Here is a 72,089-nt window from a genome sequence, read left to right on the forward strand (position 1 = left end):
TGACCTAGCCTACCTCACTGCTGTGACAACAGCCTTGTCTCTTTGTTGTGTTATGCCCCTGCTCTAGAGCTGTGGTTCTCAACCTGTGGGCCAGGGTCCACTGGTGGGCTGTGAGGATGTTGCAAGCCCCCCCCCCCCCCCCCCCCCCCCCCCTGACGAATTGGCAAAAAGCTATGATTTTAATTATAATTTTAATCACTTTAATATAAAGAAAAACAATGTCATGGTATTTTTGGTAACAAGCCAGAACACAAATAAACATGCTCTGAAATTGCACAGGCCCACCCATCTGACCACTTAACGAACACGCGGCGAACACTTTGGAGATTCTTTTGGGTCCAGAAAAGGTTGAGAACCGCTGCTCTAGAGATTCTGAAGCTTCATTTATACTTTATCGCATGAAAGTGTTGCTTGGCGAAAATCCATTCTGGTCGGCAAGTGACACCGTCATGAGATGTAGTTTTCCTCTTGTTGACCTTGACCTTATGACCAGTGGTGTGTCCTGTTTTTTTGCCGGAGGGCATACGATAATTATTCCCTGCACGACATGGGCGCGTATATGCCATAGGAACATATATCCACAATACTGAGCGATTTTCTTCTGGACTGCTTTCTGTGATTTACCCTCTGCCTTTGTAGATCTGTTTTATATTCTGTCTCTATTTTAGTGTATTATTAACTTGCTCCGTTTCAAGAGGACTATTAAAATGTAATAGCATGCATATTTCAAGAGACTGTGAAGCTGTATGGAATTATATATTATAAACCAAAATGTTTCGGAGCACTATGTATTGCACATTGAAATGAATGAATAAAAATATTTTCTGCTGGAAAAAAGGAATAGAAATTGTGTACAAAATATCTTCTAGAGTGCAGCCAATTTGTTTTTATCTCCACACCTGTGTGTGTTTCGGTGTCTATGTGTCTATCTGTGTGCAGCTAATCTTGGGTACTACTGGACCGATCTGTGTCAAACCGTTCATGCACACTGCCAGTAGGCCAAGGAAGACACCACTTTATATTTTGGTCTATAATCTTTGGTCGTAGTAGTACAATGCAAATTGTTATGTCTGCCATTTGCATTTTCTTCAAAACACAATTTTCTACTACTACTACTACATTATGGATCCTGAATCATACCTGGCTGACCATACTCAAAAGATGTCAAATTATTTTAAAGGGATACTGTATGCTAACCCTAGCATGCAGCAGCTAGCTTCATCAGGGGTCCTTCTCTCTTACAATTACTGTCACATGGGTTGCGTCCGAAACCACATGCTAACGTATTACATACTACACAGTATGCTATTTTCAGCCCACTGTTTAGTATCTACTAGCAATTCAGACATACTAAAAAAAGAATTGGCACACTGAATAATATGTTAGTATGTGATTTCGGGACAGCCCTGTGACATGATACTGACATGAAAGTGACCGTGATACTGGACAGTATCATGTCAGCATCATGGTCAGTATCATGGTCAGTATCATGTCAGTAACAGTCCAGGGGTCAAGGGGGCACTGGCCACTGAGAAGTTAGGATTCATGTGGTTAAAGGTGATGCTGCAAAATAGGCTATTCTAAACCAGAGGTATAGGCTATCAGTATTCAACCCTGAGCTTGTGTTACATTAACTATAGGTTTTCAAGTTGATTGAGGGGTTATTGATTAACCTGGTCTACCACAAGAGAAGATATTAGCATTTTTTATAAAATAACTGAAAATAATTTTAACTGTTGGTTCTGATATGTGATAGATGTAGGCACCGCATTCGCACCTTGATGGTGGGAGTGTCTCTGTGGGTGGCCTCCAGTGGTACAGTAGGTAGTTAGGTACTTTATTCATCCCTGAGGGGAAATTGAGGTGTTACAGCAACTCTCATAGAGACATCAATAAAAACACTTATTTATAATAATAAAAACATCTAAAATAGGCATCTAAGTATAGTCAACCTACAATATAAAAAATTGACCGACCAAACACTACTAAAGAGTCACGTCCCTCACCCTAAACAGCCTGATCAAGCCAACCAGATGAGGAGTTGTACAGTCTTATTGCTGCAGGCAGAAAAGATCTCCTATAGGGCTCTGTCTTGCAACTTTGGCGTAACAGTCTGTTGCTAAAGGAGCTTTTCTGCCCTGCCACAGTGTCATGTAGGGGGTGGGAGGGATTGCCCATGATAGCCAGGAGTTTAGTCTTCATCCTGCTATTGGCCACCTCCTCCACAGTATTCAAGGTAGTACAGAGGACAGATCCAGCTTTCTTGATAAGCCTATGCAGCCTCCTGCTGTCGCCTTGTGTGTCGTAGTGGCTACAAGTGGTCCTCACCTGCTCACCTTAAGGCTGGTTTGAACGTGGGGGTATAGGGTAATGAGCTGGGAGAGATATTTTTTGTTGACCACATTTTGCTCACTGTTTCACTTATTTCTTTGCACATATTTATTATACATATTTATTGGAAATTGTATTGTAATTGGTGTCACTGAAGTAAAACATTTCAAACTTGAGCTTTCGTTTGGACGTGAGTCCTTTCAGTTTGCGCGTCACATAGCTTTATATCTCCCAGGCTTAGCCTGCCGGCTGATCAATTTATTGGGGATTGCTATCAGCCACAACAAAGTATGTACAGTATCAGGCTTTAGGGAGACTGGGGTCAAAAGTAACAGGGGGCAAATGTAACACACTCAATAATTCTAATCAGAAACAAGCTGCTAGGGGGATGAGACTTATTTTGCACATGCTCTGTAAGGTCCTCTCTCTCTGCCTGTGGAAGGGTAGAATGACCATTTCATCTCAGCAGAAGTTTTCAACAAAAACAGATTTTGTGTAAAAGTACATTGAAATTACACAAATTAAAGTTAGCAGCCTATGCTAATCTAGGTGTTTCTAGCTAGAATATGGGATTTCATGATGGCTGCCCCATCGGGGGATATTGTAACAGAGTGACAGGGGTCAATTGTAACAATGTGCTACAATGCAAGCAGATTTTTTTGTCTGGGATTATATACTTTTATGTTAGTAAATGAACATATTTAACTAAATGTCAAAGTAAAAATTTTAATAAAACATTGAAAATTAAAAAAAATAATAATAATCTGATTACAATTAATTGTAATTGTTTTTATTTGAGATATAGTGTGTTAATATGACTTGTTTTTGCAATTGCCCCAACCACTGTTTCAATTGCCCCTGTCACGGGGGCAATTGTAACACACTGTCTTATTACATTAAAAGTAATATTTTAGTCTTGTCCTTACTAGTGAAAGCTTATAAATGATATTATTAATTAGGGCACATATATGTTTCTTATAACAAAAGATGACTAGTACATTAGTCAAGTACAAGTAGTCTGTGCATTATGAAAAACGAAAATGTAAATAGTGTTACTTTTGACCCCATGCAGTCTCCCTACTTAGACCAGGCTCTTATATATGTGATGTGTATGATATACATTCATTAGGAACTAGAACACGTACACATTAGCTTTGTGTGCCCCCTGCTGTCTCACTAATGTGATGTATGCTGCAGGCCTCCAGATAATAACACAGAGGTACAATGTAGGCTCACTGTAGAGTAAACAGTAGCAAAGTGAAGGGAAATCAAGTACCATCATGATTTTCTGAGAGATGAAAATAATATGTCAATTACACACAACAGCCTTACCTGCTTTAACCACATGAACCCTAGCAAAACTATTCTGGGGTGAACATTCGGCCGAAAATAGCAGATCTACACGTGTAGGCGCAGGGATTGATTGATCATCACCCTGTGTCCCCTCAGACTTGTAGATTGGCTATTTTCGGCAAAGGTATTTAGTGTGAAGCGAAAACAGGAGGGGGCCTAGTATAGAGCCCTTCGGAATCCAGCCAGGCAGTTGCTCATTCTTTCTGCCAGTGTGGAGGGTTAACAACATAGTACAAATATTACAACATGTAATTGTGTGTTGACTCCAAAGCAGTATTTTATTATTTTCCAATTAGAGTTTGTGGTTCTATAACCTGAGCCCGACACAAATCTGCATGATTATTACAAGTCTAGTTTGCATAAGAGTGAGTACTAAATAGCCTATTTATCAGAGCCTTGGAGGATTGAGCACGTTGTTCATTTGCTTGGATTAAACATCGTTGCCCCATTTTCATTTGCAAGTCATTTTAGCAACCCTCTTCTGTGACCATGATCCTGCAAGTATAAATAATGAACAGCATTGCTTAGATTTTGATATAGAATACTATTCAGGCAAATTTGTCAAAGCTGTCCCACAGATATGCTTATGGTGGTTGACATTGTGCACTATTTTTGATAGTCACACGGACTGAAAATATGTGCTGCATTAATGTTTCACTGAGTCATGATGCTAAAATAAAATAAAATAATACAAAAGGCCTGTGGTCCTGTGCACATTGCACCTCCTCTGCAACCATGTATTACAGTACAATCTTCATGCTCTCTCACCCTTGCTTTCATGGCGACTAGTAGTAGTGCAGGCTGGTGTTTACATGGAGAATACTTGTTTCTGGTGTAGTGGGTCAGACAGACATAAACCACCTATTGTCATTGTGAACACAGTAGGTGTGTTGCCCTTCTGACTTCCACAAGAAGAAGCTCCAACTAATATCTTGAGAAATAATGTAAACTTGCATTTTTCTTCACACACACTAGATGTGTATAATTTCAATTTAGTTGAGTAAATAACTAACACTGTTTGACTTAAACCATTAAAACTGGGAAAGCATCTGTGTCATTTTAGATTTCTTTGGCTATTCAAAAATAACAGACATACAAGCTCATAGCAAGTCACTTCGTGCAGCGCTATGAGCTTGTAGATCTGCAAAAAATAAATCGTGAACATCTGTGCAAATCTTTGAATATATATTTTTTAAAGTGAACATTTTGAACTCAAATCTTTACTTCTGGGGATCCCTGGAAGAAAATATTTTGAGATGGGGGTCCGTGGACATTTTTACTTGAGTAAAAGTACAAAGATATAGGCATCAAAATATACTTAATGTTCTGTCTCCAACATGATTGGGCTGGGCCATATCAGGATAGCAGAGGGGGTTGTAATGTGCTTGTGGTAATTGCTAATTTATGTTTTAGGGTGACGAAGGAATTGTTATAACTTGTGTAGTTCAGGGAGATTTTTAATACTTGTGGGGGTTAGGGGTAGTTAAGTATGTCTTGCATGTTTAGTTAGGTATTTAGTATATGTTTTAGAACACCCCTGTCAATGGTGCAGTCTAACGATGCAGTCTAGCTCACCTGGGTATAAAACGCTGCTGCCAGTGAACAAGAGAGAGAGCAGAGCTGGACACCACCATGATTGGGTGCTTCAGTACTCTGTACCGTTTCCAGCCGCTATGTCTTTCTCACAAACACTTTTAACCCAAGAGAGAGCTGACACAGAAACAGATTTGAAAAAGGTAAATATACATTTTATTTCAATTTCCCTTTATGCTGTTAAAATACAAAAGAGAAATACCTAAAACCTAACCTCCTACAAAAATAAATAATAAAATGGCACCGCAAACTAACTAAAATACAATATCAACCATGATACAATTTCACTGTGCAACTAGCAATGTGCAACAAATAGCAATGTGCAAATACTGGGAGAACTGTTGAGGGGCCAGGCCCAGGAAGCTCCAGGCAAATGTCTACTTCATCGACACCACAAATCTTCAATTACAAAGCAGGGTGCCACTTGATCTGTTGTCAGACAGCAACTACAGGCTACGGGTTTGACAGGTGTAAAGAACAAGTGTTGCATGTGCTGGCACTTACAACGAAGGCAGGGTATGAGCCCTGCCTATGCGTTGGTTGTGTGAGCAACACTGTGAACACCTCTACGTCACCGTCTCGCTCCAGGCCCCTCTGTGATGCGTATACTGTATGAAGACTCGAATATGCCGGTTAAAATGAATTGGGATATAAACAAATGTATGTATTGGGTCGGGATCACATCGTGGTGAAACATCTTGCAGTGTGTGTGATCCCTTGTCGGCGATCAATCGTATAGTCTGAAAACCACAACGATATATGACAGCCGATTTCAAGAGAAATACTTGTGTAGTGTGACGTGCTTAACGATCTGATGACTCCTCGACCACTTCAAATATCTGGCAGTGTGTAGAGGCCCTTAAGGAAGGACCCAGGCCGCCCACAGATGCCCTCTGCAATAATTATCTCTCTCATATCTGCTGATATGAGGCACAGGTCAGAGGCCAGCATGCAGATCAGGGGATGAGCACTCTTCTATCTTCTGATCGCAGTGCCTCTCCCAATGCCCATGTCAGCACGGCCATTTCTCCGTTGAATTTTACAAAACATTGTACAAAATGTATATATAAAAATGGATCTATCATAATTATTTCTCTTACTTCCTATCAGATTGCAGCAAACATAAACACAGCACCATTGGAATGTAAGATTATTCTCTTCAACTGAACGATATTTGTTTTAAGTGTCCTTGAGGAGTGTTTTTCCGTTTGTGATACACTACACAGACGCACACCAAACAATTAAGAGCCAGGAAAACCACAACAATCCGTGCAGTGGTCCCAGCCCCAGGGTGACTACCTGTTAGTTGGAGAATAGTAGCATTGATGAATTAGAGAATATATCACAATGGAAGTTGGTAATCCTAGAACCTGAGACTAATTCATATTTTGTCATACAGCAATGTTGTTTGCCCAAAATAAGGAAGGAAGGAGCCAGTTGCATTCTTCACTTGAAATGTGGTTATTTTCGGCATTTTTGTCATATGACAAAGAATAAATTAGGCTTTATATGCTAGTAGTAACACCATCTTACCTGCTGCCTCATCGACAATGAGTTGCTTGGTCTCGATGCCCACATTATTGGAGGCTGTGCAATTGCAAATGCCTGGAGACGAAGAGGTGGTAATAACCGAGTTATCTCCCAAAGTTATTTTATCAGCAACTGGAAGCTCAAGCACCGGAACTAGTGTCTCTGTTTGGGAACTGAGGAAAGTTGGTGGGTCTGGAGAGTAAACAATACAATATTAGAGAGCAGGAAAAAGCGAATAAAAAGTCCAAGATATCTTAAAAATCGTAATATGGTTTAGAAACGGAAACTCACAGAATACAGTAATAGTATGTGACTTTGATCTCATCACTGGAAAATAGTTTGGACCTGATGGTCCAAGGTTCATTCGTGTTTCACAGTAGATCAGAGCGCCATTATCATCTCTGTGTGGGGTGATAGTGAGTGTAGATGACTCATTCACTGGTGTGAATACAGTCAGATTGTCATATGACTGCATGTGGATGGGCTTATGTTCTTTGTACCAAATCACAGTGAGATTCCTGACTGGTGCGATGTTGATAATATCACACTGCAGCTGGTACGCCGTACCCTCCACCATTGGTCCTGTATGACTTGGATGATAGATGGACACGCTGTCTGGCTCTTCTGTAAACATTATGGTGGAAATGAAGTGTTAAATGTAATACAATGTAACATGGTTTAGTTTTTTGTTTTAATCTTTGAGACTCAAATCTACACTGTAAAGTCTGCAGTGTTGACAATTGTCATATCACAGTGAAATGATGAAGATTGAACCTGTGGCGTTAACCCATTAAAACCGGGTGTCATTTTTAGATTTTAGTGTTGGCTATTAAAAAATAAAAGATCTACAAGCTCACAGCGCGTCACTGTGCCGTGCTGCAAGCTTGTACATCTGCTATTTTTGAACATTTTTGGAAAATTCTTTAAGATCTTTAAAGAGAAGAACACAAATCTTTTGTTTTTGAGAACTACTGATTTAGAAGGCATTTGTAGAATCGGCCTCAGGTCTTAATGGGTTAAATTCTCATCTGTGATACTCACTATAGAGAGTGACTGATAGTGTTTGTCGACACTGAGAATCATCGGGGAGATTAATGTAGCATTCGGGCTTGATTTCCCAGGCGTTTAAAGTCTCTACTGTCCAAGTGACAAACTTCACATTTTCTTCGAAGTGTGTGGCTCCAATCTCTGCCTCCCAGCCCATTCCATGGTGGTGTGTGGATGACGTGCTGCAGTTAACCGAGAGAGGGTCTCCATATCTCGCCACAACACTGACAGGGTTCATCTCAAGAGGGCAGGATGCGTTCACAGGTATGTCTACAAGTTGTACAGTTATACAAATGACATAACAAAAGTTATCAAAATATACAAACAAATTATTATTTTTTCTATATAAATCAATTGAAACAGAAAAATCCACACCAAATGGGTGTAAAGTTTTTTTTTTATCTGCAAGAGTGAATTCTATACTAGACTATATCTAATTTCATTTTATTGTAAATCCATCGACATGCCAAGGAAACTGTCTGTTTGCATATGTATGTGCAAACCGGATAGGCTCTAGAGAGGTGGTTTTCAACCTTTACAGGCCGTGAACCCCCAAAAGAATCATATTTGAACTGGGGACCACCCACCCTGACAAGCACTTGGAATTATAAGAGTTAAGGCATTCAATTTTGTTTGACTCAGTTCCACAGATACATATTGTGAAAATAGCAGATCTACGAGCTTGTAGATCGGCCATTGTTGCCACTTTTTTATATTATTTGACAATGTGGCCAATATTTGACAAGTTTTTTATAGTAGCCTATAGTTTGTTGATTACTTTTGATGCAGTAATGGTCTTTTTCTTTTTTCTTCGAGGTATTAAAAAGGTCTTAAAAGTCCTAAAATTGTCACTACAATGTCATCTGGGGACCCCCCCCCCAAAAAAAGAATCATGTGGGGACTCCCCTGGGGGTCCTGACCCACAGGTTGAGAACCACTGCTCTAGAGTAGACAGACTCTGAGCTCTGAGCACTAAATAAACCAGGCTTTCCACAGGTACTATATCATTTTAGCAATCATTGTAATATCATACCACTGTACTATTTGCAACTGTTAAAGTATTCAATCAATCAATCAATCAAACTCAATGATTGAGTTGACTTACTATCTGAATATGCAGCTTTAACATTTTCACACAAAAAAAAGCTTTTTGTTTTAACCAACTTAACAAATCTTTAAACATTAATTTAAATGGCAATCTGGTCCATTGGAACAATGAATACAGGAGTATAATAGCGTAGGCCTATAGCCTTTCTTAATGAATTGAATACACAGGAGTCAGGAGTCCTGACTCAGGACCACAATGGAAACACGCCCGGGGCTTGTTGTGTTATCCTTTTAACAATCATTGTAAACCGTAGGCTAACTGTAGCCTACAATTTACAAACTGTTAACAAAGTATTTTAAAAAGCCTACAGATGCAGTTTTTTGATTAACAGTTTGCAAATAGTAGCCTACAGTGGTAGCCTACGATTTACAATGGTGCTAAAAGTAGCCTATAACATAACCAAACATACCCTCTCGCCATGCCTTTCGGCCTGGCGGAGACAAAAAGCCCTGCGGGCTTGTTTCAATTGTGGTCCTGTGATGTTTTTCTTTTCTTCCTCAAATGTAAACGAATGAAGACTTTACCTGTAAACGCAAATATTCCAATTAACAGAAATATATCCAACGTTATTTCCCACATGTTGTTAGCGCAAGTTTTTTGGTTAAACGGTCCCGGAGAACAAAACTATGCCTATTTCCTAGAGCTAAACAAAGCTACAGTAAGTCAGTAAGTAGGCCTATGCCGCTATCCCTTCTCTCTTTAGGTTCCTGTGGGAGGGCCGGAGGGGGAGGGTTAGTGTGTATCTAACGGGCCATCTCCATGGTAACGGAACGACCGTGGGGGTGATGATCATTCACACCAAGACGCGACTTGTGGCCGCTTGCAAAAGAAGAAAACGCCTGGGAAAAGCGCTTGATTGATTGATTGAAGTAGGCCTTACTTTATTTAGTCGGTCACTCAAAACAGCTGCTGTATACTCTGATACAGGATAGATGGGCACTATAGGGACATCTGGGCACCTTGATGTAAAATTGTCTATTTTGCATACATCATTATCATCATTTATCCGTCAACTTCTTGTTTATGCCCAAAATGACTGGATATTCAAGTTTTGCAATTGTAGAAATAATAGACCTATTTATCGAATATTTAAGCATGTTCTAACCATGTAGGCTATACTTCACATTTTTTTATATATATATATATATATATATATATATATATATATATATATATATATATATATATATATATATATATATATATATATATATATATATATATATATATATATAAAAAATATATATATATATATATATATATATATATTTATTTTTTTCCCCCCACATTTTGGACACAATATCAATTTTACATGGAGGTGCCCAGATGTCCCTAGTGCCCACCTATTCTGTTACCCTATACTCCGTTGATGGTGTACCCCTTGATACATGTGCTGCTGACCATGATAATAACGACCATGATATATGTATCTGACCATGATACTGACAAGACCCTGACCTACTGACCAACCATGATACTGAAATGATCATGACTGAATCACATTTGTGACCACATTACTGACAACAACACTGTTGACTTACGGAAGGACGCTGTCTCTTCAGGGCAGATAGATTGTTGATGGCAGTGACTCCAATAAGATAGACCATGGGGGGTCTGAGTATATTAACATGGCTTGATGCATGGACAATGCCCTAATCAGTAGCCACTGTTCTGAAACATGTCCAGATGACAAAAATATGAGGTTTGTGGAATTTATAGTTATGCAGTGTTACATTATATTATATTATATTTGTTATATTAGTGTCTATGAAACAATGGGTTTATAGTTAGTGAGAACTTCACTTCTCCCTTAAGCTTGCACAATGTATTTATTTGTGTGTACAAAGCACTTTGTAATTGTTTTTAAAGTGCTTTATAATTGTTATTTTAAACTAAAGATGATGGCCAATGTTGATACATGAGAAAAGAACATTAATAATGTATCATATCGATATCATATGCCCAACATCATGTATGTATCGTGAAATTAGTGTTATCTTGACACCCCTAACCCTCCCCATCAAATACAACAACATGACATTTAAAACTGATAATATGTCTGATGTTTTGCTTTCCACATTGATTAGAACATTACTTAGTCAGTCTTGCTAAATGCACAGTGTAGTGTCTGTAGTGATAGCAGAATGGACAGTGTTCTAAACTTACATGTGGGAAACCCATTGAATCCCATAATTGACTATGGTGACTACACTGTTGCCTACATCATGGGTTTTCAACATGTGGTCCCTGACCATGCATTTAGTAATGTAGGAAAGTGAAGATTTGTATTATATTCATATTCTATTTTATCGATGGTGGATACTGTTAATGTGCGTGACAACAGAAAGGAAATTGAATATCTTATGGTCAAAGGGGTCTTCAACAGGGGGTCTGGGACGCCTAGGGTGTCCTCAGAGATACTGCAGGGGGGCCGCCAAATCCTTGTGTGATAGGGACTTTATTTTTTTTACATTAACCACATGAACCCTTGCATCCCTATTCTGGGGGGAACATTAGCCGAAAATAGCCGATCTACAAGCTTAGATCGGCTATTTTCGGCAAAGAGGTTTTGTGTACAGGGAAAAAAGAGCAGACCAAGTACAGAGCCAAAGGTCAAGTTTACAAAGTATTGAGGGTTTAAGTGGTTAAATGTCTGAAAACACACATTTGACATGAATCCAATATGTAAGTAGTTTTTTTTTTTTTTTGCATAAAAAAAAAATATCAGGTCAGGCCAGCCATCCACAGCCAGCACGGCGCTTAAGTGATGCAGCAAAAAAAAAACTCTCCTAAGCTCAGGCCAGGCCAACCACAGTCAATTTCAATTCAATGCATTCAGTGTTGCTTGCAGCTCAGTGCAGCTGCGGGCCTCCCCCCTACCTTTAACCCCCAAAAAGGCCCCCCTTTTGTAAGGCCCCCCAAAAATAAGGCCCCCCAAAAAAAGGGCCCCCCCCAAAAAAAACGACGTGCGCAGGGTGGCCTGGGTGGGCGTGTATCTCCCGGCCAGATTTGGAGTCCCACTCCGGCCCTCTAAGCTAAGGGGTCCTTGGCCTGAAAATCGTTGAATTTTCAGTTATCATCATAATAGCAGTTTATATCCAGATGCAAATGCTAAGCATTAAGCAAGCAATGAAAGATCTGCTGCCATTAGTAAATTACAAAACACTTTAGGAACGGTCCGAAAGTGCAGTTTTTATTATTGGAGGCGACTTAAATCGCTCTAATTTAAGTTCTCCCCAGATCCCATCAACAGGCTGCTGGGCCTGGACGTGTCCTCCGGGGTTGTGCTGTACAGCTGACCGGAGTTCTGACAGACATTTTCCATCTGTCCCTGGCCCAAACGGTTGTTCCTGTGTGCTTCAAATCCACCACCATCGTGCCGGTATGGAAACACTCCTCTGCTGTAAGTTTGATTGACTTTCGTCGCACTCATCCCCATCATCATGAAGTGCTTCAAGAGGCTCATGTGAAATCCACCATCTCACAAACCTTGGACCGGTTCCAGTTTGCCTTTCGTGAGAACAGGAGCACAGAGGATGCCATCGCTACAGCCCTACACTTCACTCTCAGCTGGAAATTGACAACACCTGTGTGAGGATGTTATTCATGGATTTTAGTTCAGCGTTCAACACAATCATCCCCTCCAAACTGGTTAAAAAGCTTACTGTCCTTAATGACATTGACCCCCTCCTCTGTAACTGGGTCCTTGACTTTCTAGTCTATAGACCCCAGCATGTCAGGATAGGCAACCTCACCCTGACCACTGGTGTCCCACAAGGTTGTGTGCCGAGTCCTCTCCTCTACTCCCTCTTCACTTTCGACTGCACACCTGAACATGGCTCAAACCACATTATCAAGTTTGCATACCAGGTGAATACCAACGGATTTGCCTCGGGTGACTGTGTTTTGGGGGTATTCTCAGGGACCACATGCAATACCTTCACGGAACACCAATGGTCCACAGACCACCAGTTGAAAACCCCTGCACTACACCATATCCCTTTTCCGAAAATAGCTGATCAACAACAATATGTTCAAGCAGACAATGAGCTCTTGCCAGTAGCTGTGCTACTGCTATTGAATAATGGAGTGGGCTTGAATTATATTCATCGTCAGTGACTGATTTGAATTGAGTTACATGGCCTGCTGGTAGCGTGCAAAAAATATGATGCTGATCGGCCCAGTAGTTTGCAAATGTATAGCTGCAGACAGAAAGAAGCAATCACACACACAGTCTGAACGAGTGAACAAAAAGTAGAGTAGTTCGATCTCCTTCCCATTTGCCCCCCACCCCTCTTCTTCTTCTCTCTCTCCACTCTTCTTTCTATGGAAATTAACATTGCGATGGGAATGATGTACAAAAACGAATTTCACCTACTTTTTTACCTTGTAAACCTGTGATGTGACAATAAACCTGATTCTGATTCTAATATAGTACTTGAGAACCAACAGTGCCCTCTTCAGTCTGTAGCAGGACAACACTCTGCAGCCTTCAGGTGAAGGCCAAACTCACTACTAAATAGCCTTCAAATTACATTTGGTTATGTTTTAGAATTTGGTTTTTAGAGAAATATCAGTTTGGTTGAATTTGAAGACACGGAAACACAACATACTTAATGTCAGTAACATCGTAATACAATTTAATAGCCAAGCATACTCAGTAGTCAAGCTGTGGTTTATTGCATGTATTTAATGTCCAAGTACCTTAAAATGATAACGACACTAGTTAGCAAAAAGAAACAGGTCCAGGGTACCACATGTGCTAGTTGGGCTGCTGGTTGATGACACAATAGTACATATTTACAAATACAAGACTGACTCGAGACAAACATTTAAACAGAATTGACTTTGCACAAAATTAAAATAAGTACTGTATAAAGCTAGTCCCTGGTAATTGATCCGACTGAAAATCACTTAGCAGACATCATTAAGATTGTAATAAAGGCACTCTGATGTTTATTATATACATTTCAATGATCTTAAAATAAGAGAAGATCACTTTTAGGGGATTTCACAGTAATCATTTCAGATTTGATACCCTCTGTTTGGAAAGAAACACTGGACAATAAAAGATCAAACAGAACAGATTGTTGCTGGTGGATAGAAAACTTGTATCTCCATATTTCATCTTTTTTTTCACCCATAAATGAATGCCCTATTTTATATTTGTGAGACAGTGTCCCGTAAAAGTAAGAGAAAATAGCTGATCTACAATCGCGATGCATTGTGAGCTTGTACAGTAGATTGGCTATTTGCGAGACATTTTGAAAATCCTTTAAAAATGTTTAACAATTTTGCCCATGATGACGTGCCCAAAATAGAGACGTGAGTTTGAAAGTGGTCAAGTATGTGTGTTTTATAAATACAGAGATTATTTTTCCCATTTCTTGAAATGTATCAGTTTTGGACAAACAAGTTTTCCACCCGACACAGACAATATGATGGTTGCATATCCACATTTAAAGGAACACTTCAACCGTATATCATCGGACCTCATTAATGTAATATTTCTGTGTACTGAAGACTGTGTAGTAACTGTAGTTTCCATTAGCTTGAAATCCTAACTGAAGTCATCGGCAGGTACATTTGTGAGCTCAGTGGTTCCCAAACTTTTTAGCTGAAGTACTATTTTCACTACTTCTTAAAACTTTTATTTATTTATGGAATTCATTTGAAATCTGTTTGAATTCTATTTACATTTTTTGAAAGACTTCTGAAATAATTAAAAACATTTCGGAAACATAAAAAAGGGACATTTACTCGTGACCCACAAATGCGTCCCGACCCACTGTTTGGGAACCACTGATCTACAACATGCCTCTGAGATACAGAGCGAGAACACAGAAATTGTACCATGCTAATAGTGAGCATTAGTGAAAAAAGGTGAAGTGTTCCTTTAAGGCCATGGAGTAAACCTCTCACAATCAAACAAACAAGGTTTTCTTGTAAGGAAAAGTGGAGGATAATGCACTATACTGTATGTTAAAGTTATACAGATAAAGAAATGTGCTTCTAAATAAATACAAAAACAGCATCAGAAAAGGAGATATTCCTTACATTGGGTATATGCAACACAACACCCAACAATACAGCACTCTGATTTGAAGGTCCACTCCGCTCATAATACCTATTATTCCACTCTAATTACAAAGACAATTAACTACCACATTCCTCATTGCGGACTCCAGCACAATGGGAAAGGTGCACAAAATGGCAGCCTAAAGGATTGACATCATTTGGTCTTCTCTGCCTATCCTTGTGTTGAATGTGCTCGGATGCAATGTTATAAAAAGCTACCCATTCAATACACCACCTGCATGTATGCACATGTGATTGAACAACATTCAAAAGCCATTCTATCCCTAACCCAGTGTTTCAGGAGGTTTCTAAATCGGAAAAAAATAAGTAATTAATGAATTGATTAATGTGAAGCCAATTTGCAGTGTAGAACAGGAAACGACATCCAATCAGGAGGCTGTCATCTTATGCACCTGAACCATTCTTTAAAACATTCTGTCATTCTGTGCAAGAGCTTCGACTTTGACACAAGGATTTGGATAATCAAAGAGATCAAGACACTTTTTTTTTTATCACAAAATGAAGAGTGTACCCAGGTGACAGGGTAAATAAAGAGAAATAAGGAGACAAGATTATTAATATCATCTAGCTTTTACTACTGTTTTCTCTTTGGTGTAATGTGACCTATTCAAAACAAAAGTATTATTATTTTACACTAATAATCAAATCCTGCCAGGCACCAAATTTAGCTATGTTAAGCTAAAGGTTAATGGCTACAAGTCACAAATTATTTTTGCATTATGAACTTAGGGCTACACCCTCTCAATTGATCCATCAATCAATCCAATCTCAGTTGATAATGTTTTTGTTGGCTCATCAATTTCTTTCCATTCTAAGGGAGTATCTCCCCTCTTGCACCATTGAAGTAATATACATATCGATATTTGATAAACCCAGGATCTTTTCATTGTGAATCATTGTGCATATACGCATTAATTTACAAGGACAGTAACGTGGGAAAAGCCAATGTAAGAAAGGCGTTGGCTAATTGACTTTTTTTACAATGGATGACAATTTTCTCGAGCTGGGATCAGCCCTACAAAAACAGACATGTAAACACGATTGCTGCGTTTAGGAATCACTGTTTCTGACTGTCAGTGTATAACACTTGCTTACACTTCAAATGCTTACATTGCACAAGCATTTCACTTCTAAATAGCTTTTTGATGATACTTGCTGGCACACAACATGAACCGTCTATAAAAAAAACGTTTGAGCATACTGTTCAGTGGTGGACAGTAACTCATTATTATATTAAGTAATTCATTATGAATTAACCACTTAAGCCCTATTTCAAATATAGTGAAAATAGTCATATCTACAAGATCTGCTATTTTCACTATTTTAGAAGATTTCGGATATTTCAGGGTTTTTTATTATTGGAAAATGTTCTACTTTTCAATTCAGCAATTTGTACTTTTGATTACTTGAGTATTTACTTGAGTATACTCTGTCCACCACTGATACTGTTACACGAACAATACTGTGCTTGGGGAATTCTGAATACAGTACTTGAGTCCACATTCTGAACCTCAACTTGTGTCATCGCCTGACAAAACAGGGAATAGATTAAAAAAGAAACACAAAAAATTAAAACAAAGCACTACACAGGCATGATCAGTGAGTGGAGGGCATCCTCAAGAAGTCAATTATCATAGGTCCATCAACGCTGACTATGCTTACATGCAGCTGATAACAGTTTCAATGTGGACTTCAGTGCTTGCTGAATGAATGCCTCAAAAGAATGCAAATATGCTATGAACACCCATGAATTCAAGATTGTATTAGTACTACATAGTACACTTGTATTCTTTTTGCAGAAGTAGCAATGTTTCAATATGAAATGTTTTGATGTTTTTATATCTCAACACCTTATAGGCACGATTATGTCATTTTGATCAGGAGAAACGGTGACATTTCTAAACCGCCATGCACATTTGTTCAGTTGATGCACAGATGATAAAATGTTTTCATGTTATGCTTAAATGAAGAAAAAAAAAACTAAAAAAACATAACTTTCGATATAAAATTAATATAAGTCAAAAGTATAATGGAAAGTGCATGCCCAGATTTTGGGCACAAATGTGCTTACATTATGTCAGTCACAATATGATTTTGTTGTACTCATTAACATAGAATTTAACCACATGAACCCTAGCATCCCTACTCATGGGTATGTATCATAATGAGCGAACATTAGGCAAAAATTGGAGATCTACAAGCTTACAATGCATGGCAAAGAGATTTGGAGACGGTAAAAAAGGAGGCGATTAAGTATAGACCCCTGGGGGACACCGGTTAACAAAATATATAGGGTTTAAGTGGTTATGATCGTTTTCTTTCTGCTTCATGTGGATTGGGTACAGAGAATGGCATGGGATGTAATGGCGTTCATTGGATACATTTGCATACAACCTGTCGTGACCACAAGTCCTAATCCATCTGAAACCTCATAGCGATTGCAATGTTTTTCTTTTCTTCAAGCATATACATTTTTTTTCAATACAAATTTCCAATGAAATTTCCACTGGGAAAGGCAGTTAATCCAATTGCAGATTACATGTAAACATAGTCAGGGTTGTAGCCTATAATACAGTGAAAGTGCCACATGGCTGGATGCCACTTAACAGAGTACTGAAGTTGAGTGTTAAATGCACTTGGTATAGCATGGACAATATAGTTCCTGAAGGCTGTCACAAATTATATGAAAAAAACCATCCCTATCAAAGGTCGTGATCATGTTGAATTGGAACTGTGCCAGTGCTTTTATAAGATTGAAACTGACAGCTTTTTTAAATACTTAAATAGATATAAAACTTTGTTATTTTTTAAACAGACAAACTGTACATATCTGGTACCAATACATATAAAAATTACAAGCGTGGTTACATTAGAAAGGATACCTTCTGATAAGTCATATCAAAAATATGCAGCTTTAGTAGCACTTTCGTAGTCCATTTTATCTAATCAAACTTTACATTGCTACATTACACTCCAGACAAAGAAGAGAATGAGGTATTTTCTTCTAGTCCAATGTCTTGTAGTACTCAGTATAATGCAATGGCACTGAGCATATTTAGAAAAAGACTACATTATGTATGTCTTAAAAGTCACAAAGTCACCCACTGTGGCCACAGCGGGCCCCTTCTTATCCCACCGTATTTCCTCTCCAGATCCCCTTCTACTTTACCACTTCCTTTTCCTGCCACTGCCGGTATCCGTTCTGAACACTTCCTCGTTTTCCATCCAACCGCTCCTCGATTCCACCAAAGAGAGATTTCTTAGACAAGTCTCCTTTCCTCTTCAACCAACACGTCAATCTATTTTTTCAACTTTCCCGATAATCTTCTCCTCAAAGACGGGCAAGATAGCATCATCTTCACGTACCTCTTCGAACACCACTCCACAGTCAAACTCGTCGCTTACCTTCTTGAAATAATACCTACAATTGTTTACAAGAAGAAAAGAAAAGTTAAGATCCACTCTACAATATCTGGACCCCATTCTGCCGGCTAAACCCCCTTTTATATGTATGTATTTATTTGCCATTTACCTTTACCAAGGTAATTGTACTTTATCTCTTTTTCTGTCCACTTAATCAGTTTAGTCAATATTCCTCTCCAATATTTTTTTTTTCTTTAAGATTTTTTCTCTGTCTTTCCTGTCTGATGTCTTACCCGTACAGTATGTCCTGTGGCCAAGTGACCGTTTACTAGGTTTTGTCTTGTAGGAATGGAGATGTCTGTGTGGGTATATATGAAAATATAATAATAATAATAATAATAATAATAATAGAATTCTATCAATTACACATTTGTAATGTGTTTTATGACTTCTCTAACACTGTTGTTGGATTGTTTTTGGACTAAGTATATTTAAAATAAATTCCAAACGAAAGCCTGCACTATTCTAAACAAAATAATTTAGATAGCATGCTTGGAAAAAACATTGAATGTGGTGTTAAACATTACACTCACCTGTAACTCCCTTTCTTAGTTAGCAACTCCTTGAACTGGCCCAGTGTGACGATCCTCCCTTTGACAGATGTCCTGTATGGTATAGGTTCTCCACAGAAGTAGTAGGCCACTGTAATGTTCTCACAAGGGGACTTTTTAGTTGCTTTATGTCTGCCAAACAAAAAGACAAAAAAATATATAAATACACCTTTTTATATTTCATGTCCATAAAGTTAGCATAAGAAATATTTTAGCTGTCATCAACATCTCAGTAGGAGTCCTGGCTCAAACCAAAAATGTTAAGCCCGATTTATACTTTGTGTTATGGCAAATGAAGCATGATAAAGTTGCAAAGACAAATGACTTTCTGAATTTCCCCTTAGACCTGGCAGGACTGCAGAGACAATAAGCCTTGTAGTATTTCAAATGTAACTTCACAATTTGTACGTTTCAAGATGCCATTTTGATCATTTCAGCATTCGACCGTAGGGGAAATATTGATGTAACATCTAAAGAAGAATAAAAGGGAACAACATAGCAATCTTTAAAAAAATATTGTTTTCCCTCTCTCGACCAAGCCGAGTAGAATGTGAGGGGAAACACAGCATTTTTAAGACTATTTACTTCCACCTAGCAAAGTTTACATCTCCATCCAAGTAAAAGTAGCTGTGGCCTTTTATATAATAGACTGTCAGAGAGAAGTGAGGAGATACATACATCACATACAAAACTGACACCGAGTGCCACACTACGAAAAATCGTGAAAAGTTGTGCAAATCTTTGAAAATATATATATTTTTAAAGCGAGCATTTTTAAGTCTAATTTTTGCTTCTGGGTCTTCTGAAATCTAACTGTTTTTAATTTGTTTTACTTCTGTTGCTATATCAGTGGTTCTCAAACTTTTTTTCATGTCAAAGACCACCCAAAATGATATGTATTTGTCCGCGGACCCCTCCATCTCAAAATATGTTGTTCCAGGGACCCCCAGAAGCATAGATTTGAGTTAAAATGTACATCTTTATTCAAAGATTTGCACACATTTTCACGACCCCCCCCCCCCCCCTAAAAAAAAAGCAGATCTACAAGCTCATATAGCTACGAGCTTGTATATCTGCTATTTTTGAATAGCCAAAGAAATCTAAAAATGACAGATGCGTTCCCGGCTTTAATGGGTTAAAAGAGCACTGCATGCTTGAACCCCAGTAAAGCGCGGGACAGTTCAGGAAACGGGTTAGTGTAGCTAGGTTCTATGGGCAATGTTGGGTAGAAATATAATATCATGAGAACAAATGATTATTCAAGATGTTCCTCCAGGCATCCATGGTGCCGGCACCAACACCTGCTCTCAGTTACCATTACACCTCATCAACTCAGTGGAAAAAGCGATAGCAATTTCCTACAGCAGATACTGTATGTCCGATACCGTTATTTTCTAGCTCCCTGGCTTGTTTTGTGCCCTCTGTAGCTTAATTGCACTCTTTTGCCACACAATGTTTTCCCCATCTGAGTCGATGTTTGAAATGAAACCTTCCACTAGTTGTTTTTTTGGACCACTGTGAGGTGGATGTGTCCTATTAGTATGAACACCTATTAGGGCTGGGAAATTAACTGAAAATATATCGAAACCGATACTAATAACCAACCAAATAATTGAGAAGCAAGGTTTTTTTTGTGCATTAATCGTAATTGAGGTTTGAAAAGATCGTATTGGTTTGAAGTCATATCGCCCAGCCCTAACACCTACAGTACTACTTTTACCTACAGTACACAGCCGTACCGCCACACCAAACAATATGGCAATGAACAGGGCATTTGGTAAGAATTAACAACCCACAAGTTTTCTATAATATTTCACAACTCTACAGAGTTCAGGTTATTCAGTTAATGGTGCCTCCCATTTCAAAAGCACTGCAATGTTCCTTGAGGGCTACATTAACTGAAGCCAACAGGGGGCCGATTGCAGTGTTCAAGAGGCATACAAAGTACTCAATCCCAGTCCTCCTGGGTCTAATGGACTGATATATCCACGGGCAATGCGAGGGTATCTGCCTTTCATCTGCTCCTCAATACAGCTCCCTTGTTCCCCTGCATCCCTAGACTACCCTTATGAAGAGGCATGGGAACATCAAACAGACACAATGTTCTGAAAGACGGCATCAAAAACTAGCCCACTCCCTAGACAATCTGCACCGTGTGTCTCCATCAACCAGTACACACTCTCTGTGCAATCTTTACACTTTCTCTCTGCTCCCGTCTCTCCACTGAAACCAGCACACTAACAACAACAATAATAATAATAATAATAATAATAATAATAATAATAATAATCACTCTAATCAGAAATCAATTTCCTTGCCCTGCAATGGGTAATAATTCAACAAGTAATGGACAAGCCACGGGGTTGAGGTGTTAAAAGAAAACAAGCAATGAATCTAATCCCCACATATTCAAAAAAACAAAAACAACAATTAATTGCATTATTAAAACAAACAAGGATACTGCTTGGGACACTACAAGGGGATGCGTTGGACTACTTCCAACAAAGCACATTTAATTCACCAGTAGTAATTATGTATTATTGACTTCTGAATAACCTGGCGGGTCTACAAATACATAAATGCACACAGTGTCCGTTAGCCCATACACACAAACACGCATACAGCATTCTACACTGCCAGCGATGGGCATGGGAGGTAAGATGGGGTGACCTTTGACATGTCTATGGGATGGGACTTGTGGGAGGAAGGGGGGGAGGGGGGGCTGGTAGGACACAGTGGACATACTCAGACTCGGAGAGCTCACTGTCAGAGACGGCGGGCACCACGCTGAGCGGAGGGAATAGTGCAGGCCTGACGGCAGTGCGACCCCTCTGGATCACCTCCATCACATACCTGAGGGACCGAACAATCCCAGCAGTTAGACACATGGACTACTCTGTGGGGGAGGGGGGGTTCCGCAGACTAGATCTAATATGCACATCATACAGTGTAAGTTAACCCATTGAATCCGGGAATGCATGTCTGTCATTCTTTGGCTATGCCGCGCAATGAGCTTGTAGATCTGATATTTTTGAATGGCCAAAGAAATCTAAAGTGACAGAGATGCGTCTCCGGATTGAATGGGTTAACACCTGGCTTACATGCACGCTGATATTAAAGTCCTGCGATTATATCCAGCAACTCCATATCTTATTGACCAAAGAGTAAATGGAAATGAACGAGATTTGATGCCAATTACACAGTGTCAAACTTCCCACCCTGTGTGTGTTTGTAGATGTCTCTGACACAGAATCGTCCCTTGTTAAAGTGACACAACTCGCGTTGAAAAACATCACCGGCTCGATGGAAGCACTCATGAACCTTGATGCTTTAGTCATGGAATATGTCGGCCCTTGGCCGGAAAAAACACCTCACCTTTGCTTGGGTTGCAACGTTCCAGACTTCTTCTTCTCCTCTTCGAGACGTCGACGTGCCTCCTCCAGCTGGGTGAGGGGGTTAGGGGCCGGGTTGGGGGGCATGGTGGGATCCTGGATGAAGGGATGCGAAGGCTGCACGTTGTTCCGCAGCTGGGCACTGACCCACGGGTGCACCCCTCCCGGTCTCTCCACTGAGCTGAGCCGAGACGTGTCGTGGCCTGTGGTCTTCTTGGACCCCGTGGTGCTCCTTAAAGACAAACAATAAACACATGTTTTTAAGTTGGTCATTTTCAATAACGTAACAGAATCCAACAATTTAATTCAACCGGGCCGTTTACATAACGTTTACTTACCCGTATGGACTCTTCTTATGGCGCCCGCTTTCTTTTTCTCCCTCCATCATCCACAGAAGGATCTTCTGGTTTCTCTCCATCTCCTCCGGAGGCAATGGCGTTTCGCTGGGCCGAGCCTCCTCTCCTTTCTTGAACGCTCTCTTGCACGCCATGCCACCTTTGCTGCTAAACGGATAATAAAAACAAGTTACCGACAATTAGAAAAAAAGGATGTAATACAGTATGCTTTAACCACTTTAACTACACTGAAATGTGAATGTCGCAATAAGAAATATTTATATTTTGTTGGCGCAAACAATTGCATTCTGTGCCAGACATTTTTTTATAAATTGCAACAAATTTAACTTAACCCTATGTTTTTTATGTCAAATAGCGAAAGTAGCCAATATACAAGCGCACAATGCGTTGCGCTGCGACACATTGGTGGCATGTAGATTTGCTACTTTCGCTGAATGTTCATCTATTTTCGCCAAAGGTAAATGCGCAGAATAGGGATGCTAGGATTCATGTGATTAACCAAACGAATGAAAAAAGAAAAAACAAGACCACAGTGCCCAGTGTCTGAGTTCGGTTCATACCTGTAACCAGCGGGGTCCGCTGGGTTGGCGCGCAGGCCATCTGCATAATTACGAGACTGTGACCCATAATGACTCTGCTCCGTACCCCAGGGAAAGGTGCCGTGCACGGTCTGCACACGCATGGCCGCTTCAGCCTCCACCTGCTCTTTGGGCTTCCCCCCGCCTGTGTGATGGATGTGGTGCACGTGTTTGTGGTGGTAAAGGTGGCTGGTATCTCCCTTTGGCCCATGCCTGGTGGGATGTTTGCCCTGGCCCGAAGACAGAGGCACTCCATTTCCAGTTACTTTCCCTCCTGGGAAACCGTCCGGGGAGCGGGACTTGGGGGAATGGCGGCCTGTCCCTGGTGACTGGCAGCCGGGGGTTTTCATGACGCGTTGGACATGGTCATCCAGGATGCTCTCAGGGTTCTCCTCGTGAGCATCTCTCTGCAGAGGGCCATTGTAGCCAATGTCAGCATAGCGAGAGCTGTAATGCTGGGGATACGCCGCACCAGGAGGAAGCCTGTGATTGGACGATGAAGTGGCTGAGGAGACGTCTAGATCGTCGCCATCCTCCTCCTGTTGAGGGAAAAGTATAACATTTAAGCTACCGACCAAGTTTAAAAATCAGAATTTACATTTCAGAATAGTGCATTTATTATCCCCCAACTGCTCATTTGTTTGTTTGTTTTCATAATGGACACAACTTGTTTCGGTTAAAATAAGGACACAAAACCGTGTACTGTGTTATAGTCATTCCAACCTGCAGATGGCAGATTTTAACCACATGCTAATGAGTTGCTATGGGATTCTTCTTACTGCAGAGATAGATTATGAGGTAGAACATGAATAGGGTGGTCAGTCAAACTTGCAGGGGCTGTATGTATGTGCAGCATAACATACATTTGCGATGTTTCGGCTATAAATATAGTCACTATATAATCAATTTTGAACCGAGTGAGGAAATGGTGTGTTCTTTAAATTTTTCCCTTAGTAGAGGGGGGGTTCAGTTGTGATTTCATTGTTATTCAGAGAATGTGTGCGTGTGTGTGTGCGTGCGTGCGTGGTGCGTGCGTGCGTGTGCATGAGTAGTGGGGTTGGGTGACAATGTACAGTTCATTCTTCATTATTATTATTATATTATTACCTTATTTCGATTCGGCTACTGTATTTAGGTAAAGACAAAACCTCACAATCTACAGCTTGTAAGAACCAGACATTTATGGAAAATATTTTGTAATATTGTAATGACCCCTATATGGTTACATTTGTACACATTTTGTGTATAGATGGACACTATAATCTGTAGCTTCTCAATTCATGCACATTTCCTTCAACAGTAACTCCTATTTGTGCGCATATCACTGCCCTGGGTGCGGACATCTGTATTAGCTGAACGCATATTGCTGCCCCGGGTGTGGACATCTGTGTTAGCTGAATGCACTGAGAGCTATTCATGGAGCTATTACACCTTCATTTCTAAAGGCACATTTCAGCCCGGCTTGGCTTCTCAGCTGCCTCTCCCTTTCCAAATGCTTTTGATGGCATTTCAACATGGAAACCCTTGGCAAACCACATTGGACAATTTATGAGCAAGGCTTTGATGCTCTACAGGTAGCAGATTCCTGGGTGGTTTGGTACTCAGGACTTTCTGATGGGGATCTAGCAGAGATTTGCATGCCGCTACCTTGTGTGCACTAAGTTGGTGTGCTCTCATTTGCCTCTTCTACTCTTCGCCCAATAAGAAATACAAATTTAACTATGGCCCCAAAAGCAAGGTGAATACTCTGAGCCAAGACGGCAACATCAGTCGATGAAGACAATGCCATTTCTCACTTGCTCCCAGCTTTCAACAGAAGACACCTCAAGTTCTGTGATGGCAACCTCTCTGCCTGCAGGGCCAAACACATAAATTATCCCTCTTGAGACTTAATACTTGGCTAGGTGCACTGACAGAGATTTCATTAAACGGTACAGGCAAGCAGTTTCATCACTGTCCAACTGACATCAAAAAGGCATTTCACTGCTTCAGCCTCACAAGTGGCTCCAGTGTGCAGGTGTTCAGAATGATACTGGAGAAAAAAGCGATGTCAACAAAAGACCAAGTATGGAATTCTCCAAGGATGCATAAAGCCTACTTTTCCTACTTTTACGGCTGACCTAGTTTATTTAATTAAGGTCTGATAAATTAATAAATAACAAACTTTATTCGGTCAGAAATATGAATCTGTTGTATCCGATTGTAGACTTCATATCAATATTTAACTTTTGGAGAGCACAAAAGCAAACCATATTGGAATACATTCTTTTCCGTTACGAAATGTGTGTGTATATTTTATATTTTAAGTAAGGTTTTAATTTTATGCCATAAATGATCTTCATGAGCGACAACCGATCTCATCAAGAGAAGAAGGAATTGGGTTCTCTGTCACTTCCATAAATGGAATAAAACATAATTATTCAATGTATTCACAATTATTCAATAATATGAAAATACTGCTTCAGCATCTCTGGGGGGCTTTGAAAAATCTAAGTTTTAGTTCATTATTCAATTATATGAAAATATTGCTTCAGCATTTTTGGGGGGGTTTGCAAAATGTACGTGTTCGTTCTGGTGCTAACAGGGTAGCATTTAAAGGATCACCCAAAAAAAACTCCCATTCCTGTGTATAAGATATAAATGTAGCCCCTGAAGGGCTTTGAGATCAGTAAAAGATGGTTCAGAGATTAGTTAGTTGCATACCAATCGTACTCTCTTCAGCCTTTCCTCTAGTTTCTCCTGCGCTTCCCTCTCTCGCAGCACTCCTTCCAGCCTGCTGATGAGATCTGCTGCAAACTTCTCCGGCTCCACGTGTATATCCTTTGGTATCCGGTTTGTGCGCTAGGGAGAGACATACTGTAAGTCCCCACATCATGTGCTCCCAAATGGATGGTCACTGATTGTGTTACCACCTTCACCATCTCCTGAACACAGAGGCAGTAGAGGTATTGAATAGTGCCAACTCATGTCCTGTTGTTACTATTAATAGGATAAAAAGCAGTGATGAAATGTTCGATTCCCGGCTCAGGATAAGTTATCCTTCTGCCCTTCCCTCACTTAAAATGTTCAAATATATGTATATTCAATTAACCCATTGAGACCTGAAGCCGATTCTACACGTCTCCTAAATCTCAACAGTATTCTGAAAAACATATGTTCATATATCAGTGGTGCTCAATCTTTTTCACATCAAGGACCCCCAAAATTATATGTATTTGGCCGCGGACCCCCATCAAAATATTTTGTTCCAGGGACCCCCAGAAGCAAAGATTTGAGTAAAAATGTTCGCTTTAAAAATATATATATTTCAAAGATTTGCACACATTTTCACGATTTTTGAATAGCCCAAAGTGTAAAATAATGATTTTTAGCTCAAATCTAAAAATGAGACAGTTCCAGGTTTTAATGGGTTAATATTCTAAAATATCTCCCATCTTCTTTGAACAGAAGAACATATACTAGGATGAAAACTGCCACTACAAAAAAAGGTTTATTCTGATGATTTTATTGCATCTGAGAAATCTGTTTAAAAGGACCATACCGGTAGTCTGGCATGATTAGCCAATTGACTCATGGTACTGTATACAAGTTTGAAGTCTCAAGTTTATTTTCATTCTGTACTGAAATGAATGGAATCCAATGGATTCTCAAAACATACCAGTATGGTCCTTTACAGAACCTTCTGACAAACTGTATTTCTCCTTTTGATTGCTAATTTCGTACCAGTCACAAGTCACAAGAGCGAAAATGAACAGCCTGCCAAAACACAGCAACGATGTCAAAGTACAGATTTTATAAGCATTACCATTTATATTGTTGCAAGTGACTGAGCTTAAGTCATGGTTCATTCGCCAGGGCAAGAAAAGGGCAGGGTGACGCTTCAGAGATTTTACTGTAACAGACATTCAATCCATGCATCCTAATAGGATGCAAAGTGTGTCATTTTAATTTGACTACTCCTGACTCCAAGGCCCCAATTAGGGTTGGGAGCTCTCCTTGCAAGACAGACAGCAAGCTGCAGCGGAAGGCATGGGGGGCTGTCATGGAGGAACACTCATTTCTGCTAGGCTTCAGCACACACAGCTTAGAAAAGCATCAAGCAGCGTTTAGACAGCCCTCTCTTTCACCATCAGCTATTCTTACACTCCATCACAGGCCCTGAGACACCGAAGGGCTTAAACACACACTTCTGCAATGGTGGAAAGTGAGGAAAAATAAGGGAAAGGAGAAGGACCGAGAGATAGAGGGTGAGAGAGCGAGGGGGAGCGAGATGTAGAAGCAGAAATACTGAAAGAAGAGGGAAATAACGAGAGAGAGAGAGAGACAGAGAGGGAGAGAGAGAGCGAGAGGGGTACTGAAAGAAGAGGGAAATAACCCAAAATAACTTACCGGAATATGAGGTAGAGAGACTCGCCCATTAGCTTTGGCACTTTCGTGCATCTCCCGGCGATGCTGTTTGCGGTATCTGTAGGGTGGTACCCCATCTCTGGAATGAACAACAAAGACATTTTCATAAAACATACTCATGAATAAACAACATTAGCAGCTTTGAATTTATAGCTGAAACCTTCCCCACCATATTTTTGGGTCTAAACCGCATACTTAAGTGGAATGCAACTGAATAAAAGCTCTTGGGGTTTTATTCTCGTCCCCCAGCAACAGCAGTGGTCTGGCAGATTGTGGATGCGTGTTGACAACACAGTCAAATGGCAGTGGTCATGCTGGGTGTGATTCTCCTGTGCTAGAAGCTCTGGAGCAATTAGCTGATAATGGCCTCTAATCCATTCCACTTCAAACACGTTTTTTTTTGTGAAGGTTTTTGTGCAGTTGTGCAGGCTTTGATGTTCCTTTAGTACGATTCCCCAATGCCATCCCTGAACTTGGAAAACAGATTTGTTATCTTCCTTTGCCAGAACATTTTTGGTCTGCTCGCTCAACTGAAATTGAAGTTCTGCCAGCTAAGTAAATCCTGATGAAAAGGATTTTTTAGCTTTTCATATCAAACGGGGGGGGGGGGGGGGGGGCTACACATTTATGTACAAAAAGAGACAAAGAAGCTTTGCTTTCTTTGTTCCTAATGACGAACTGAGACAAAAGAAAAACCTGAAAGGAATGTTAAACATTCTAAGCTTGACTGAGAAATCAATATAAAGCAACTTATGCTTTCTAAATGACGACCATACTAGTCTCTTTATGTTGTGAAAAGAGGCCATTTTTCACTATGATAAATAAATAACGATAAAGATGATATGAATCTGGCTTTACACTATTGAAGATATGGCCGTAGCCGGTATGAGCAGGTGTAAACACAAGTGTACTGAAGTGTGCATAAGTGTGTGGAAAAGGAAATACGTACACACTGCTGTCAGTAAGGGAGAGTGTGTCTGCATCACTGGACATGCTCTGCTGCTCACTGTCGTTGGCGCTGGTGGCTGGCGCTATAGCATAACCGGTGTTGACATAGTATGGGTTGATGGGCTCCCTCCATGGTGCATGCCTGCAAAACAAACACACACACAGAAAACCATTGAGGAACAACATGCACAGTAAAATCCAGAGTGTTCATTTAACTCAAAGTGAAAAAGAGCGTTAACAACATAGCAACACACGACTATCTGGTCAAGAAGAATTAAGATTTAAGCCAAACACATTTATTTTTATCTTCTTCTTCTTCTTTTTACCTAAGTAATGGGCAGGAATGTTGTTTAAAAAGGTCTCCTCCAGGCCAGGTAGTAGCCAATCAGGATAAAATATGAAAAGGTCCGTCTTGATGACATGACTAAAGAGATAATGTGTATATAATAAATGTGTTTCGCAAAAATCGGCCAGCTGGTGGCGCTATAATAGGCCAATGTGAAAAGGGTGGCCTTTCTTCCTCGGCCTAGTGGGAATGTGCATGCAAAGTTTCACGGCAATCAGACAGTGCGTTCATGATTTGAGGCATTTTGTTCAAAACGGGCCACTCCTGCAAACTTTGGAAGCCAATCATGATGGAATATGAAAAATCGGACAGAAACGTCTTGATCACATGACTAAAGAGATGATGTGTACCAATTTGTGTGATGTTTGAATCAAAATCTGTAGGAGTAATATAAAATAAATTGCATTCTAGGGACAGTGGTAGACTATAGGATCCATAGTTGACTCAACATCTTTAAATGCATTTCTTTAACCCATTTGGACCTGAGGCCGATTCTAAAAAAGTTTTTCTGAAAAACTTCAAATATGTACTAAAAAATTACAAAAAACATTATGTTGCTATATACTGTACACAGCAACAGGAACACCAAAAGGGGTTCCCGTCTTGAAAGGTATAGTTACAAATAGGGGTTCCCGCCCAAACAGCTGCCCTGTATATGAATTACAGATCACAGGAGGGGTCTTCCTCACTTCTCTGGGGTCTTCACAACATGCTGCTCTTTTACGGCTTAGTAACATTAACCACCTAAATACGCACCTTATATACTTTGTTGTGCGTCAATAGCGGAAATATCACGACCTACAAGCTCGGTGAGCTTGGAGATTTTCGCCTATTTCACCTATTATGATATGCCCAGAATAGGGAAGCTAGAGTTCATTTGGTTAACCACTTCAACTCTCTAGACTTAGTAAACCGGACCTGAGTTGGCTCTGCACTTTTTTCAGACTAAACCAAATCTCTTCACCAAAAATAGCTGATCTAAAAGTCTGGTTAGCTTGTAGATCTGCTATTTTTGGCTAATATTCCCCCAAGAATATGGATGCTGCAAGGTTCAAAACCTTTGCTTCTGACCGATTATCATTAGCCAGCAAGTTTCTAAAGCAGTGAAGAATTAATTAAAATCCAAACTTGGTAAATTAATTTGAATTTAAAATGGTTTTCAGTCTCTTTCAATCTCTCTCTCTCAAAATTCTTAGGGCTGAGGGTAACCTCTTCTCACAGTAGATTTAAAGCCCATATGCACTGGATATAGTTTGTAGGGGGAAAGGGGCAGCTACGGGCGGGGCCAGAACCATCTGTACTCTGCGGACATTACTACTCAATGGTTGTACAGATTGGCTAGTGCGGTAATACTAGCAGTGTAGCATGTTAAGTGTGCAGACCTACAGTAGCAATGGGCACTCTCTTTTTGTTTTAATTTTTTCTTTTCTATAATTTAGAGTAGGCAATTATTTTTTACCCTTTTTCTCCCCTATTTAGTCATTAACCCATTGAGACCTGAAGCCGATTCTACATGTCTCCTAAATCTCAACAGTTTTCTGAAAAACGTATGTTTCTATATCAGTGGTGCTCAATCTTTTTCATGTCAAGAACCCCTAATATGTATTTGGCCAAGGAAGCAACAATTTGAGTTAAAAATGTTCACTTTAAAAGTATTTATATTCAAAGATTTGCACACATTTTCACGATTTTTCAAAAATAGCAGATCTACAGATCTACAGATCTATAGCGCGGCACTCGGTGCCGCGCTATGAGCTTGTATATCTGCTATTTTTGAATAGCCCAAAGTGTAAAATAATGCTTTTTAGCTCACATCTAAAAATGACAGTTCCAGGTCTCAATGGGTTAAGCCAGTGAATTCCTCCCCATGCACATTTCTGTGTCTTGTCACTGCTGTTGTACCCTACTGGCTCACCTGCCAGTGAGGAGCCCCCAACGGGAGGACGTAGACAGCAGAGCCTTCGTCCTACTCCTCCCGCCCCAACACACCCCACTGACAGGCACCGGGGTGACAGGCGGACAATCCCCATCCATAGCGCTAACACCATAACATGGCCCCAACGGGTGGTATTAAGCCTCTGAATTACTCATGGGTGTGTCTTGGGTGTTACATAAATGAAATCAATCAGAGTGTCTGCTGTCATTACGTTTAAAGGAGCATTTCACCCCTGGAAGAACTTACAGTCACTCAATGTTAATAACATTTGTAGTAGATAACAGTAGCAAAATTTGAAATTTGCACCCTATGGCCAGAACAATATAGAAGTCTGTGTGTTTGACTGGGGTTTGACTGGACTGCTGCATTACTACAATAACCATAATGCTTTGGGGCACTGCCCTTCCTTGTGGGGAGGGGAGGCTGTGTGGGGGTGTAGTCTACATTGTAGTCAGGAAATAAGGTGAGATAAAGAGACTATGAGTCAAATGACTAATAGTCTCTGAGGATATGGATACAAATCTAAAAATGCAGATAAAACACAAAAAACATACCAGGATCATGTTTATGGGTCCTAGACCTTGATACAAATAGGGGTTTGATGCAAAATCGCCGAAATGTCCCTTTAAGAGCAAGGTTGCGCCTGCTATGTTCATTGCTTTTTAGATGGATAGATTGGATGAGACGCAAACAATTTTCTGCTGAGGAAAAGTGAAAGTGTGGGACCATCTAGCAGTAAAACACATCCGTGATATCTTGACATATCAACTTAATTAACACTTGCTCATTTTCAGTTAAGTTCTTCTTTATTTAAACCACCAAATAAAGCATGACAAGGACATGGCATATGAACTTATAGTGCTCTGTAAAGCCTCAACTTAGCTTCTTTGGGCGGTACTTCCGCCAAATTACAGTACTTCCGTTTAGACACTCAACAGGCTAGGTCTTGCCCAGCGTGGGCGCTAATTAGGCCCAAGATCATTAGGTATTTAGACAACATGGGTGCTGGGTGAGAGAGGACATGCAGGTGGCAGGGGTCACAGAAAACATAACCAGATGGAAACAGATGATCTGCTGTGGTGAACCCAATGGGAATTAGCCAAAAGAAGAAGAATGGCGCTGGGTCTAGAAATGACGACTGCGTTGGTCGATGATAGCAATGACAAATGCGCTACTTGTTTGCACCGCCTAGCACCGGGCGAAAGATAAGGCCCAATGTCTCAATGGTTGTTGTACAGATAGGCTGGATAATCTGCATAAAGTGTTGCCACTGCCCTCTAGCGGAGGAATTGGTTAATGCTCTATAGACGTAAAGTACATAAGGGAGTATGTGGGCAAATATCGAGAGCCCCCGCCCGTCTCCGTCTATGAACTTTATGAGAGTTTATTTAGGCCAGGAATGGGATGAACACTTAAGTGTCTGCACTCATCTATGAATAAGCGGGGACTGTAATGATGTAGCCAAATTGCTCAGTCCAGTAAGCCACTAATAATGCTAACTAATTGTCCAGTCAACCAAACCACGCACTTTTGAGTCCTAACATTTTGACATTTGTTATAATGTCAATGAGCAGCTAGAAACCACAAATACTATGGGTGATTTTATTACATTATGTGTTCAAATGCAGAATGGTTGCTAAGTGAAAAGTAGCAAGTAGGCTGGTTCTTACTTCAACAAGACAAAAATCAAGTCCTCGGTTTAAATGACAACAAAGATCTGACCCCCCAAACACACACACACACACACATTTGAAATATTTATTCATGTCCACATAAACAGAAGTACAAGAATGTACACACACACACACACACACACACACACACACACACACACACACACACACACACACACACACACACACACACACACACACACACAAATAGGCCATATGCCATCACCTCATCTAATCTTTTAAAAGTGATCTGAAAGACTATTTAATGTCCTCAGTTGTCTGTCCCAGACACGACTAATGTAAAATTGAGTTTAATAAAAGCCCAAAGAGTAATGCTGCAAGGCAATTTAAAAATGAAGTGTGACTTTCTGCAATTCCAACCAAATGCTTGATTGATGAAATAATCATTTAAAAATAGCCTCAAGTGTGCTGCGCTCACTAATTACATTTCATCATGTCCAGGGCCATTAAGGGAGTAGTACATTGATAAGTGAGGAGCAGTTATATGGGTTTTGGCAGCAGGAGAGAGAAATCCATGTCTTAAATGCTGTCACATATAGCGCCCAAAATGGCAACAGGCAAACTCTTGATGAGAGGACTGAATTAAGTAACATGAAAGCCGTTGAAAGTCCCTATTAAATAGTCTGAAAATTGAAAGCAAAGAGCTAAAAGCTAGCTGTCCCTGATACCTGCTTTTCTGGGAGGGAAGGAAAGGAATTGCTGCATCTTAAAGTCAAGGTTTGTCTGACTGTTGTGTAAAAAGTAGGTCAACTTCTTGGGATAGAATAACTCAACTAAACTCACTGCACCATGGCAATGGTCTTGGTGAACAGTGTCTTTGCGGAAAAAAATAATATTAAGAGAAAAGCACCAAAATACTTGAGCTATTTTAGATACAAAATCTTTACCCCTTTGCCAAACTCAAAATAATTTAACATCTTCCAACTTCCAACACACACAACTGAAACTTATTTGGTGAACTAAATTACTGAATAATTTGTGCATGCACTTTGAGAGAGGGATTCTTTTTTGCACAGGCAGCAAAAGACAGCGCCATGACAGCATCATGCCACAACAGTTGTCAGGAATGATTTATAGCAGCTGGAGTGTTTTTTTTTGGTTATCAAATCACACAATCTGACTATTGGATATAACACCTGTGTGGTATATTAACCATACCATGGCTATGAAGTCTATTGTCTTTAAACACATCTATGGCCCTGTCCATACGTACACAGGTGTTTTTCTTTTAGAAATATAGCCTTTTCTATGTGGTTTGGGGGTTTCATCCACATGTTTTTGGCCCTGGCAAACTCCTTCCACAGCGAAGATTATAAAAATTGCAGTTTTTGCATTGATGTGTGAACAAGAAAAACAGAGGTTATTTTTTGTAGTATGTGCCGCAGTTTTTTGCTTGATGTCATCTCCTTTCGCCGTTAAACCCATCGTTTACATCTTGCTTCCATAATAGCGGCGGTGGACAAAACAGCGCTGATTAATACTGTAACAGGACTGTTTACATGTTTATATACATAAATGCACAGGTACTGAGGAACAGACGGCACCGGTTTTATTCTGGTAGTTGCCGTAACAAGGCTAGGTAAAGAAGGAGAGAGAGAACGTTATAGGTACTGATGGGCAAACTGGAGCCGTGATGGAATGCATTGGAATGCCTGGTGGAGTCGACCAGTGTATGAAACATTATGAATAATTGCAAACTTTGTCAAACTAGAGGATTGGCATCAGGGCCATTCTTGTCACAGTCAGCATGACACAAGCCATATTTAGGTGTAGCTGCAGTGGGAACTCTATATATGATTATGCCTGAGTCATAGTGAACTCTATATATGGTTATGTCTGAGTCCTATTGACAGGGGCCCCCAAGGGCCGCAGTGGTCCACAGACTGACCAACCAACCGCATTAGGCAATGAGCAGAATTGTATCATTTTATTGAGGCATCTAAAAAGCTGCCTGTCATCATGAGACTGTAGTTGTTGACAGGCTGTCAATAAACGGTCTCATGAAGAAGCTGTTTTAATGTAGACAGAGATTTGTTCATAAACGTGCTTGTGTACATTCGAATATTTCTTTTAACGAAGAGGAAAAACTCTGTTTTTACGTGTGGACATAGCGTATATATCTCTCCAATGTGGCTAAAAAACTACCAAACAGAACAAAAACGTTCTGTATTTTGTGGTGAAATCAGAACATTAAGTCAGGGTACTAGATCTTAAGATAAGGTTATGTTGAAGGTGCCTAGAAGTACTAAGCTGGGAGATACAGCCTTCAGTGCGTATGCGCCATAGTATATAACAAATGTTAGATGTCCTTGCTTCTTTTGGCATTTTTTAAAGATGTTTAGCTGACAGACCTTATACTGGAAGAAGGTATATGCACATGCTTGGTGTAATATTTGGTTTTAATATTTTTTTGTACCTTATTGTCTATGTCATGTCTGTTAAATATTTGTTGTAAATGTCCTTTTGTACACAGGGCGCCATTGAAAAAGAGACCCTGCCTCAATGGATTTCACCACTATTTCACAAGCCTTGCGCTCCACAAAGTCAGCCAACTTCAACTTTATCATCATCATCTTCAAATGATATCAGGTCAGTCTATCCTGTACATCCATTGTCCCATGAATGACAAGGTACAATTGCACCTTCCGAAAGGGCCACTGCCCCCTCCTTGCAAGGCCAAACATCTAACCAGAGAGCTCTACCCCCCTCTCCTAAATTGCAATAAAGCATTGCAACGGTTCAAATGCACTCTCTGAGCAGCTTTTACTAAACCAAAATCATTGAAAATGCAATAAAAAAAACTGTACCAATAGTCCTATTGAACACTTTTATGGAAATTGGCAGGGAAGATAAGCGCCCAATAATGAGTCATTCTTGGGTTGATAAATCAGCCTACTGTCTATTGTCAGAGAGTAGCCTAACTTACAGCAAAGAGAAGTCAGAGCAGCATCTTCCAAGAGATTATGGGTGCATCAGTTCACATAAATCACAGCTCAGTACAATTTGGTGGTGTCATGTGTTTTTGACATGGCAAGAAAAAAAAAATGCCTTCCATTTATACTACATTTATATTTATAAATGTACTTTCTGTTTATAGATAAGTTATTACATTCAATTACTTAACATGATTACCCTTGACTCTGAAAACATGCTTTTCGTCCAACAGTCGATTTTCTTTAACTTTTCTCTATTTTTTGCTCCTTTTATAATTTCAGAAATGAACAAACGAAGTACTAGTCTATAACCTGTTTGGACAGGTTATAGACTAGTACTTTTGTTTTTTCATTTCTGATGATTCAACAAATTGATCGTATTGCCTTGTGATACAGATACCATGCGTTTAATAAATGTTACACAATTTTTTTTTTCTGTTCCTCGACGGACTCGAAACATTAAGTGTTTCCAAACCGCTGAATTGCTTTTACCTTTCTTGTTGACCAAAGGCTCTCTTTCCGTCATCTTGGCTCGACTTGGACTAGACATGCCACTAACTGAAAGAGAGTTTGGGCTATCAGGGAGGGGTGACAAAGTGCACCGTTGTGAAGGAAAGGTGTGTTCTGGATTTATGACACAAAACACAACGAAAGCATCATTGTGAAACTGAATGCCACACAATAATAATTTCATGAACGTTTTAAATTATGTTTAGGGCTTTTTAGAGAAGCCTTAAAGGTAGGGATAGTGATATTTTTTGGTTAAAACAAAAAGTATTTTGTTAAAAAGGTTAAAGCACTATATTCTGATAGTAATCATTGCTATAGAGTGTTTGTTCAGTAACAGGAGTCTCCCCGTCTCTCCAGCTCTTTAATAAACAGAAAATACATTTTCCGGTAGGTGTCAAAATATCAGCCAATCAGGAGAAAGTACCCATTTTTAAGCTTAATTTTTTATAGTGTTCCAGTTCCAGCATCTGTGTCACTTTAGATTTATTTTGCTATTCAAAAATAGCAGATATATAAGCTCATAGCACGGCACCAAGTGCTGCGCTATGAGCTTGTAGATCTGCTATTATTTTAAAGAAATCGTTAAAATGTGTGCAAATCTTTGAATATATATATATATATATATACATTTTTAACTCAAATCTTTGCTTCTGGGGGTCCCTGGAACAAAATATTTTGAGGTGGGTGGGGTCCGCGGACAAATACATATCATTTATAGTTGTCATGTTCCAGACCCCCAGTCTGTAACATGAAAAAAAGGTTGGGAACCACTGATATTATAGCAACATTTAGAAGACATTTGTAGAATCCTCAGAAGCAAAGACTTGAGTTAAAATGTTCGTTTTATAAAACATATACATTCAAAGAGTTGCACAAAGGATTTGCACAAAAAATAGCAGATCTACAAGCTCGTAGTGTGGCACTCGGTGCCGCGCTGTGAGCTTGTAGATCTGCTATTTTTGAATATCCCAAAGTATAAAATAATGGGCATAGCTAAAAAGTCTAAAATGACACAGTATGCGTTCCCAGATTGAATGGTTTAAGTCAATAGTCCGATATCTGTGGCAATAAACAACATCCCCATCACTGCAGTGGTCTCCTTGGCCCTACCTGAATCAGCAGAATAAGGTAGCCCTGAGGGCTGCCGAGTCCTTTTCATACGCTTTCATATTCCTGCCCACTTGTTTTCACCTATTTGTACTGAATGACACACTGGGGGGGATGTTGATGAAAAAGTTAAAATCACATTTATATACCCTATCTTTGTTGAACAGACATCACACTACAACCGTTTTATTCATGACTTATTGGCTATCACACTCATAATATATAGGTCAACTATGAGTGCTCATATCGAGAATGAAGAAGGTTAAAAGCATTTCTGCCTCTGGCTTTCCTTGCTACTACCTTTACCCTGCATACTACCTTTAACGCATCTGTGTCATTTTAAGATTTCTTTGGATATTCAAAAGTAGCAGATATACAACCTCATATGGCACCGAGTGAAGTTTTGTGCAAATCTTTGAATATATGTATTTTTAAAGCGAACATTTGTAACTCAAATCTTTGCTTCTGGGGGTCCCTGGAACAAAACATTTTGAGATGGTGGGGTCCACGGTCAAATACATATCTAAAAATGTTTTCTAAATCCTAACGGTATGTTGCTATATCAGTGGTGCTCCAACTTTTCCATGTGAAGTACCCCCGAAATTATATGTATTTGGCCGTGGACCCCCATCTGAAAATATGTTGTTCCAGGGACCCCGAGAAGCACAGATCGGAGTTAAAAATGTTCGCTTTAAAACATATATATATATATATGTATATATATATTCAAAGATTTGCACAAATTGCCCACGTTTTTTTTTTTTTTAAATAGCAGATCTACAAGCTCATAGCGTGGCACTTGAGCTTGTATATCTGCTATTTTTGAATAGCCAAAGAAATCTTAAAATGACACAGATGGGTTACCGGTCTTAATGGATTAACTATTATTTAGCTCTGGTGCAGCTGCTAGTTTGTTCTGCATGCTGCAGTGAAATGAGTTGAGTTGTCTTTCTCAGAGTAGAAAGGGGCTGTCTGGTTTGCTTTCTTTCAATGTTGCCTCGTGAGTAATCGCAGCCATGTCAATTTTGGAATTGGAAACGTGAACACTGACTTAACATATTCAAAATGCATAATGCTACCCTTCTGCTGAAGCAACTCCCTCACACCCTGGCGATGGCTCCTGCTTAAACATAGGTCTCAGTCAAGATGATCTAATAAAGTCTTTTTAACTTTTGAAACACCAGCACTGTGAGTGCCTTGGACTTTTCCTCTTAGTACACAGTTGAAATAGCTTGCTTGCAGTTACGGATGCTCTAGTAAATGGTCCAATACAAATACATACAATATTTTGCACCAAGGCATTGCTCACGCTCACAGCTGAGGTAGATATCCCTTCCAGTAAACAAGCACCATCAGTAAAAACTGTTCACTGCATTTTTCTTTTGTCAGTTTGAACAGCATACTCTTCACTCTGATATTAAGCACAACACACAACCCATACACAAATGCACAGTAGCAATCCAACAGAAGACTACCAGTGGTATAAAAAGAAAAAGGAGTTTCCAGAAATGGATGAATTAATTGCTTTAATAGATTAACCAGTTTGGAAAATATAGGTGTGCTTCATGCTAATTGTTCATACATTTTCAAGGGACATCATTAATGTTGTATAGTTTTTTATCTCTTCTTATGATTAAAAGAAAAGTTTACTAAAATGTATGGTCTGCATTTATAGGCGGTGCGTATTATCTTCCATAGTACCATTAAATCAAGGCAAGACTGTCTTCCACCTTTCCTTCCTTCCTTTTCTCATTTATAAAGAAAATCATCTCCAACATTTTGGTCACCCACGGAAAGATATGCGTAAAGTAGTATGCATACACATTACACAGAGCCTCTACCTTCTAAAAGCAAGCGAAGGAGTTCCTGTAACCTCTGACACTTTCTCACAGATACACAGCCACAGATACTTAGGAGTTTCCCCCTGTGTTGCTTAAAAGCTGTCCGTGGTGCTACATCCAGGCTCTTTTCATCTCAAACTTCAGGCAGCACTCATACAGAGAGGTAGGAAAGGTGTGTGCGTGTGTGCGCGCGTGTGTGTGTTCATATCTAATTCAGCACTTGAAGAGAGTAGCTGGGTAGTTAGAGGCTGAAGTGAATGCTTTTAGATGGCCGGGAGGATTTACCTGTACTCTGGAGTGTCCGGGAATCTCTTCGTATTGGCAACGCGCTGTGGCGTCGTCTCCATTAGTAACTTCTGTGTGAGCCTGTTGCTAGGCGTCGGATCGCACTCGGGCAGTTCCTCCAGCTCTTGGTCGCACTTCCACTCCTCATCCTCATTTAATGTCGGTAGATACCCCGACAGAACCTTTCCATTCCCAGAAACAGAACTCTGATCACTGTACAACTTAGGGCTCTCTCCGCCTGTCCTGGTGTATTCCAAATATATGTCAGACTTGAGAAATAAAGGGTAGGTGTTCTCCTCCATCATAGTCTGAATCTCAGTCTGAGCCTGGTCAAACATGGCCGGATCAATGTGTAGCTTCATCACACAGTCTTTAATGAAGCACTTTGTGGGTGGCTTGATCTGTCTGGAGACAATTCCATTGTTGTCCAAGATGTATTTCTTATAAATTGCTTTTGCCAGTTTCAACTTCTTCTCCTCATTACCCTCATTGGCCTCGAGTTTGCGGAAGCCGCTGCATGCAAACCAGAAGTCTAACATGTCTGCACACTCCTCTTGCTTGAGGAACGTCCTAAACAGATGGATGCCATCCTGATCATCCAGAAGTGAGTGCAGAGATTCTGCCCACTTCAAGTAGGGTGGTGTAGGGGAAGCACTACCCTCTGGCTCATAGCCCAGGTCCAAGTCAGGCCGCCTGGGCGTAGCAACAGAGGCCTCACATTTGAGGCTCTCGTTCTTTGAGGAATAGACGCCGTTGCCGTACTGGCGCCCATCGCTGCACACCAACACACCTTCTTCCCCAGGGACTGGGGGTCTGGGGGCATCCTCAGTAAAGCTGCCTCCCAGGTCCACTAGGTAGCCCCCTTTGTCGCTTACGCTCATAGTCACAGCGTCCATACGCCACGTCCCCGTGGAGCCCACACCGCACAACAATTAGATCCAGACCTCTACTTATGCCACTGCGAAAAAATGTCTCCTGCAAGGGGGAAAAATACATAATGAGATGCAGCTTCGTTAAGTCATCCAAATGCAGCCCAACTCTTAGCTTGTTTTCAATGTACCTACATACAGGGTTACGATAATATTGTCATAAACCATGTTAAAAGTGGAGTAATACTACCTGATATTGTGAATTAACTGGTTACTACAAGACAGCAGTAACACATGCGACTTTGTAAATGTAAGCTACACAATTCTGGAGAGCTAACAAGCAACAAGCTGCTAGAAAATACATCCCAGGAGCAACATTCACCTGCATCACAATACATCTGATGTGTAATAAATGTGTAATTAGGCTGAACCTTATTATGCTAGCTTTGGTCCAAATTAATTACACATACAAGCATATCATAACATCCCCCCAGGCCCCACCCCATTAATCCATGTCACACAGCAGTGATAAAGTTATATTAGTCTAGATAAATAAAATCAGTCATCCTTCACCTCCTGTTAGCTGTCTGACATGGTCAATATTGCACCTACTGTAGTCCCCATTGTGTATTGGCATTGGGCTCTCTCACTGAATTAAGGCAAAAGAATGACCTTTAACCCCAACTCCACACTGAACATATGAAAACTTCCTTTGGTGAGCACATACGGCACACATTTGACAGGTGCATTGCGATTGGTGCTGGGTAATTAATCACACCTGTTAATTGTGTGCCCCTTGTGCTCACCAAAGGAAGTTTTCGTATGTTCTGTTCAGTCCTGCAATCATTTCGGGCCCGTCAGGTACTTTCAAATGGATATGAAACTAGATGACAATAGCTGACCCCAAGTCGCAGCAATTGATTACCGCTGCGATAACTCACCGACACAGGAGGGCATAGTTGTGATCTATGGCTGTGTATACAGCATAGATGAAATGTATGTAATATCACAGCCATTCTAGGGTGGTCTACAAGCTCATGATGAGATCCCTGTCAGACATTTAAAAATAAATAAATACAAAAAGTAGGTACAATATATGACATACTTGTATGCAAAATAAATTCTGGTTTATCGCAAGTTTTGAAGGACAATCTGTTCTTGTCATATAACAGAATTGGCATGTTTTGCTTTATTGTAACAGGACAGTGAGGGAAAAGGCGGGTGACCTTCAAATTCAATAAAGCTTCGGTCCTCGACCCAAACACTGAACTAGGGCTATTGTAATAATTGATGCTGTTGCTAACTATTACACTATTGGGACCCCTACATCAATCACTCTGCTAAACAACAACAATGTATAATTTGGGGGTTAAAATTGTAGCCTATTGTTAATCATGATTTTTTCCTTTACATTTTGGAATTATTCGCAACTGTGCGCCAATGTTGAAATCATTTCAAGTTTAAAGTCACTTCCCATTTAGGCCACGCCCACTTACGCTATCGTCCAATACAAGTACATATTTCTTAACTAAATTAAACCTATTATTAATACCGCTACCTTTGCCCAACAATAACGCACGCAACGGACACATACATACATGCCACCGTATTTCACAGTTGAGAGTTCTGAGAATCTGTTTGCCCTTGAATTGGACCGTTTTGATCCCCTCCCTTCTCCCCATTTCCAGACCCCCCCCCCCCTGCAGCAGTCAAAATGCTATGGGATAATCCCTCTGGTTGAGATAGCACTAGCTTACACTGCATGGATTTCCTATTAATTCAACATTCTTTGCACGGCTAAAATGTAGTAACTGCACTGACCAGCACGAATATGTGAAACCCTGTCCGAAATCACTAACCAAATTGCAGCCTTCCTTGGCTTGAAGTATAACTGAAAATGACACTATAAACTGCATGGGGACAACAGAGATCCATGCATGCCCTCGGACTGTATCTAATGCTGTATCTATTGTTTATTGTACATGATTAATGGTTGTGTTTCGCTGGCGACCTGTGTATGACTGTGTGAGTAGGCTGTAAGTACAGCCGTAGTGTCTCCTTTGAAGTGAGCCTCACATCACATTCATGTCTTGGCCTCTCCAGCAGTGTTGCCAGCTTTAGCGACAGAAACAAGCAACCAGGTCTATGAAAACAAGGCCAAAAGAAGCAACTAGGGCTACAGGAGCCATTTGAAAATAGCCTATCTACAAGCTCACTAAAGCTTGTAGATCTACTATTTTCAAAAAGACCTTGAAGAAGATGTGAACATTTTTTGAATATGTTCGGAACATTTTAACACAAGTCTTGTATGTATGGAGGTCCACTCCCTGGCTGGCACAACATGTTTTCAGATGGGGGGTCTGCAGAGTGCGGACAAATGCATATTCATTTGGAGTCCACTGGTTTAGACAATATAACACAGCAAGCCCAAAATAAGCAACTACACTTCAGAAACAAGCCCAAAAAACCGCAACCAACAACAATACCGGTATTTACAAGCACCCTTAGTAGAAAAAGAAGCCCAAAGTCGCTTATAATAAGCGGACATGGCAACACTGTCTCCAGAATGAGCAGCACAGCGGCGGTACGGTACGGGTGGGGGAGGGGAGCCAGAAACAAACTCCGTACGTACACACACACACACACACACACACACACACACACACACACACACACACACACACACACACACAGCCAGGCCCTTCAGCAGCCGACCGACAAGTGCACAACTTTGAAACACTATTCCCTAATCGTTTCCCTATTATCCGCGCATATATGGCCGTTGAACTAAATGAACAACTTAACACCACACACATTTTCCCGTCCGTTACAATACAAGGCGCAGGGAGGGAGAAAGATCACACTCCGATTTCAGATTTGACTTACATACATACAGCAAAAAACGATGGCACATATCTCCTCCGACTACCGCAATCCCAATCCCTGAGCTCTGGGAAGGAGGAAAAAAGTGATCTATACTTCACCTGTGAAAATCTTCTCGCCGCTTTCGGGTGCATCGGGAATACGAACCGACACGGGTCACTATGAATGGTGTCATAGATGCGATTTGCACAGAGTTTAAAAATAACAAAGAAAACACTGGTCCGCTCTCCACCTTTCCATGGCTGTCTCTCACTGTCTGTGTTGTAGCAGAGGCTACAGAGCGGACGATGCACAACAGCGCCTCGCGTGTTCACAACACACATTGCCCACAGTCTTTGAAAGAAGGAAAGGAAGGAAAATATCCGAATAGCAAAAACGCTCGCCCCAAAACACAGTCGCCCCGGGGCAAATCCGGCGGCCTCGGAACGGTCCCCACCTGGTATTCGTATTAAACGTAACCTCAGTAAACTATGCCTAGAAATCTAACCTTATTCCTAAACGTAACCTCAGTAAAATGGTGCCAAAACCTAACCTTATTCCTAAACATAAGCTCAGTATAACTTTGCCTAACCCTAACTTATTTTCCTCAGTAAAAATACGAGCGGTCCGCGAAAAAAAAAAAATGGGGGCGAGAGTGTTTTCGGGCGAATCTTCCTGTCACCAAATATCCTTGTACTTATTTTTCTGATTTATGGGGTTGAGAAACGCACACAGGTAACGGTAGTGGTCCGCCAAATGAATGTGTATAAGCGCAATGGCTCTGACGCTGTTACCCAATTTAGCCCCGTGTCCTCATCGTGTGATTACAGTGGGAAATAGTTTCACGCGTCCCTCAGGCCGGGTTGAGAGCAAACGGCGTGACATTGAATCATACAGCAATGCATTGAATGCTTTTGTCAGGAACACAATGGGCTACACATTGTGTTATAAACGATGTCCCAGTGTAATGACTATGGTTGCTGTGCATAAACGGTCGATCATGTGGTAAATGAGTAATTATGTATGTATAATTTGTTGTGGATCTATTCTAAATTGGCTTTTGTGGTTTTGTATAAAAAGCAGATGAGTGATTTTGATCGATCAGGCTTTAGAGATTGGAGCCCTTAGAAAATAATGTATAAAGGTACAGCCTACTGAACATTCCCTTAAAATCTAATCTAAATCATTATAAATAAGGTTATTTTTGTCTGTTGTCAAATTCTGTGGCTCCACTAAATAAAATCAGGAAAATCATGGCTAAGCCTAAGATAAAAGTACACTTGAATTCTAAAACTATAATTGGATTTAATTATGTTTTATTACATAAAAATCATTCAAAAATAACAATTCGCTCAGGTGGAGCCTATATCTGCATCAATTGATTACTCATGTAAGGACCACACACACACGCACACACGCACGCACGCACGCACGCAGGCACGCAGTGTGTGCGTGTGTGATATGCAATAAGCCTGTCGGCAACAAAAATGACAATTGAAATGCCTTTGTTACTGCATTATATTCCCATCTATTCTGTCTACTAACATTTTCTCAACAATATGATATATTCCCATTGTCAAAAATGAATGAATGAAAAATATTGTGCACTTATAGACAAGATAGTTATAGAGTAGGCCTACGGGCTTGAGATCTAACAGCTCACTAACAACATGAGACCAGAACATGTACAGCCTTTATATCCAAAACCCCAATCAAGTATTGCCCCTGGGCCATCTTTTCAATGCCCATGCTGTACCTCAGACTGGAAACATACAGTACTCTTACACACACATAAATACCCTGTTACACACAAGCCTCATATACCTTCAGTTTGACCCATATATAAATGTCTAAATACATACAACTACGCAACCTACTTCCTTGTCCACAGCCATCTTTGTTGGGGGACCCATGGCACTTTTGATATGGATACCATATACACTAGTAACCAACCAGCACAGCTTTATACTGAACAAACAGAACAAACAGAGTCTCCGTCATGGATTGAGTTCTTCCTCTTTCATGTTTAACATAGAAGCAAAACATTGTTATGAATGAAAATATCAATTCTATACATGTATTCCTTTGCTTTGACCAGTCACAAAACTATTATTTTCTGATAGCATTTTTTAATATAGGCTATTTCAAAAAGAACACTCTGGGCGGGAGGAAGAGAGAGAGAGGGGGGGGTAGATCTATGTAAACTTCCAGATTTTACCTTGACTATGACCTTCTGCCTCATGCATCCTCCAGTCCTTCCATTTCTTGAGGTTTCCATTGCAGGGTCATATAACAAGTCAGACTGCAGTAGTGTTAATATTCCTTTCAGTTCCCTCAAGTGGGAGTTCCATGCCAATGGAGAATGCTGACATGAAAATGTGTCTTTTCCATCCATTTGGTCCTTAAAAAGGAAGCACAAGAAATAATTGTTTAGTGTCAAGCGTCATATTTCAGTGCATTATTAGACCTGCCCCCTGGGGAACCATTGAACTACTACACACCGTGAAACAATGTAAATCTGTATAATGGAACCCTGTGATGTGATTTAACCACATGCAGTGGCGTGCACAGACATTTTGAGGGGCAGGTGCTCAAGTAAATTATACTTTTTTTTGTGTACTTGGTCTGCTCTTTTTCCCCTCTACACCTATACCTCTTTGCCAAAAATAGCCGATCTACAAGCCCTGCTATGTTTGGCTAAAGTTCTCCTCAGAAAAGGGATGCTAGGTTTCGAGTGGTTATGGTAAAAAGAAAAATCATATCACATAATCATTTGGCGGACCCCCTGTAGTAACTCTGAGGACCCCCTAGGGGTCCCGGAACCCCTGTTGAAGAACCTGCTGTGCCCTTTTTTCAAAAGGGCACTTCTGGTCAAGAGGGCAAAGGGCGGGTGCTCTAGCACCACCTATAGAGTCTATCTGTGCACGTCCCTGACCACATGAACCCCTATCCTTATTCTGGGTGAACATTCAGTGAATATTGTACAGTAGATCTGCTGTTTTCGGCAAATAAATCTGGTGTAGGGGGAAAAAAGGAGCGGTCCAAGTGCAGACCCCAGTCAACTAAGTACAGTATATATTGGGCTTATTTTAAATCGTCGCTGTCAGGCGGAACCAGCTAACGCCATTTTCAGCTTTTTTTTTTCTTCATAAATCAACGCTATTGAACACCCTTTACGTCTGTGTAAAAATAATAATAAATTGAACCAATGAAAAGTAACGCCTCTGACAAAACCTCCCAACTCCATTGGATCCTCAAACTGTCCGTCAAACCATGCAACTCCAGCCCATCTCCTCCTCCTGCTGTGCTATTCCACAGCACAACGCAGTGAGATAAACAAACTGTAACAACACAGGATTTCTCCCCGCGTAGCCTGTTAAAACTATGTATGCACCTGTTTATCAAACTTAGCACTGATGCTAATGTTATGAAAACAAGTAATTATATTTCTAAAAGCTATTAAGTGTTTAATGAGGAGAGCAATATGACAAGAAAGCTGACATGAGCTGGATTTGGGTAAAGTGGTGATAATATAATGATACATGCAAGTATCTGACAATATATAAAGTCACTATACCAACTTTGATGAGGCAGTATTGCTTTGTTTTAAAAATATAAGGTTTTCTTAATTTCCGTTTTTTCATTTCCTGAAAAATTCCTGATTGCGGCCAGACAGCAGAGATATCATGTAAGCCCTATAAATTGTCACGTAAGAATTGTAGAGATAATCCCAACAATTTATTTCAATATGTAATATTTCTTACAGCAAGGCTCAGATTTATTCACATTAGTTGCTGCTCTTGTAAACAACTATCAGAGTTCAAAATATATATGGCCATCTCATTTAGTCATTCCGGTGCATGTTGTGTTACTAGATTTTCTGCAAAATCTGTAGTTTTTTATTTTATTTATTTGCCATGCACTGCGAAGGTTATATATTACTTCTCTGCAGTGCACATACCGGTAAACATCCCCAACAGAAGCTGCCAAATTTCATATCATGCCAGGAAGTCGAGGAGTGAGCTTTATTTGGTATTGGTCTGATTTAATGATTTTTGTAATAATAAATACAATTGTGTATCTTGGCATAGTAAATTGTCAAAGATCTTCCACTCATTTGATCCTCATCTCACCAATTCTCCCTAAAGTGTAATATTTGTAACATTATCCACTTAACTATATTATACTTTGCTGTGCGGAAATACCAAAGATAGCAAAAGTAACCGATCTACAAGATCACAACACATCACATTGAAATGTGTCATGAGCTTGTAGATCTGCATTTTTAAATGCATTTTTTAAAAATGCATTCATGTGATCTCTTCATCATTTGTGACCAGGGATGCGTTGCAACTGTAACTGTAATATGTAAAAAAAAAACATAGTTTTCAGAAAACTAATCTCTCAAGAACAGATTCTGCTCTGCGTTGGAATCTGTCGGTAGCCGTGTTGACAACCCGTGCGCATTGGTTTCAAGTGGGTGTGCCTTCAGATCAGGAAGCAGGCCGCGCTTTACCCAATCAAATGTAGTGGGCGGGATTCACGTGTCCGTCCACTCTTCCCCCCTCGAAACTAACCGAAACTAATTTAACAATAGCGTCCTCGGAGCAGACAAAACCACGGAAAGATATTCACATTTTAACTTACTCTTTCATCATAGAAAGAAGTGGGCTTATAACCAAAACCATCCATGTTCTCTGGGAGAAGTGGTGTTAGTGTTCCGTGTATAAATATTGTTAGTGGGAATGAAAACATAGTCGCACCAACCGGAAGTGATGCGCTGAAGGCAGACACAAATCCCGGTTTCCTTGCACACTGGTGTTACGTTTGCTTCCTGCCAGACCCAACAGACATAGAACAAACAGCAGAGGTCGCTGTTTTTCATTTTCATTTGGATCTGGCTACGCGAGACTATCAGAAAACTAAAAACAAGGGCTGTCAAAAGAATAACTTTTTTCATTATCTATTTTCAGAGGACTTCAAAGGACGACTTCACCCATCTTCATATAATAGGTCCTCACTAATACTCATGATAAAATGATACAATTTTTTTCTACTTGGTCTGTGTCTCATAGGAGGGCTGTGGACAGTCTAGAAACCCGTCTACCAGTGACATCATCGTTAGGCAGGATTTTTTTTTTCCAAAAAGATTACAATTTTTTGATTCAGATTTTTATTAAGACGAGAACAATGGGATCTATTATTGCATTGCAACTTTCCAGGAATACAAAGCCTGCAGTTTCTATTAGCTTGGATTCCCCATCGATGATGTCACTGGTAGACGGGTTTCTGAACTGTCTACAGCCCTCCTCTGAGACACAGACTGATTAGATTTTTTTTTTACCATTATATCATGAGCATTAGTGAGGACCTATTATATGAAGATAGGTTGAAAATGGGTGAAGTCGTCCTTTAAGAAGATCAGCTACTACAGCAAACAATGAACAGCATTACTAGTGCCACAAGATCACGCTGAAGCATCCTATTAGCAGTTTGAATGAGAAGGTCATGGTCACCCATGCAAGACAAATGCTGCAATACAGATAGTTGAGTAATCCTGACTGCAGTCTCTGTGGCTGAAACAGAAGTGACAAGTCAGAGAAGGTGAAGAGTTCACAAGCAGGTTGTCACAACATGCTAGTAGCCAGCAGCATCCAAACAGACAGAACTCGGTACATTTCAAGCAACTTGCAACGGCTGCTGTGGACTCCCACATAAGGAAATGTAAGCCATCTCCAGGAGAAGCACTCCATGAGCTATCTATATTTTAATTAGGCTATTGAACAATGTGCTTAGCCATATTGTATCCCAACAAGTTCCAGATAAAACATTTGTATTAATCAATCTCTAATTAATTTACAACTATGAAAAAATATGTCCCCAAAACAGTATTTAATGCTCTGGAAGGAAGCTCAACCCACACTAATAATAACATTTCAATTATGGTATTTTAGCCAGCTAAATGCACAGTGCTGGTAGATTCATTTTTATTTTTATTTTTACTTGGTAACACGTACATGAACTACTGTGCGACTTCAATCTGTTCACCACCGCCTGTTTTTTATTCTCTCTCTCTCTCTACTGCTGTCCCAAATACTCATTAATTAGATAATCCTGTTGTGCATCACTTTAACTTTTTTATTTCCTGCATCCACTAATGAGAAGTGCATGTCATGGGCAGAGCTTTAATTTATGTTTCATTTCTTTTTAATGAAAAACACACACACACACACACACACACACACACACACACACACACACACACACACACACACACACACACACACACACACACACACACAAATAGAGAGTCTCAAACTTCTCCCCTTACTAATAGCCTAACATGTGCGTGCGTGCGTGCGTGCGTGCATGCGTGCGTGCGTGTGTGCCTGCCTGCGTGCGTGCGTGCGTGCGTGTGTGTGTGTTTGGTACAAGTAGGTATAAGGATTGTCTTGGGAAGAAAGTTGCTATAATATGGGGTGGCAGTAGCCTAAAGGCTGAAGAAATGGGTTTGTGACCGAAAAGCCCCAAGACAAACTGGGAAAACCTTTGTGGAGTGAGAATGGCTAATGATCTCTCCCTCCTCAACTGCACAACTACCACTGTGATGCCCTGAGCAATTCACTCCATGGAGCTGCTTCGAAAAACAGTAGGACAGTAAAGCCCAATTTATAGGCTACTTTGTCGTATGGCTCCCAAGTATGGCACTGTAAAAAACTGTATTATCAGTTATCACCTAATAAGAAAATTGTCAAAATTGACAAATAATTATAATGTAGTGTAGTGTTTTAGTTATGTTATTCTTGTTTATTAATGTTATTTATTTCATCTAATTAAAGAAAGAGGCATGAAAATATATCATTTGCTATAGGAAATATCAAAAGAAACATTTAAAAGTTTAGCTTGTATTTAAGAAATGCTATTGATTGAAGACCAACAACACTTAATGATGTGATCTAGTGACAGCCTCCCAGCAGAAGACTTCATATTTCCCACTTCATTCCTTTCACTTGTCTATTGTTACACCTGTCAGTGTGGATTTACACCCCCTTGTAGGCCTTGGTTGAACTAGGCTTATCTTTGTTGAGGACTCTACGATGAACAAAAGCCCATTAGGACATTTAAATGAATGCTCCTTTTCTGACTGCACACAATAGAGATTTCTGTTCTGAAAACTGGTTTTGCTAAAAGAAACATTAAAAAAAATATATATAATTGCAAAATAAACAATAAAAAGGCAGGTTTCTTTTCTGTTCCCCCCAGAACAAATTGTCTTCCAGAACAAGGGAAACATACAAAAGAAAAATCACAGTTAAGGACCTACTAATTAAAAACAAAACTAAAAACAAAACAAAGAAACAGGCAAAATAGATTATTACAAAACCCTGTGTACAAATAATTAAATTATCCTAATAGAAGAAATTTTAATTTAGATTATTTCACATGTTCAGGTTATATGCTTTGTAATCTCCGTTCTCAAACATTTTCAAAGAGAAATATCAAAAGATTGTCAGAAAATGTATTCTGGAGTCCTGCTGATGTCCTTTGTCCTGGCTGAATATATCATGACGAACAAGCCTAGGAATGGATTAGGCACAGAGGATTTAACAATTTAGAGACTTATGTTTATATTGCTGGATCTTCTGGTTTATATAGTAACATGGGAAACCTTAATCTAAAGGCAAAGCATTGTTTACTGGGATGGAATAACAGCGATGACATATTACTGTAGCCATGCACCGAACAGCGAAAGTACCTCATCTTGCAAGATAGGATGACTAAGATTCACTCAAAATTAAGCATGGAGACCTATTGTGATCTCCATTAATGTTGTCAAGGGCTGCACATCAAGCTGTCAAATAAATTGATGTGCTTTACTTTTGATAAGAGGGAGGTCATAACCGAGGCAGTACGTCGTGAAAATTAAAAACGAAAACACCTCAACACACAAATAATCCAATGATAAACAACACGATTTAAAGTTTGTGGCAACGGCAGTCTCCATCCTCAATGATTCCAAAGTAGACATCATACGGTACCTAATAAGGCCATTTGGATTTACCTTGCTGTGTGGTTCTCGGTTTTGTTGTGCTGAATTGCAGACTACTCCCACCGAGTATAGTCCTTCGCAGTCTGCAGTATGAACTGCCGCCATCTTTAATCACAACGGAGTCCATCTGTCGATGGTTCTTCCCTTTCTACCCTCTTTTCTCTGTTCCTGTCTCTCTGTTCCAGCCCTCCCTGTGTTGGTTATGAGAGGGGGGGTTCTTATTTTCCAACCAACATCAAACTGCCATATCGACAGGCTCATGGGCCGCCCAGCAGGGGGGCAGCGTGAACATGCTGCATTGGCTGTTGTCCTTTTCTAAGCCACAGATTTACAGCCCACATTTACTTTCCTCAAAATCATATGGATAGCAAACAAAAGTCCATTTTAACCCCCAAGCCTTTGATCTGAATGAGGCTGGCCTCAAAGCTCATCTATGATGGCGGCTGAATATATCTTCCCCTCAGATGTTCCGTGTAATAAGATTTGGAGGACTCCGCTTGATTAAGGCCAATTTGGTATAGGAATATAGCTGCATCATCGTAAATGTATAAATACAATGCTATTAGCATCTGCGAAGCTTGGACCGATGTAATGTTATTTCTCACGTTGTTTGTATTATAAAGAAACAACATTAAACAAGAGTTCAATTGAAATTCTTTCATTACACCAATCAAAACAAAATTTGACCCGAGCAGGCTCTGCAGGTCTTTTTGTTTTAAGTATGAGCTTTCTCTTCGCTTTCAACCAACAAATGCATTTTATCTAAACTGATACAATCTTTTTGTTAATCTTGGTCCCTTTTATATTCAGAGACTCAATGCTAAGGCGTATCTTGTTTACTGTCACGGTTTTGTTCCGCCAAACACTTTCAATGAACAATAAGAGGAGTTGAGTTTCAAAATGGTAGATGCTCTCACCTGCCTCTCCTGCTGTGTGGGTCGTCGGATCTCATTTCTGTGTTCCGCCATGACTGGGCGCCGTCCCCTTCTTGCCAATATGCAATACTTTCTCATACTCATGAACCTGTTTCTGTTTCTTACTAGTGTGTTGCTGAAAGATGAGCATCTTTACTTTATATTGCAGCTTCAGCCCTGCAAGCCTATTGGAGGAAATAAGGACCAGATGATTGTCCGCAGAATCGGATTGTAACTATGGTAACAGACCCAACAGGCATGAGTGATATGCTCATAATTGCTGGGTAAACATTAAGCTGAGTCTAGATAATGAATTGATCACAGGGCATTGGGACTTAAAGGTGTCATGAAAAACAAAACATTAAGTACAAAGAACAAAATAATGAGGCTACAATTCCTAAATGGAAATGAACTTAACTGAAATTGCATCCTTAAGCTAAAAAGTCCTTTCAATGATCTACTGGACCTAAATCAATCTGCCTTTTTTCTTTGAATTCCAACATATTTAGCATACAAAGTTGTGGGAAACCCAATGCGGTTAATGAGTAGAAATGTGCAAAAAGAGGAGATAGAGGGGTGAAAAGAAAATTAGGGGAGGGAGAGAGGGAGAGATGATATTGCTTTTGTTGTGTAGCTTTATCAGCTGCTTACCTTTCAAATGGATTTCACACTGGCTTGTCTTGTTGTAGCCAGGGTCAGATCCAGCATACCCTTCTCACAATGACCAATTTTCTCCAGCAAGGACCCATGGTGTTGGCTGCCACTTGCATTTCTTTGCATTCTGAAACACATTAGATTGTTTAAAAATACTTATAGTCATTAACAGACAGTTTACTAACATTCAAGTATATATATATACTTAATAAATGTTAGTGTGTCTACGCTTAATTTCTCTTTTCTCTTAATGGCCCCCTTTTAATGCCCAGAAAGTTAATGCCCTCCTTTTCATAAAAAAACATTAATGGTGCTAATCTGAGACTTTCTGCCATAACTCCTTTTATATACTTGAAGCAAGCCATACCTAAATCATTATGTTTCACCACTGCCTTCTGGTGCAAAGTAATGCCCCATCATTCTTACAGAACATCTCAAAATCTCTCATTTGCCGTATCGAAAAAGAAGTGGTGTGGCCCTCAGAATTCACCACCAATCCGTTCTTCCTCCTTGCCTAAGGACAAACCTTTCCGTTACGCACCCTTTTTTGATAGGACACACCAACATGCCCTCATTTGCCAAACGATGCAAAAAGTGAATCAGTTGTTGCATGCAACATAACAAACCTTTCCTCAAACTATTCTGGTGTTACATAAAGTTTGTGAGAAGTCATTCCCACCTCTGTCAAAACACCTTTTGGTCAATCAGAGTAAATCCACAAAGTTTCATTCAGATACATTCATAATTTCATTTGTGGGAATATCCTTACAGACAGACAAATAGATAGACAGAAGAACAGAATGGGGTAAAACAAAACCCCTGACCAGCTCTGTAGGCAGAGGTTACAAAACCAAGGTAAGGTGCAGAAACTGAAAAGAATGTTAGATGAAAATGAAGAACACACTGTCATGTGCAACAATATCTAATTTATTTTCTTATTTCATTTTATTGTGTTTAATATATAAAGTACATTTCATCATTAAACTTCATGGGAGCCACTGGCAGACATATCAAATATAAGTTGTCTCATCAAACACATGCTACGTGCTGTTGCCTGTGCACCTGGCTATTCAGGTGAGCTGTCACTACGGCTGCTGTCATTCACAATGCACTACTGTCAGGCAGATAGTCTTGTGTTGTGATTGAGTGTGACACAGAAAAATATTTTTTTGGGTCAGTGAAAATGTGTGCATTTTAGAGTTTGAGTCACTTCTCCAAAGTTGCTAGAAGTTCCAACTAAATGTACTGTACCGTGTAAAGTTCTTTATATGTGCTGAAGAAAAAAGAAAGAAAAAAAAGGTCCCATGGTAATTATTTGAAAAGTTAGAATCACTACTAACACTCAACCAATCTTGGAGCTGTATAGGACAATTCCAGTATCATCCAAGAGTATATGTGTGCGAGGGTATAGTTAAGATGCTGGAGTATGTGAAAGGTGTCTGTCGCTAGATGAACAGATGAAGCTTCAAATGGTTCATTTGCAAAACAATGTCATCCAGAGGGTGCAACGAGAGGACAGGTAACCCCAATTTGGTTAACCCCCTGGACGTTGGACATTGAACTAATGTGACTTTTGGAACTTCAAGCTAATTTTTCTAAACCTTTGAATGCTGCTAATGTATAATATGATCTGGCACCTGTCAATCCAATAGCTCAATGACCCTCTTCCACATATGGAGCTGATTCATTTGTCACAAATGAATGTTGTTTTAATAACAAAGACGGCGCGTTACAAACCTTGTTTTAAACTTAAACTGTGCACTAATATGTATCTGAAAACATCTGAGGTTCAGACCTCTCAAAACAAACTGATCGACTACTTCTCGGCCTGGGGCCCATGACCCACCTATTTCCAACACATTTTCCTAGTCTGGGATGGCTCAGGGTAGAAGACAGGGTTAAGCAATTAAAAATGGGATTGGTTTTCAAGATCGTCAAAGGGGCTCTACCCTCAATGCCCTCATATCTGACTAACTACCTCACCAAAGTGATCTACACCCACAGTCACAATACTAGAGGGCAACAACGATCTGGTGCCACCCACCTATAGAACAAACATGGGTAAATTCTCTTTCTACTGTACTGCCACCAAAGTGTGGAATGCCCTGACACCATCCCTTAAAAAATGTGAATTTGTTTTTAGATCCCAAATGTAGCCTCTATCGCTGTAATTGGCTGACACACACAGTCACTACGGAATATGTCACGACATGATCACCATTTCACCTGAACTTTAATTAGACACTTTGGCTGATGTCAGTCAGGTAACGTAACCTTGGTAACCTACACAACCCTGATCTGACGTACTAACAAGTGCCACCAAAGGTCATTCTATTTGTGACATATCAGATTTACAACGTCCTCTAAATTGTGACGTGCCCGCATTGGAATGTAAAATGGTAACACCTAGGCTATTTTTGACACTGTTTGCATATAATGACATGCCCAAAATAGGGACTCCATGGTTGAAAGTGGTTAACAAATGTGAATTGCACTTCCAAATACACAAGAAACGTTGTGTGGCTAAGGCTGAAAGCATCATCAGGGACATTCATCACTCCTGCCATAGTCTGTTCAACATGGCTTTTTTTAATAAGGAATTGTTAGACTAAAACAATGTACTGATCAGCAGGTACCAAATGGACGTAGGGTGATCAGAGGTGTCCCAATTTATGTGGGAATGCACAGCATTTTTATCCCATGCCCCACACCCCACATATAGAGATGATGGCCCACAATTTGATTGGCTCTAGTTTTCAAAAGTTAAAACACTGCAGGACAGATGGTTTTCTAAAATCTGTCTTTTATCCCAAGCAAATGAAAGCAGGGATGGCTGTCATCACAGGACTGCGTTTTATGGTTTTTGGAGGGCACCAATGCTATGTGTTCATATCTGTTGTTGGACAAAATATATGTAGGTAGAGTCGCTAAAAGTACAAGAGAAGGAAAACCACTAAGTGGAATTCTGTTTTATTTAAGGATGGACAACGTGTAGTTATATATATATAAACATTTAAAGCATAGGAAAGCTCCTTCATTTAAATCTATTACTTTTCTTTTTTGGATATTGGAAACGTTGGATTCAAACAAAATATGTGTTTTAAGTATCCTAAAAGGCCTAACCTGTAACACGCATAGTCTAATTGTGTGCTACTGAATCAACCAGAGGCAAAGCATAGAGATGATAGAAACTAAGGGGCAGAATAGGCTATACATTTTATTTTGTAAGTTAGACCTTCAAAATGTTACACTACCTCTAAGCAATGGCAAGGTGTCATACATTGTCCCACACAAACATACTCTTCCCACATTTTGGTTTGTTGGTATCTGGTCTCCCTAACTGGATGTCAGTCATAGCCTACAGAAGCAGTGTTTATTTTTCTTCTTGGATGAAGTCTCAGCTAATTAGCCAAAGAAAATTGATTTAAACATGGGTCATATTTTGAATTACCAGAGCAATAAAAAAAATCCTTTGGCTCAGCTATAGCTACATGATTTAAGAGCCTTCATAGGACAGCATGATTACATATTTATTTTTGCATTTAATGCCTCTCAAGTACAGAGAACTCAAGCACACCAAAAATAGCCAATCTACAAGCCCACAACGTGTCACAGCATGACTAGTTGTGAGCTTGTAGATCTGCTATCTCCAGTGTACATCACCAGCACGCAACTAATTATACGTTTTAAGGGTGTTCATCATTCTTTAGCCATGCTATGTTATCTGCTTGATGCCTAATTTATATACAAATTAGGAACCAATATTTCTCTAGTTAAACACTATACAAAATGTATTTTATTTACATAATGAAATACTAATTGAATTGTTAACATCTACTAAATTCTAGACCTAATGAAAGACCAAGTAAATCTTTATTTATTTAGCATATAATGTCTTTGTTCAGTAAACAGTTGAATACAGTTGGTTACAGTATAGGCCTACCGGTAATCCCATATACACAGTCAAATAAGCTTTGTTTTTCAAGAAGAAGAAAACACAAACTAAAGTTATTTAAAAGGTGGCTACATTAACAATTGTCATATACTCTCAGGGAGTGAGTTATTTAGTGCTCACCACATGAATAAAAATACCCTAGAACAATACTATGATCTCAGACTGAAATATGGGTCTCAGGTCTTGAACTGTCTGATTCATAATACTAAAACCGTTTTTGTTTTCATCCAATATAATTATTCCCTGTGGGTCATTAAATTCTAATTACATTAATTATATTTATACCCAATTATGATCGATAAGCTCAAAGCAATAGGTTTTGATGATACGTCGGTGAGCTGGATGAGATCCTACCTGGAAGGGAGGGAGCAAGTGGTGGAAGTAAACGGCACTACTAGGACCTTTACTGTTCCTGATATATGTGAACGATATCAGTCTTCAGCTTGCGACTGCAAACTGTTCCTGTTCACAGGTTGAGAAAACTCTCAGCACTGAACTAAACAAGATCTGTATCTGGCTCTCCGACAACAAACTATCATTACACCTGGGTAAAACTGAATCCATCCTCGTTGGGTCCAGTTCTAACCTTAGCAAGGCTGAGAGTTTCACGATCAAAGTGGGTGATGATGTTATCACAAGAAAGGAGGAAATTACCTATGGGTTCTATCTTGGAGGCAAACCTCTCCGGTAACAAAAACGCAGAAAGAGTGATCAAAAAGGTCAACCAAAGAATACGCTTTTTGTATAGGATTGGACGTCTAGTCAGTAAGAATACTCTGAAGATTCTTGCAGGGGCCCTCATACAAGGTTATTACGATTATGCATGCTCCTCATGGTATCACAACACCTCTAAGGCCTTAAAAACAAGGCTCCAAACATCCCAAAACAAACTAGTAAGGCTACTTCTTGGCCTCAATCACAAAACCCATCTAACCCCTGCTCATTTTGCTAGGATTGGATGGCTTAGAGTTGAGGACAGAGTACAGCAACTTGCTATGGGCCTGGTCTTCAAGATACACCACAACATTGGGATCCCCCTGTATTTGTCAAAATACTTCCAAAACGTTAATGAAGTCCATGATCATAACACCAGAGGCAGCTCCACGAATCATGTTCAACCCAGATTTGGCACAACAAAGGGAACTCGTTCTCATGCTATTCATCAAAAATGTGGAATGCCCTACCAAAAGGAGTAAAGGAGTGTAAAACCCTACTCACTTTCAAAACTGCCCTAAAGATACACCTACAGGAGGCTGCAATTCGAAAATGGCCCCTGTCTAAGTCTTAACCTCCCCCCTTTTTTTTCTTCTCTTGTACACATTTTTCACTCTTCATACCAGTAACCTGTAAGCTGATTGTATGACGTTCTGTATAGTAGGCCTAGTGTGTATATCTGTCTCTTATATGTCATCATGATTTGTGTGCATGGGGATCTCATCTTAAACAAGCTCAGTGCTTAATGAGTCTTCCAGTTTAGTAGACATGTATTGTGAATTTGTACTTCCATGTAACCTACTGTTGTTCTCATGTCTTACTAAATAAAGTACATCAATCAATCAATGACCCCACAGTTCACTGATTATTAACCAAAGAGTGTATAACTCCTTCCCCTTGGATTAAGTTGTAGCAGCTGTGGCAAATATTTATGTCAAATAAATAACTATTATAATAACTAGAAAAAGTGCTCCTCTGAGCACTGAGGTCTCTGCCAGGTCAGGTATAGGTTATTGTGGGCCAGCAATGTTTGGAATTCGTCAATCAGGATGGAATATGAAAAATCGGACAGATCCGTCTGGACAGATCCGTCTGGATTACATGACTATAGAGATAATGTGTACCAATTTGCGTGACATTTGGACTCTGTACTCTGTGGGAGTAATATAAAAGATTTGTTTTGCAAAAATCTGCGTCCTGGTGGCACTATAACAGGAAAAGGGTGCAAAGTTTCACGGCAATTGCACACTGCGTTCATGATTTGAGGCATTTTGTTCAAAACGGACCACTCCCTCAAACTTTGGAAGTCAATCTCAGCCAATCAGGATGGAATATGAAAAATCTGACAGAATCTAGATTGGCCTGCTGGTGGCACTATAACAGGCCGATGTAAAACGTTTGGGACAGAGGTTTTGCTCTGGCTTCCAGGGAGTGTGTCTGCACAGTTTCACGTCGATCTGGCCAACGGTCCTGGATATTAGCTGCAGGTTCATAGACAGACGAACACAAACACAGACGGACGGACATGCGGACAGACGGACGGACAGGGTGCAAAGGGCCTGGCAGAGACAATAATAATAATAATAGCGCTCAATTAAGAAGTCAGGTGTCTTTGAGATTGACAGGTATCGCGGAGTCATGGAGGCCCTATGAACCTCCTCCAGGCAAAACACTTGTGTGCATGGCCAATACTGAAAAACGATACACATAAGATTATATCATTTTAATTTATAAAGACATATAAGATGGAGCCGTCTCCAATAAAAAATAATAATTTACATAAAAATGTTGTAGCCGTCGTCATATTTCATGCATATAGGGGAAACACGATATTTACAAGGTGCCACTAATTTCTAGGTCACTGAATAATTTGCTCTATTACATTCAACAACTTTCAAATTTGTAACATCACCTGACCAATAAAAGCTCCAACCAAGTATAATATTCTGCTATTGTAGAGTAGGCCTATTGTTATCCGCGTAGATACGTATGCACGTCACGTGTGGAATTTTATCTGAACAATAACATTTCAAGGTGCTCAATGTTTGCTGCCACAAATTGAATAGCCTGCTGTGTAACAGAAACCTTCAGTGATAATTTGGTGCTCTAGCAGGTCAAGGTGAATAGCTACTCAACATGTGTGATTTGCAACTCCAAGGCATTCCCAATGGAAATGGGCCTTATTCATTTTTCAAATAGCCTCTAGGATACCTGATCAAATAGAGACGCCAAAGGCGAGCGCTATCTTTGATGTCTTGAAGAAAAGACTCAGCTTGGCCTCATGCATATTGTATAACTTAAGGAATTACAAACACCCAACTGGATCTCATAGAACGGCTATCAGCTATGCCAGCGGAGAGCACCGTTCACACGTCTTACAGTATAAGAAAGAATTGTTAGAATGAAATCTAACCACTTTCAATCAGGTGCCCTTATTGTCTCCGCCAGGCCGAAAGGCATGGCGAGAGAGTATGTTTTACCCCCTGTCCGTCCGTCCGTGTGTGTGTGTGTGTGTGTGTGTGTGTGTGTGTGTGTGTCCGTGTGTGTGTCCGTCCGTCTGTGAACATCTAATCTCCCACACCGTTGGGTGGATCGCAGCGCAACTGTGCACACACACTCCCTGGATGCCAATTCAGAACCTCTGCCCCAAATTTTTCACATGGGCCTGTTATAGCGCCACCAGGAGGCCGATTTGTGCAAAACATATTTTTTTACAGTACTCCTACTCCTACAGCTTTTCTCCAAACATCACGCAAATCGCTAAACAGTATCTTTATAGTCATGTGATCAACACGGATCTGTCTGATTTTCCATATTCCATCCTGATTGGCTAAGGTTGGCTTCCAAAGTTTTATTGGTCCGTTTTGAACTAAATGCCTCAAATCATGAACGCAGCTTGCGATTGCGGTGGAACTTTGCACACACATTCGCACTACGTTGAAGAACAAACGCCACCCTTTTAACATGGCCCTATTATAGCGCCACCAGGAGGCCGATGTTTCTTTTTTATATTACTCCTACAAATTTTGTCCAAACATCATGCAAATCAGTACACATTATCTCTATAGTCAAGTGATCAAGATGGATCTGTCTGATTTTTTATATTCCATCCTGATTGGCGAATTCCGAACATTGCTGGCCCACAATAACCTACCTGACCTGTGCTCCGAGGAGCACTTTTTCTAGTTCTGGATATGTCATTATAGGCGAAAATTGTCAAAAGAATTGTCAAAATGTTAAGAAATTGCGAAAATTGTAGATCTACAAACTTGACTAGTTTTGCTATACGTCATATAAATTCACAAAATCTCAGTTGTTGTGTCTGCATAACTTTTCCCCACATATCTCAAGAACTTTCCCACAGATCAACTACAAACTTGGCATGTGTATCACAGGAGTGATGCCCGATGGGAAGTCAGTCGGATCGGTGCAGGTTGTCCATAAATCCTTTATTCAAATTAGCTTAAGGGAGGCCCGGCCGGTGAAACTCTGACGTCATGCTCATGTCATCATGACTCAGCCATAACCATATAAGGAGTTCCCAATGCAGCCACACCCAAATATGGAGTGTGTTGTCTAACCTCAATGTGTCCTCATGGCATCAGGCACAAACAATCAGTCAGCTCTATATGGGAACAAAAGGGGGACATCAGGGATCCCCATATAGGCATAAAAGGGACACGAACTGACTGATACAGAGATCTCCATATATGGGCATAAAAGGGACAAGGACTGACTGATACAGAGATCTCCATATATGGGCATAAAAGGGACAAGGACTGACTGATACAGAGATCTCCATGTGGGCATATCAGCATACAAATCTCAGGAGGCTATCTGTCTCGGCTGTGTCCCTTAATGCCCATATTTGGACCTTCCTGGTCATATGAGGAGTACTGATGTGCATGACATCAGTTATGTCATGGCCTCCAAGTACTTAGATAATGTGCACGGAAAGAATTATACCAACGGGTTCAACTGCAGAATCAGCGGCCAGCGGGTACTCTGATGATGCTAACTGTACTGGATAACCGGAGGGGCATTCGTTCCCAAACTTAAAGCCAAAGGGCATAACGCGCAATGCGCAAGCTATGACGATTGACGAAGTAGGGCTAACTGGAAAAATAATGATGATTATTGTACAGCCATGACAGAAACATACTGCTTTTGACATACATCATATTAAAACTCTATGATCCTTATAAATAGCCAAGCACACTCACCCATGATGTGACGCTGTTGACGCTATAAATTGAAGCTAACAGCTCCCTCTAGTGGCTGAAACAAAGAGATACATCATCATCTCCGTTGGTCCGTTTTGTGTAGCTTGCTAGCTACATGTCCTTACGCGGCTTGGTTGACAAATGTTCTCTGCATTCAGCGCGCTCGCACTTCATATACCGCCATCCATCAACACAGAGATATTTAGTAGGTTTATTGTTGATAAATTCTCATGGCGGTCCGTAAGGCGCAGGCGCGGTGGCCAAGTGGTAAGGCGTCGGTCTCGTAAACCGAAGATCGCGGGTTCGAACCCCGTCCGTGCCTTTTGTAAATAGTACATGAGATGTGTGATGTTCTACCTTGGAAACTGCGATGAGGATAACCACCCACGATTGTGAAATCCTTCCAGTTGATTATTAAGGCTAGTGGATCAAATGTCTGATATAGACATGGCTGGTTATCATCATGTGTCATAAACATGGAGACTAGATTAGATTGTTTTTTAGCCTACATGTTATTCAATCCACTTTGAACTTTTTTTCATTATAAAGCCATTTAAAAGCTGTAGCCTACAGTTTCTCTTCCCAAGTTCCCTCATCCATTTAGACTTGCAACTCCTTGCAAGGCCTACAGCCTTCTAGAAGTATTAGTAGTAGTAGTTAGTAATAATAATAATGATGAATATTATGCTGTGTTAAAATAAGTGTTATATAGCTCTATTCTGATAGTAGCCTATATTGCTGTAGAGTGTTCAGTAACAGGGGTCTCCCCGTCCCTCCAGTTCTTTAGATAATGAATTTTTAGGTTGGAATATCAATTTTATCCAATCAGGAGAGAGATCTCTAACTTAATTGTTCATTAATTAAGTCTTCTAGGGTATAACTATTATCTCTGGTTGCACACCAACATGTGATCATTGCACTGACAAATGAAGGTGAAAATTCATGATAGTAGTATGGAAACTAGCAACGACAACAAAAAGTTCACTTAATTTGAGAATTGTATAGACCTAAGTTATATTGTATTAACATACTCTACCATACAGATTGGACAAAATTACATTTTATTCTTTAAAAAGTGTTGCTTTAAATGTACATAAGACTTTTCTTTTAAATGTATTTAATTCATTTTTTAAAAATGTGTGTGTAAACAGCAGCTAATCCCCGGCAGGGCATCTGGCAATTTCCCTTACTGTTCATGCACATTTATGATTACTAGCTACTAGGGATATATTTCAATAGTCATCTACATTAAATAAAATAAATGTGTTACATAGCCTGCAGCACATGAAAGTCCACAAGTCTGTGGGAGCTTCCTATTGAGGGAATAACATAAACATTGTTCTTTCCCAATTCGTTGATGATCAAATTATTTATGTCCTGCATACATTGTTTAATATTGATAATATAATATAATTTTATAATTCTACAGTATGCACACTATTTCCTTGATAAGTTACTGTCTATGAAAATCTATGTCCATCTATAGATTTATATCAACATTTATATCTACTGTATGATCAGACAGCATTTCCCTCTCGTTCTTATTTATTATATAATAGATTTACAACAACCTAAAGTTCAAATTGTTCATTTGAGAACATTTGAGAAATTTGGGACAAGTAAATGTAGGAATCTAAGGAATCCCTGCCATGTTATGAATAGAGCATATGACTTTGACAACTTCATCACTCATTATCCAGTGATGATTGGACACAATTGAGCAATTGAGCAAGTGTTTGTGGGCCATGACCTAGATACTTATTTCCAGTTCTGGACCTTGGACACTGCACCATAGCATCCTCTCCTAATTCTGTGTTGTACACTGCAATCTACAAGGCCTATAGATTTAAAATAATTATCAAGGATCACCCCAGCAATGGAGTGTTCACTCTGCTACCGTCTGGCAAATTGTACCAGAGTGGCCCGACTCAGGAGGCTCAGAGACTCTGATCTTTTCTATCCTCAGGCCATGATGAGACTTCTGAACTCACACACCATATCACCATACCCTTATACAGTCACATAAAACATTTGGGTATATACTACACCCTCTACTGGTGAGAATAATACACATAAATATAAGGATACAATGTGGAATTGATTGGATATACGAATGTCACGCGAAGCCTGGCACAAACGTCTCACAAAGCCCTGACTGATAAAGCTACCAGAGAAGACTAGAACTGCGCCTCCACCTTAGATTGTTTTTTTAATCCTGTGCCTATCAGGCCCTCAGATTTTTGGATTCTTGGGATCCGTAAGCCCCTCCCAAAGGGCTCTATGCACAGCAGCCATATTGGAAAGAAATTGGGCCCCTTCCCAGACCCATATAGAGAGAGAGTTATGACACGCTTTGATCTCGCCGCAAAGCGGGCCGCTATGGGCTATAGTTCCAAACATTGGAACTTCTGCATTGAGATAGGACGAGCATATCCGCATTCCATTCTCACAATGGGTGTCGACGCTACTAGTGTTGTCACTCTCATATTAGATCACCCCTTCCTTACTTCCTTCGCAGGTGTTAGCAATGATTCTAATGAAGGCTCTGTTCCATTTAGTGTTGTACAGTGGTTCTCAAACTTTTACATTTCAAGGACCCCCATAATTCTGAGAGTGTACAAATGGAACCAAATGGACCCTTAAGGGGACATTTGGTACCCCCTCAAGGAATCATGAGTGTCCCTGGACCCCAATTTGAGACCCACTGGTGTAGCAGAGTTTCCAGTGAGCCTATATTGCCGTTTGGTACGTTCAATCAAAAGGTCATCTGAAGCTCTCGCACCCCAAATCTGTGACCATCAGACAGACATTATTTTTTTGTGGACAGAGACTTGGCGGCTTATAGAATGATGACGATGATGATAATAATAGTAATAATAATAATAATAAATGTAATAATAATAATAATAACAACTAGAAAATGTGCTCCACGGAGCACAAGTCTCCGCCAGCAGACTTGTGTTCTTCCAGAGAATGTAGCAATCTTTGCTGTGTCATGTTGTCAGCATTTGTGGCTCGTCTTTGTTTTTTGTCATTTAGGGATTCAAGTGGTCTTTGTCTCTGTTTCTTAGCTTTGGCTTTCTGCTGTCGGCATTGCGCCTTTGCTTCTTCATGAGGTTTCAGACGATAATTTCCTGCTTCTTCAGTTTGCGTAATGAGAGTTAGTTGCATTGTGTGATCTCAGCTGTGATCTCACTTTGTACTGGTGTGCTCCTCTATTCTCGGTGTGCGCTCCTCTCTTCTCACTGTGCGCTCCTCTCTTCTCGCTGTACGCTCCTCTCCTCTCGGTACGCACTCCTCTCTTCTTGGTATGTGCTCCTTGTACTGGAAAGTACTGGAAAGTACTGTTCCTTGGTATGTGCTCCTTGTACTGGAAAGTACTGTTCCTGACTGTTCCTGAGCACAAGTCTCCGCCAGCAGCAGGATTTTTGGTAAGGAATTTATTCCAAGATTGGAACTTTTTCTGCTAATATCTCCTGACTAAATGTTAGCTTGGCTGATTGCACTGATGTCACTTCGGAACACGCACCGCAGTGTTCCGAAGTGATACACCTATTTATAGGTGTATTTCGTCATGCGTCTCGCTAGCCAATCAAAGCACACCGTTTCAACATATTGTCACGTGTCACGTGAAGCTTGACCAATGTTAGCTTGGCTAGGGGGGGGGGACACAACGAAAAGCAAACGAAAACATACTCTCCACCATGCCTTCGGCCTGGCGGAGACAATAATACATACGATGTATATAGAGCTTTTCTAGGTACTCAAAGTTGCTTTACAGAAAGAGAATAAAAACATCTTTATTGGGGGGGAAAAGTAGTTAAATGGTTAAAAACTAAAGGGGATTATGATTAGGTAGGGCCTACCAAATCATAATCCCCTGGTAGGGAATGCGAGTCTGAAAGGGTGGGTTTTGAGTGTGGTTTTAAATGTGGCGAGGGTGGGGGCAGCTTTGATGTGAGCTGGGAGTGAGTTCCATAGGGAGGGGGCGGCCACTGAGAAGGCCCTGTTACCCCAGGTTCGTTTCTTTGTCTTGGGGACGTCCAGGAGGTTGGCATTACCAGACCTGAGGGAGCGGGAGGGGGCGTGGCGTTGAAGGAGTTCAGAAAGGTAGCGAGGAGCCTGGTTGTTGAGGGGTCAAGGCGCCCTACCACCCATGCATTTACAGGCAGATGATGGACTTGCATGGTCATCACGGCCAGGACATGTATGACCTCTGGAAGGCAGCAACGGACCCACAGGTCGAGCTGATAGCATAGCCTCTAAAACAAACTGCATGTTGGTGAAAATGGCTCTCCTGTGTCAAGTCTGTCAATCCTACTTGATTGTCTCCTACCCCTGTAAGGCAGCCTTTGTATAGAGTAGATTGTGATTAAATATGCATCAGGAGTCCGGGCACTTATAGGCTCTAATGTAGCCTGGATGAGCGCATCGTGGGTTCGAGTCCCGTTCCCGACGGTTTTCGCTGCATGTCTCTCCCCATCTCTTTCTCCCTGTCCATCTCCACTATACACTATCAATAAAGGCAGAAAAGCCCCCCCAAAAAAGAAATGTGCATCAGTGCGTGCATGCGTGGGGGGAAATATCGTGTCTACGACATTTCACATTTGTGGAGGTGCAGAAGTGCATCTCCAAAAGAACTTTAGGAGGTACGCTCTATAGCAAGCAATTTCCCCAGAGGTAATTTTTTTCCCCCAGAGGTCTATACTGACTTCCATCCAATGAGTGAAGGGACGAAACTTGTGTTGATTTATATTAAAGCTGTGTGAATTTGGCAGACACAAAATGTTGCCTTGTGTCAGCTATGTGTATGAAGTAGGGCATACATGAAACGTGGTGCAAAGTGACGCGTTTTGAGCTTGTAGATCTGCTACTGTTGCTTTGATTTACTTTTTTTTATCCTGAAAAGTAACAGTTTTGGACATATGAGTTTTCCAACTGACAGAGACGATATTATATTATATACAGTATATGTATATGTATTATAAAGCCTTCTTTTGAGTGGTCTTGTGTAATATATCTCCTGTGTGTGTGTGTGTGTGTGTGTGTGTGTGTGTGTGTGTGTGTGTGTGTGTGTGTGTGTGTGTGTGTGTGTGTGTGTGTGTGTGTGTGTGTGTGTGTGTGTGTGTGTGTGTGTGTGTGTGTGTGTGTGTGTGTGTGTGTGTGTGTGTGTGTGTGTGTGTGTGTGTGTGTGTGCTCAAATTATAAATGCAGACTTATACCCTTGGTGTTTCATTTCATGTTTTAATCATCTCAATATTGTGTCTCAAAAGGAAAATATTTCTACAGCCCAGACATTACATAACGTACACACTATTCAATACATCATCAAGATATGGAAGTTGCAGGAGTAAATCTGCCAAATAAAATACAAACCAGTTTTATGAGTATGCCATTATCAAGTTAATATGTCATCTAAGTGGAATTTTATCAAATAGTACACACAAGTTGCGTAAAATCAAAAGTTATAAGCAAATACTTTAAATAGTAAGTCAAATAAAATACCATTATTATAATAAAAAAAGATTATAGCATTTTGTCTACAATATTGGAGCACTTGGAGACTCCAGAACTATAAGGCATGGCTCTATGTTTCAGGATACAAAAATACTATTGTTAGGGACCAGATACCTGATCTGTCCCTTGCTGATCAACATTTAATCTTCTGGCTAAGTCTTGACTGAGTTTCCGAGAAGACATATACTCCAGTGGCCTGCCCATTGTAAGAAACTACTGTTATAATCTCTCCTGTATATTTTCCTGAAAGTAAGGGAACATTAATCAGAAATCCCATGTCCTTTATGTCGTTTAGATTATTCAGTCTGTAATGACACATTTTATATGAGGTATGTTGTGATGTTATTCATACTTTCCCCATACATACAAAAATGCAATGTCACATGCTAAAAGATAAACACTATAATAAGAACATAGACTTTGTCACTTTTGTACTCCATTTTTGCAAAAGATTTCTGCAGCAATTGAAATAATGGCAAAAAGTAAGCTCTTAATATTCTTTATCACATTTTAATCAGTAATTGGCATTAGTTTGAAACAAAGGGTCATTCTCAATTCTCTGCAACGGGTAAAGAATGATTCCTGTGTGTGTGTGTGTGTGTGTGTGTGTGTGTGTGTGTGTGTGTGTGTGTGTGTGTGTGTGTGTGTGTGTGTGTGTGTGTGTGTGTGTGTGTGTGTGTGTGTGTGTGTGTGGGGGGGGGGGGGGGGGGGCGGGGGGTATTGAAACACTTAAGCTTGAAAGAAAAGATTCCTAGAATTAATGACAGTCACAAGAGCCAGCAGTACAGAATAATACAGTCCTTTAATAAGATATCGAAGTAGTAACAGAACCCTCTGTTATACTTGTGTCATCTGTGCCAAAGTGAGCTTTATCCAGCATCCAAATGGAGGAACGTGAGCTTATTCTACAAGACAAGACAATAGGGTAGTCAGGTGTAGTGTACACCTGACTACCACCATAGCACTAGGGAAACCAATTAACCACATGAACCTCAGCGTTCTTATTCTGGAGCAAACATTGGGCAAAAATAGCAGATCTACGAGGTCATAACACGGCATGTTGTGAGCTTGTAGATTGCCTATATTTGGCAAAGATATTTGAGGGGAAAAAGAAGGGGGCTTAGAGCCATCATAGGGGACCAAGTATATAGGGTTTAAATGATTAAGTGTAATATTTGGGTGCTCAGTAAATATGCAATTCCAAAATATTAAGTGAAGAATTATCTATGTACAAACTTGTTTCATTGTTGCTGTTCCTGCCTCAATTTGTAATTAATAGAAGGGCAGGGCTTTTAAATTATTATTTCTTTACCAAACATAATAACAGCTCATCTTGGGTCTGAAAGATATTAACTGATCATTTTGAGATACCTAATCCTATATATAGCCCAAGGACAAAAAGGCAAGTGTGTGTGCGTGTGCGCTCGTGCGTGCACTTCCTGGGGAAACCCTGATTCATAGCTAAAAACATGATTCATATAGGAGACTTAACACACCAACCCAATCGCTAGAGAAGAAAACGTGTACATTTATTGAGTCAGTAAATATTACATGTTGGATGTTCACACCCGCAGAGGAAGTCTGGCCACAGGGCATATTTCTGAATGAACGGTGCCTTTCTTAGGCATTTGGCAGCCTCCCTGTCACACTTGCAGAGCAGCTTTTCACACTTGTCCTTAAGATCATCTGGAATGAAGAAAGAAAGAAGTAACATGTACGTTCTTTCAGTGACTGGATGATGGTAAAGAGCTAGAATTCTCACTGATTACAGGAAACTGCACAATGATACAGTACGTGTAGGTTTTTCTGTTTGTATGTCATAATGTTGTGTTTGTATGTCATCCCATTGAGAAATGGGCTGATTACTCATTCTGATGCCTTACTGTCAAACATCCCAAGCATATATACATAGCTTTGAGCTTTTATGTGTCTTATATTTCTTAAGTTCTCACAAAATGAAAAAAGTACCTTTTTTGAGAACATCTTCCACAAATTATATTTTCTAGTAGGTATCTAAATAGTAATAAACCTTATTAAGGCTGTTATTATTCATGATTACAGTAGCACTTCTGTGGCTCATAGCTTAAAATTATCACAACATTACCATTAAATGTGGGTTTTGTGCAACCATCTCTCCAATCTCACTTGTCTGTGTACTGCTCTCATAAAGAACATGGGGGTTTGTACTTTGTACACTTTGATTCTTTATTTTTGGTATCGTAGCACTTTGAGATTTGTTTTAAATATAAAGTGCAATATAAATCAAACGTATTATTATTATTATTACTATTCACTCAAACATCATGAATCCGTTATTCAACATTATTACATGAACCGTGAAAATGATTCTCTTTCACATCATGTTGAATATAAAATGAAAAAAAAAAAAAGATTACCACACTCAAGCTTATTGTCTTCACACGTCCAGTGATACCTGCGCATCTTGGTTTCACAGCCAGCCAGTTCTGCATCTCCATAACAGCAGTCATGCTTATGGCAACACCTACAGTATATGATTAGTGTTAAATGTAGATGTATCAGTTATATAGGTCAAAACAGACTGAATAACACATCAACCACTTTGGCTAGACCAAAATATACAGTATGTCACATAATAAGAGAATAGTCTGACATGTGATGGATAGTCATAGTGCTGAGATTTAAATTACAACATGTCTATTCTTAAAGGAATGGAAGGACCACTTGAGTTAGCAAAACAGATAGTTAACATTGAAATGGTTTGCGGGGGCTGATGCCTGTGGTTAGGAAGGAAAAGAAGGAGACGGTAATTAGGATTTGGGTGTGGAATTTGAGTCCAGGGTTTTGGGCCTTTCCCACCCATCACGCGCCTGGTACAATGGGTTCACACTATTTCTGGTGCTGCCATGCAATTTGGAACCGGAAATGGTGGGTACATAAAAGTGGTAGATCGATTGAGCTGGGAAGACTAAATAACATCCATTCAGAAGACTGACATGATCCTCGATGTAAATTGAACTCTGAAAGTGTACAAATGGATAAATGAACACTGAGGGTTTTACTGTGTATACTTCTATACTTAGCTTATTCAAAGAATATAATTTTGGTTAGCGTATATTGTTCACTAACCAAAATTATATTCTTTCAAGTACACTAAGTATAGGTGATGCCTGTAGTGATTGATTTGTTTACTTTATTCCACCAAGTCATCATGCACATAATTAGGCATCCTCTCCTTATTGTTATTGTTTGAAATTTGCAGAATAAATGATCTGTGACCAAATCTCTGTCCTGTTGCCTCACCAGTCTGCCCTATCTCTTGGCCATCCCTGTCCCCCCAGTCCGCAGTAGCAGCCGTACATCATATAAGCCAGGGCAGATCTCCCAGTGCTACACTTGATGGCTCCTGCAAGCTCCAGTAAACCTCTTTTAGTCCGTGGAGATCTGTGTTTCGCCAAAGAGGCCATGCCCACTAAGAAGAAAACAAAACGAAAAAATGACAGTCATAAACAAACTCAAGCTTCATTGCAAAAACATATGTCACAGTCTATTTACTCCACTTTGTGTGAAACTGAATAATATATAGGTCTATCCTTCACTTTTTTGTTTTGAATTATTTGATGTGTGAAATTGACCTGCATTTTGCATGCCATGCAGGCGTGGAGGGGTGGGGTGGTCCAATTTTAGTTGCAACAGAATTTCGAGTATCACAAAAGCTGTGTTTCAGTTACTTTGATATGACGGTGAATACAACTCTGCTTTTGGTGTGACTTTATGCTATCACACACAGAGATATACTACTAGTATCGACTATTACTTATAGATAAAAGAAATCCTGTCTGGCAGTCAAATCTAAACCAGGTCTAGCAATGGAATAAAATAATTCTTCTTCAAGGTAATATACACACAAGTTAAGATACAAGACTACTCCCATAGAAACATTTGGAGAGAGAATTACGTTCACATGTGTAATTGCCTAATTGCATCATAGTATATAAAATATACTATATAAATTAGGATTATGAGAGCATAGTTATGAATATGCAACATAAATAATTTCAAGCTTATTCTTGGATAAATACAATAGAATGTCCTACCCGGTCTATTTCAGTAAATTAGATACTAGCCTACCTAATAGTAATAAGCAACTTACCAGAGAAAAGCAGAAATATCCAATACAATCCTGTCATGATGTGCAACAGGCAGTTCGAGCTCCAAAGAAAGTTCTACTGTTTGCCTTGTACTACAGCACTGTTTGCCTCCGCTCCTCTAGTGAGGGTAGGCATTCAGTGCATGGCTTTTTTTAGACTCTGTCTTGAATAATCTCCTGTGCATCACTCCATTGGCCTGTTCACACTATAGCCTAATCCAGTGTTTACTGTTGGGTGCGCCCCCTAGAGGATTGAGGAATCCCAAATAAAAGTGTGTGTGTGTGTGTGTGTGTGTGTGTGTGTGTGTGTGTGTGTGTGTGTGTGTGTGTGTGTGTGTGTGTGTGTGTGTGTGTGTGTGTGTGTGTGTGTGTGTGTGTGTGTGTGTGTGTGTGTGTGTGTGTGTGTGTGTGTGTGTGTGTGTGTGCGTGCGTGCGTGTGACCACCGTGCGTGCGTGTGTGTTTGTGTTGTGTTACAAATATTTATAATCCTCCCTCATAATTTTCTTTCTATCAGATGCCCCAACATCTATCATGCACACCAGATCAGAAAGCTTGAATGTTTGTATACATGTATTTCATGGTAGAATGTCTATGGACGTTTTCATAATATAAAATAAAGTGTCCAGAACATTAGTTACAGAATGTCTAGTTTGTCAACCTGTGGATATTTGTAACAAAATAATATATTTCTAATAGTCAAAAACAAATCATAAGTGTCCTGTTCTTCCAGAAATAAGGAATGATGAATATAGTATGCTCCAATGCTATGCTGCTGGTGTTATCTACCTAGAAATACTGTATTTTGTTTTGTTTTGGTGATGAGGTCACGATGA

The 72,089-nt window shown here is 40.1% G+C and overlaps 2 protein-coding genes across 4 annotated transcripts; both read right to left on the minus strand.

Annotated features, from left to right (window-relative positions):
• Nucleotides 1–13,642: 13,642 nt before the first annotated feature.
• On the minus strand, nucleotides 13,643–43,362 carry axin1 (axin 1). 3 transcript variants are annotated; one of them, XM_084071940.1, is made up of 11 exons: nucleotides 43,222–43,362; nucleotides 39,369–40,343; nucleotides 28,718–28,858; nucleotides 27,751–27,847; nucleotides 26,065–26,202; nucleotides 23,344–23,900; nucleotides 22,766–22,927; nucleotides 22,411–22,659; nucleotides 21,781–21,888; nucleotides 19,018–19,167; nucleotides 13,643–18,482 (listed from the first exon to the last, which is right to left on the minus strand). In XM_084071940.1, exons 2-11 carry the CDS (start codon nucleotides 40,262–40,264, stop codon nucleotides 18,356–18,358), a joined length of 2,625 nt encoding a protein of 874 aa, XP_083928066.1. In that variant the 5' UTR covers nucleotides 40,265–40,343; nucleotides 43,222–43,362; the 3' UTR covers nucleotides 13,643–18,355. The 3 variants fall into 3 exon arrangements, with proteins under 3 accessions (XP_083928066.1, XP_083928065.1, XP_083928067.1); XM_084071939.1 differs by having other exon boundaries at nucleotides 22,766–22,930; XM_084071941.1 differs by lacking the exon at nucleotides 21,781–21,888 and having other exon boundaries at nucleotides 22,766–22,930.
• A 24,694-nt stretch (nucleotides 43,363–68,056) lies between these two features.
• pla2g10 (phospholipase A2 group X) lies at nucleotides 68,057–71,394 on the minus strand. Its single transcript, XM_084071654.1, has 4 exons — nucleotides 71,259–71,394; nucleotides 70,409–70,577; nucleotides 69,523–69,629; nucleotides 68,057–68,812 (listed from the first exon to the last, which is right to left on the minus strand). Exons 1-4 carry the CDS (start codon nucleotides 71,293–71,295, stop codon nucleotides 68,664–68,666), a joined length of 462 nt encoding a protein of 153 aa, XP_083927780.1. The 5' UTR covers nucleotides 71,296–71,394; the 3' UTR covers nucleotides 68,057–68,663.
• Nucleotides 71,395–72,089: the final 695 nt, after the last annotated feature.

Source organism: Gymnoscopelus microlampas (genome assembly GCF_963454915.1).
Source record: "Gymnoscopelus microlampas genome assembly, chromosome: 11".
Taxonomy (NCBI): domain Eukaryota; kingdom Metazoa; phylum Chordata; class Actinopteri; order Myctophiformes; family Myctophidae; genus Gymnoscopelus; species Gymnoscopelus microlampas.

Coding starts and splice junctions, on each gene's coding strand:
- pla2g10 (XM_084071654.1), bottom strand. CDS start 71,295: ATGACAGGATTGTATTGGATATTTCTGCTTTTCTCTG. Junction 70,578..71,258: donor GATATTTCTGCTTTTCTCTG/GTAAGTTGCTTA, acceptor TTTTCTTCTTAG/TGGGCATGGCCTCTTTGGCG. Junction 68,813..69,522: donor AGACAATAAGCTTGAGTGTG/GTAATCTTTTTT, acceptor TCTTCATTCCAG/ATGATCTTAAGGACAAGTGT.
- axin1 (XM_084071939.1), bottom strand. CDS start 40,264: ATGGACGCTGTGACTATGAGCGTAAGCGACAAAGGGGGCTACCTAGTG. Junction 27,848..28,717: donor TCCCTTACTGACAGCAGTGT/GTACGTATTTCC, acceptor TGTTCATTCCAG/AGATGGGGTACCACCCTACA. Junction 22,931..23,343: donor GCGGACCCCGCTGGTTACAG/GTATGAACCGAA, acceptor TTATCCGTTTAG/CAGCAAAGGTGGCATGGCGT.